Below are 70084 nucleotides of genomic sequence, written 5' to 3'. Positions count from 1 at the left end.
AAATTGTAAATAAATTATAAATAAATTGAAAACTATCATCACTCTTAAAAAGATAAGAAAAGTCAGGAGTCAAGATGATGGGATGACGTGGCGGAGGTTAAAGGAACAGTCAGACAAGGGGCGAAGAACAAGACTGTACGTACCATCACGAACAGCCCACCACCTTTGACTCGTTCCCCAAACAATTGACTCGTAATCTCTCCGTTTGGATCCGCCCATACTGAATGGAATCATGATTTAATTATCAATAGAGTTCCAGTAATAATTTAAAAAAAAAATCCCAAAAAATTAATTTTATAAATATATTTTGATTTTTCAAAGTCACCCAGTAAATTTTCTCGCCTTTGTGTTGATTTGGTGAGAGTTTGAGAGGAATTCATGATGTGCAAGCTTTATATAAATTTTGGGGTTGTAATGCTTAAGAATTTCCGTCCATTTCTCTTTCAGATTTTGCTAGATGTAAAGTAATATGAGGTTCAAATGTCAGATGGATCGGAATTGACATTTGACAACAAATTTTGATTATTGCACCAAAGCGTTAATGGAAATTTTGTCCTCAAGTCATATGCTGACTAATTAAGGACTAGTTTGATTCTAAATATTAAATTATTTTATTTTATCTAATTATTATAATTTTTTAAATTTTTATAAAATATATAATAAATAATTTAATTTTTAAAATAAAATTAATCTTAAAAAATTATATTATAATAATATTTTATTTAACTTCCAATAAAACATCTCATCTAAATTGTGTTAACAAACGAGACAAATATTGAATCACATTCCCAAGTGATAATATTAGATCTAGTAGAGAAGAAATGTGCCAAACTATAAATTCCAAATACCAACTTTACATGTAACTAAGAGTATTGGCAATCATATATGTGTGTGTATGAGAGACAGATATTTCAAGAAATTAATTTTAAGATCAGAAACTAAGAGAGTCCACAAGTTATGATTAATTGACAAAATTTGTGCCATTATCTATTTTTGTATGTTCTTCATGATTATGTTTAGTAGTAGGAATTAAACAGCCATATATTTCCTACATCTAGACGCCATGCTAACTTGGTTCATGCGTTAAACTAAAAAAGAATGGAAAATTGAAAATCTGTATAAGTTCATGCATTCAACTCTTATTTTCACAATATTCATCTTCATCAAATTTTGACTTGCGAGTTATTTTCACTATTCAGAGCCTCAACTTTCTCCCTTATCAATTGTCAAGTTCCGATCCTGAAATTTAGTCAATTATTAATTTTTAATTTTTTGAGAAGACAGTCTTCATATAATATATGTGTGTATACGCATGAGTATATAGTAATTAAATTAAATTCCGTAAAGATAAATATGGTATTAATTATGATTATATTTTTTGTCTTCATTTTACATGAATTGCCAGTGGGAGGATAACTGTACCCATCAATCTAGAAGTTACAGATTTTTTCTTAATTGGATCCAATAATTAAGATGCCGTAATGGTCATTTTTTTCCTAAGTCGAGTACGGAATAATAATCACCTTTTCTTAATTTTGGAATGCTTACGTGATGGCATCTGTCATCTTGCCCCCAGACCATGGGTTTCTTGCTCGCAATTATTCGTTCCATGAGCGGTCTGACAGCGACCCAAGTTTACTGTCCATATTTCACGGGAGCCTCCGGCCCTTCTTTTCACCGTCTTTGTCAGCGTTTGTCATGGCTCATCTCTCAGATGGGAAAAACTTATTTCTTTGCTCAAAGTCCAACGGGGTCCACAGTAGTACTGCTGTATATATATATATATGTATCATTTGTACATGATGGTAGGCGTACTGTATGTTTCCGTTTTTGATCAAGAAGCAGTTTCCATTTCCCGGCCATTTACCGGACTCCGGGAACCTGACATAACCCACCCGGGGGGGAAGCTTGTACGAGGAGAAATACATGTATAAAATTATAAAATATTTAACGTTTTTATGCTAATAATAATAAGAAAAAATTTAGTTATAAATATAACTGCGTATTAATATATACATTAATTTAATATAATTGGTTAAAAAATAAATCTTATTAAAAATAATATTAATTTAAATTTTAAAAATAAAAAAATTGATATTAATATATAATTTTAATCGGTAAATATCAAAACTCTAATAATAATAATAATAATAATAATAATTGATCTTTTTTCTGTTGACACACTGCATATGGGTTTCACCTCACATTCAAACTTCAAACCGATGTTTCTTCTTGGGCAGCAGTCAATAGTTATTGATGAAGTGACTGAGCTCACTGCTCACGTAAATGTAGACGAGAGCAGGGGCAGTGTACTGGTGCTTTGGCGAAACACGTAGGATATATATTTGCATCCACCAATTATACACAAACGCATGCCATGCATGCTACTTTGCTCTGAAATTTGTGCTACCCAACAGTACCAATACACGTGTTCCTCTTTAAATTCATATCTCATCCTCATACATCGATCGATTTAAGGTCAATATTCCAAATGAAATGAAAAACCTCGTGCCCCATCGATTAGGTTTAAAGAGGAACATGGGTTAAAGGCCTGGATATGGAAAGGGTCTGGTCTCGTAATTATAATTTAATTTTTATATAAAATATAATAAATAATTTAATTTTTTTAAAATTTTAAAATAAATAATTTTTTAATAATAATTTTTTTAATTTTTATTTTTAATATAAAACTATCATCCAAACCAACTCTAAGATATGGATTGGTTACACAAAACTAAAAAATTCATCTCATCTCATCTCAACTTATTATTACAATTTTTTCAAATCTCTTTACAAAATATAATAAATAATTTTATTTTTTTAAATCCTAATACAAAACTAATATTACAAAATTATATTATAATAATATTTTATTTATTATTATTTAAAATATCTCATCTCATCTGTAACCAAACTGTATAACCAAATGGGGCCTAAAGCTATTCAATCTACAATAAGTTTCTAGCCACTTTTGCAATGGTATTTTTTTCCCATTAAGTGAAAACTTTGTTGTTCATAATAATAATAATAATAATAATAATAATAATAATAATAACAATAACGCCATCATTTAAGGAATGATCTTTGGGGGAAACTCTACTCTGAAAAGCAAGACCAAAGTCATCCACTCTCTCACCAAACGCAACATTGGGCTGATTTTTTAAAATTAAGCCTTTTGACTTCAATAAACATTTTGAGCCTTTAATTTAATATAAGTTATATGCATATAGATTAAATTATTTTAAGTTAAATATCCCATGATCGATGCATATCACACCGTATCACCCCATAACTATATTTTATTTATTGAAAGATAATACGATTAATTTACCAGGTAACTTGCACCGATAAAATAACTAGTTCAATTTGCTAAATGATTTGTTAATCTCCACGTACAAGGATGTGCAAATCGGTTTATAATTAAGCCATTACGCCTACCATCTAGCAAACAGGTCAAGTCAAATAAAGTAACCTAAACCTGCTATCTGCATCATCTTTGCTTTCTCAAATACCCTCTGATCATCATGTGCTAGCTGTTGTAATTAGTCCATTAAAGGACCCAAGAAATGGCCAAAAAGAAGACTTTTTTTTTTCTCGGAAAATGATTCTGATTCAAATTCTTCCGGAATGCAGAAGCTTGAATTTGATTCTCTCTCAAAAATTTAAACGGGTAGTATGTGTTGATTTGCAGTGAAAATAAAAGAAGACAAAGCCCACATTAATTATTGGGTGGAAAAATAGCTAATGCACATGAATTTTGGAATAAACAAGATCATGAGTCATCCATGATATTCCCATATCACCGGTACACCACTGACAACAAGGAGAAACTATGCAACAGAAACCAGAGCTATCCAAAACATGGTCTCCCCTAACATTTATAAACAGATCCACCCCCCAATATGCTACACTAGCAGTACTCCTGGGTCCCAAAAGATCAAAAAGAGACATTAAAGGAACATATTCATATCTGATGAACCCAAAAAAAAACAAAGAAAAAAAATTTAATCCTGGAAGTTTCACATAACTTTCCACGACTCTAAAGTGGGAAAGCTCGGAAAAGTGTCGAAATCTAAGCCACCAATACCGCTACCATCAGCTAATCCCATGTTTGGCCCGAAAGAGAGTTGGCCAGCACTAGAAACCCCAGTTACGGCTCCAGCAGCCGAGTTGGGTCGCATCGCCTGCTGCTGGTGATGGTCCAGCAAAAAAGCTGACGTATCGAGGGTCGGTAGGCATCCCGGCCCCGGCAACCTGCTGCCGGGTCTCTGGGGTTCTGGTTTCAGGATCGGCACCACCGGCGTCTGCGAGTTTCCGAGTCTCGCGCCGGTCACCTGCTGTACCATCTGACGGAAGTTGGCCGGATCCGCCGTGATGAAGGTCGTCTGGGACCGCTTCGAAGCGCGAGACTTCCGTTTCGAAACCTTTCCCGCCTGTGCCGCCGGAATCGAGTTACGCTGGCGTTTCTGGGGGGCCACCGTTTCTGGTTCGGAGCCGCCAGAGAGACTTGAGACGGTAGGGGTGGTGGGCGCCGTGTCGGGCTTGATGAGGTTGAGGAAGGGAGAGATGGTATCGGTCTGCAGGAAGTCCAAGTTAGCACCGCAGAAAGATTTCTGGAGAGCCTTGGTGAGGGTGTCGTTGTCACGAGCAAAAGCTTCGGACATCCACGAATCCGCAAAGGCCGGACGGAAGGCCCAAGGTTCGATACTTGCCAAGTTCTCAGACGACGCCATAACTATAGTCCTTACGTTTACTAGGCCACAGGGTTAGTGTTTTTGTCTATGAGTAGAAACAGAGCCCTAAAAGAGGAGGCTTTAAGCACGCTCAAAGCATTTTCCAAATGGCGGCCTATCCGATTCGCATATACGGCATGTGGGTTGTGAGGAAGAAGGAAGGGATAGATAAGGCGGTGGCCGAAAGTTCTTAAGAGGGATTCGGGTGGTGTAGAGGGGAAGGAAATGAGAGGGAAGGAAAATTGAGTCTGGGGGAGGGGCATAAATAGGGCGGTGAGTGGGAGAAGAAACCGCGTTGTTTTGTGAGGGACACGCGTCAGCTTTCCGTACGGAACCAAACTATAGCTAGGAGTCAAGCTGCAACACTGGATGATTACTTCCCTTCCGATGGAATATTACCACACCAAACACTGTATATATTATTTTAACAAAATAAATGATTATTCATATAAATAATTTCCATTTTTTTTTTAAATGCTGTCTTTTGATGACATGAAATTCAAAATATATTATAATTAAATAATTATAAATTTTCAGAAAAATTATATGAACGCTCATGATGTAAGCTGGGTTAAATACAAATAAAAAAAAGTAGTACGTACTAATGTTAAAGTAACCATGGTTAGTATATGGGGATCAACTGTTGGGAGTCGTCGGTGTGAATGTGTGATCGTTTACTAGTAGTAGCAAAGAACGGTGTTAAGCTCGCTTTGAGTCTTGATGGACGGTCAAGCCGCGTACTTGGCCTTCTCATCTTACGCGTTAAGCTCGCTTCCCAATCTCCTCCCCTCTCTCTCAATTGTTTATCATCGTTTCCGTCCTTTTTCTTTATACCTTTCAAAATCTTCCCCTCTCGTCATTTCAAAATCTGCGCCGCCGCCGTTACCGTTTGCACGCTATAATTTTAATTTATCTACTGTTTTTTTTTTTTAAGTAAAAATTGGAGAACTGTGTATGCATATTTTGCTTTATAATTTTAAGAATGAGGTGTGAGTACTTCATTTGTAGAGACAATTACAAAGGATGTTTCGATTTTCATATTCCTAGAAAATTCATAAAAAAATCCATATATATGTGTATATATATATTCGCTACTTATCATCCATAACCATAATATTCCCTGTACTGCACATTTTAGAACAACGTCTCGTCTACAAATTTTGACCTTAAAACTGCTTGTCAGTCACGGGTAATGTGGGCTGTGGATATTTTAAAAAAAAAAAATCATCTAAAAAATATATAAATATATATATTAATATTATAAGATATCCATGCACTGCAGATCACATGATGCCGAGTTTTGAGATGCGACGTTGGAAGCGTGTGGGCTCCATCTCCTTTTAATTTCTTAATGAGGTTGCTCTTCAGCCCCTGTCTGTACTCTGTAGACTCTGTACTGTAATAATAATTATGGCAGTATGGCACGTACCCCGATCCATCCCCATTTTTCCCCTTCTCAATACATATACAGTGCTAGGTAAAAAACGACAGACACATGCAGGTGAATTTGGCATATGGTGAAATTCAGAAAAAAAAAAAAATGTAAACGTAGATCGCTTGATTACTAGTAGATGATATGATAAGAACAGATTGAATTGCAAGGGAAGGTACGTATGAACAGGATCGATTAAAGGGGTAGGGTGTTTAATGCAACGTGGTTCAAGGGGTAGCAACTCTCACCATAAAAAGGATACCCCATGCATTCATTTCTCTCATCGTCAAACGGACCAATGTGGGGTTAGGTAACATTGGAGTTGACATGTCCCCTATTATGTTCCTCGTAAATGCCACCAGCTCCTACATTCGCCAACGGTCGGTGGGTGCCCTTCTTTCTTTCTTTCTCTCTCTCTGTCTTTCTTTCTTTCCATGCTTCTAATTTCTCCAATTTATAGAAAAAGCCTTTAATTTATTTCTTATGTCTTTTCCTTCAAAATTATATATATGAAAACTCGAATATGCTGGGTTTTATAAATATTGTCTGCTCTGGTCGTTGTTTATAACTTTATAAGCTATCGAAACTCCACAAAAGGGCATATTTTTGAATAAATCACCTCAACTTTTGCTTATATATGTATTATATATGCATCGTTTCGAGCTATGTATTATGCAATATTTCTAAACAAGTAGCTAGCTAGGGATAGATATATATATATAATCTATATGGTGGTAGTAGGTCATGTGTACACATGTGTGCATGCTCATGAGAAAGTTTGAGAAAAAAGTAAATAATTTTTCAAGAATCCTTTTAAGTAGTTGATAACAACATGACATATTGTGAGTTGGAGCTAGCACATGATCAGTGTGGACTGGTGACTTGACTTGGTCACGAACACTATTATATATAATTGTATTGATTATGATCCGGTCAAGCACCTGTATTGACACTGTATATCCAAGTTTACTTGGCTTTTCGTTTCTTCTTCTTTTTGTCTCGCCCCTTTTTCATAGCGTTGGAAAATTAGTGGTTAATTGCACGACTTGATATTTGTGATCATAGTCATGTACTAATCTAATTTTTCCGTGGAAATGCATGGACATTAATATTGGTTTGATCTTCTAATTGGTAAAAGGCCAGTATTCAATCACATTGAAGATTGAATAACTAAACTTCCACGCATCTAGTATTATTAGGGTTTATTTGGATAGTGTGATAAGATGATCAGATAGTTTTATATGAAAATTGAAATTTGAATAAAATGTTAATAAAATTTTCTTTTTCATATTATTATTTTGATATTTGAAAAGGTTGAATTAGAATTTAAAAATATTAAATTGTTTACTATATTTGATGTGAAAATTTGAAAAAATTGTAATTATAAGATGGGATGAAATATTTTTTGAATGCAAACAAACTCTTAATTATTCATTTACTCTAGATATTGCAAATTGATGAGATCATTGCCAAATATCCCATGTAGTAGTAAAGTTCCCAAACATGTTCTTGACTTCTTTTTTTTTTAATGAAAATTATATTAAAAAAATCAATTAGAAATTTAGAAAAAGGCTAAAAAGAGTGAAGCTTGTTTGAGAATATAGCCAATCAAATAGGAAGAGCAAAGTGGGAAGCAATGGCAGATATAAGAGAAGAAGAGGATAATTGGAAATAGATTGGAGTGTTAGAGAGGCAAAGAAAAGGTCATCACATTCTAGAACAAAATTTTTTGAAATGAAAATTGAAAGGGAAAGGATAAAAATACGCCAGCGGTGACGCAAAGGACTAACGTGACATGACGAAGAGGTGACGCGGAATGATAAGGGCGTTAAATATATACATATATATAATTTTGTTTTATATTAAAAAAATAAATAATCAGGAGTACAGATAGGGTTTGACTGGACATCCGATGCTTACACCGAAAGCTCTGCATTTTAATTTTTAATTATTTTTTATTCCCCAGTTCTTGCTCCCCAAGTGAATATTATACACCCATTTGGCTTCGGTGACGTCGGCTCAGCTCTTTGGCTCATTCGCTGGCTCCGCTAGCTGCACTCTGCAGCATCTATTTTATTCCCCTGTTATAACGACGTTTGCATGCACACTGCTCTCCGATTTTACCTTGTGCTGGACCCCCCTTTACTTTTTGTAATTGAAAACCACACGTACGTACGATTGAATATCAAATTATTGAAACAATTTTATGATTCAAAACATTTTCAAAAAATAAAAAATAAATATATGGATTATATATTATAATAAATAGTATTTAATATATTAAAAATGTGCAACCGGTCCAGACCGAGAATATAACGCTAATATATATATATATATTTCATGTCTATCTCTTTCTAAATTAAAAAATATATTTATTTAAATTTGAAAATGATAAGAAATCACAATCCTTATAATCATCAATACACGTACGATATATATATATATATATTTTTTTTTGATAAACACGTACGATATATTGACCGATGGAGAAGGTTAGAAATTAAAGTGTGTAATTTTTTGAAGGGCAGGTAGATGATCTCTAGCAATATTCCATGGCTGATGGTATATACGTACGTGCACCCTTAGTCTTATTTAATATTTTCAAGTATTCAACAAATTAACTTTCTTAAACAATATACCACTATCATTAGAAATAGAATTAAAAACTAGAAGCCCATCTAGAATCCTCAGCTTGTTTTATATTCCCAATATATATATACACATATAGAATTCTCAGCTTGTTTTATATTCCCTATATATATATATATATATATATATATGTATGTATAACTTCTGGTCTTGATCTTTATATATTCAAGTTCAAATTAAGGATATTGTACACATATAAATATATAGCTAGTTTCTATTTTACCCAATAGGATAGCCATTTTCATCCATTAATATTGAATTATTATTTGATATTAAAAACTAATTATATCTTTCATGATAATTCCCTTAGCCTCGTTTTTTATAGTGAAAATATTTTATCTTATTTCATAACATCATTACAATTTTTTTAATTCTTATATAAATATAATCAATATTAATTTAATTTTTTTAAATCTCAAAATAATAATAATAATATTTTATTTAATTTTTAATTTTTATCTTTTATCTTAACTCACGATTGAAACCCATCGTATTGTTTTGATGTCACTATTGAGAAAAAAAAAATGAAAAAAAAAAATCTATTCTGATCATAATCATGCCATTGGTACTATAATATATTGTTTTAAGAACCTCATTAGCTAGGTTGCATGCTAGCTAGCCTATAACTTTTTGAGAAATTTACATGAATCACTCCATGTATGCCATCAATCAATGAAAAAAGCAAAATTCAAGTTTCAACCATCGAATAAAGAAATGAAGATGATCATCAGTCCCACATTTTTGTGGTTCACGCATTGACTTGCATCGTCCATTGGAAAATAATTATGTGAGGAGCTTTTAATATTTAATAGGTGACCTATGTCTATAGTTAGCTAGGGGCTCCCTGATCAAGTCCCGCCGCATGCTCATGATACACATGCATTAGGGCCACGTACCACATAAGTCTTCTGGGATGAACTGTACGTACGTCTTTTTCCTTTGATTGATCCAGAAATTAAGCTCATGTGATAACAAACTAATTAAGATGGAACGATCCCTCTCTTGTTCAATCTGCTTTAATTTACCCAACAAGAGTTGACATGGTACGCACAACATGTCCGCCCTCTTCAGTTCTCGATAAAAAAGCCTAACCTACCAATTACCGTCCATGCAGATCTTTGCATGTGTATTTGGCACAATTTTGATGAGATTCATTAAATGCCCAAACATGATTGTTTACCAAAAAAGTTTGAAAAGGTCGTTCTAAACTTCTAATCAATAAGTTACCATTATTATTATTATTAAGCTTTTTAACGGGAATACTGCACGTAGGTTGATCATTTTGACAACCTTTTTTTTTTTTTCTTTAAGCAATCATATTATAGATAATATAACGGTTACAGTGGGTTGGGAGGCCCCAACATTCATCTTAAAATAACAAATACAATACAAAAAAAAAAAAAAAGAGAAAGAAAAAAAGAAGAAGAAGAAGATGTAGAGTCAATGACTTGACCACCATCCATGTCTCATCAAGAGGATGTCGCTTGAAGCAATTTTGAAACAAATTGAAAATATCTAATTTAACTGCGATTGAATGTCACACCGAAAAGGCCTATGCTACATATTGCTGATCTGGACTAAATCATTTGCCACTTTAATGAATAAAGATATAATCTTTATTTCACTTGAAGTGGATTAGATCAGGGTAATATTTGTGATATATATTATATGAGTACTGCTATATCCACAAATGAGTTACATAAAAATAATCCAACAAATTGATGTAGTTTCATCTAATATGTTAGATCTACTTCATAATAAAAATAATTTTACAATCTGACGAATCACATTTAGCTACATCAGTTTGTGTGATTATTTTTGTGTAATCTCTTTGTGGCTAGAGTATTTTTCATATTATATGGAGATAACAAAACTCATGATGAATAGTTTTGAGTTAAGAAAATCATGATTGTCAATCTCAAATAAGATTGTGGTATTAGCTGCATGCAGCCAATATTCTTATGACACGTATAAATATAAGAGACCATTAATATTAATGCAAATTATTAATTAAGGATTATTGACCGAAGTCTCAAAGAATTATATACGACCAGTACGTCAAACCCACTGATCCCCAAACATGATGGCCTTGCGGCCTTGGGCATGACCAAAAAGCTTTGGCAATTTCTATATATGCCGACAGTACGTAAGAGTTCTACGCATAGATCATACGGCCTGTTGGACGCAAGTCGATCGTTTGGTGTGTTGTGTTGATCGTTGGAATGACTTTTTGATCGGGAGCAGTTTGGCCACATATTTTTGTTTTTATTTATTTTTTATTTTATTTGCATGGGGCAATTTCCTTGTCAGTTGTTTGTTTGTGTTGCTGGCTCTCTTTCTTTCATCCATTTTTAATAAAATATATACCAGACGTAGGTACCACTGGCAACATTCAATTCTGAGAATGACATGGGTAGTCAATTTGAATTTTGGTCAACCCCGGCCCCCATCCATCTTTAAATTTTTTTTTCTTGTTTTTGTGCAGAAATGGTTAAGCAATTAATTAGCTAATCTAAGCAAGTCTGAATTATTTTAGTAACAAGCTCGTACTAGACTCGTTATTACTTTCGTTAATAAGACTTAACTTAAGATATCATCATGTTGTTCGGCTGATCTCTCTCGATCCTTTCTCTCTTTCAGAAGTTGGAATCCATGCATCCATGCATGGTTTTCACTTTCTTGGAAAATGGCCATATATATGCGTGTTTGGTGGCGAGGCTAGCTAGCTAAAATGTTGATGTTGCGTGATTGATGAGTGGGTTAACTTGGATGAGACAGATATTGGAAGAGATTCCAAGATAAGCTTGCGGCCATCTAAAATAAACCCGTGTGATCACCACGATCGAGAAAGGGTACTAGCTAGCTAGCTGGAAGGTTCTTTGCATGGATGCAATTGGTTCCTGGTTTTTCACTTTAATATCCCAAAAGAAGACGATCATATATACGAAATTAAAAGAATAAAAGTAACTAGCCATGTTTAAAAAGCACAAAATATTCTGGATTAAAAGTTGATGCCAAAGATCAGAGATGATTGGATTTGCTTACGTTCAGTACAAGAAAAGTATATCTATCTCGTAATAAATATAAAATTAAATAAATTACACGTGGATAAAGTGGGGGAAAAAGACGAAAAAAAATGAGGGGATCCCAAAAAAACCAAAAAAAGGGAAAAAGAGGAAGTCACTTGCGCTCATCTAATTCGTTTCTTTTAGATTATTTCTGAAAATTGGGGTACTGCTGTCTTCACTTTTAGGTGCAAAAGTTCCTTAATATATAGTGCCTTCAGATTCCGATCAAGGATATAAGCTGCCTGAAAATATTGTATTCTTTTCCTGAAAGTGTGTTCTTGAAGAGTTATAAAAAGCATATTGTACTTGCGTGCTCAAATTATAGCATCTTCATTAGCTTAGCTAAAGTTTAAGGATGGCTAAAATTTAGTTAATATGTGTCAAAAAAAACTTCACATTGGTTTGGACATTATTAAAAGAATTTGGATATTACCTATAGTTATATACTAAATATGAAAAACTACAGTAACTTCACCAAACATTAAAATAAAGAAAAATCTAGTTGTAAAACAAATAAGCACACCCATCAAACATGATTGGTCAGAAATTTAGATTTTAATAAAAATTGTATCAATTTAAATTTTAAATATGAAAGCAGCAGTATTGATACGCAAATCAGTACGTCAATTCTCTTGTACGTAATAAAACTCAATAAATAATACTCTATCACGTCAACAAATATAATTATTATTAACATTTAATTGATAAAACTACAAAAGGTTATAAAAATAAATTAAATAAAGAATTATTAAATTAATAATATTTTATTATTATATAGAGAATAAATAGATAATCCACTGTGGGGATTGAATTTCAATAAAAAAGACAAATGAAAATCCATGTGATATTAGCTAAAATATGAAGATTCATTTAACCAATCAAATGAGAATTCTCTTAAACAGTCCATGGTGATAAGGATATATATATATATATATATATATATATATATGTTGTTGAGACTTGAGAGCATGCAGCAAAATAGAAACGCAAGTACATATATATATATATATATATATATATATATGTTATTTTGTTAGGAAATTTTTTGAGAAATGTCATCTCTAGTAGTTGGGGAGTTGAACCCCCTCTACCATGGACCCAATATTGGTACCTCAGAACTATGCATGGGTGGTGCCATTGACCATTTATAAAACCATTGGTTTCGAATGAAAGGAATGAGCATAGATTGGGCTTTCCAATTCATAATCAAGACTTTCAACACTAATTTGGTCCTCGAAGGCTTTGGGTTCAAGCTGTCCATTCATATATATATACTAGCAGGGGTGCTACTTGCACGTTTGTCCGGTTGAAAGAAAAAAGAAATTTACCAGAATATAAATCGATTAAGAAATGTGTTCATTACATACAATACAATGCTAAAATGCCTCATGTCAATATTAGTCTCTCTGTCGCGGCCACCAACTCTCGAACCCACGACTTGGATCTTGCATGATATTATACGCTAGCTTATAACTAACTTTTTATTGTAAAGTAAATCTGACGTATTATATTAAGTCAATTTGTAAATTTATTTTTATAAGATATTTTTATAAAACAAACTCTAAATGCTCTATGATTTCAGTGCAGTAAACATTATTGCAGTTACATCCTTTGTTAAATTGGGCTAAGGCCTAAGACCAATTAAGATTTTCATTTGATAAAACTTACCTCCATTGGTTTGCAGATTGGACCTCTCTAATGGACTTAAACCCAGGCCCGATTGAGATTTTTTTTAAGTCTAATACGAAGCTCATTTAAAGTCCAAGTGGGCCCAGTTTCGAACGAACGAAACATTATTGAGATCATAAAAAATATGAAACAACGATGAAAAATATAATTGCAAGGATAATTGTGTATTAATCTGTGTATTAATATAATGTGATTGATAAAAAATAAATTTTATTAAAAATAATATTGATTTAAATTTTAAATATGAATAAATCAGTATTGATATACAGATTAGTGCACGATTATGCTTGTATATAATAAAACTCAATAATGATACTCTTTTACGACTAGAAGACAATGATCTGACTGTTTATCCCAATTCCAGAAAATTATTTTTTATATATTAAAAAAAAAAAAAAACCCACTTAGTGTCGACGACTCGACCTAGGGACTTCCTCAACTTCCTCTCTCTCTCTCTCTCGCTCGCTCTTCGCAAGAGACTTTTGATCCACTCATTCCTCTTGAAAGGTACGACCCAACACAGTCTCTGAAATTCTTTAAATAAATTTTTCAAATGAGATAATTGTGTAGTTTCTGATTCATATTCTGCTTGGTATGTAGCTTAGAAAATGATACTGAGAAATTTAGAGTATCCGATATTTGGGTTTTCTGTTGGTTAGAAACCTATAAATGACCAAAATTGTAATCCATTTAAGTTTTATTCTGACCCTGGGTTTTGATTGAGGTCAACATTCTTTGATTTTGAAACCAGAAATGATACGGACAATGCTTTGGTTATTCTTATTTTATTTTCTTTGATTTTCCACTGTTTTCTCTGCAACAAACGAAGGTCTGGTCAATTATCTCTATGTTGAAGTGCTGGATTAGATCTGTCACATTAAGTAACTGTTTCTGTTCATATGTAGAATTTAATCATATTTTCTAGGATGGATCTGGAGTTTATTTTTTTTTTGTTGACCTAGAAAAACTTAACAAATAAAGCTTAAAATTCTGAAAATTCCTACTTCCCATTTCTTTCAATCCCGTTGCAGATTGCCTTCTGGTGCTTCTGTTCGGCATATTTATGTGATTTTATACTTTCTGTGGTATATTGGAATGCTTAAGTTGAACATTTCTACTGTGTGCGACATAGTGTTTTTCACGTGGAATCTCATTGAGTATTGGGGTGTGCCGTGAGTGGTGCCACAACTGATAGTAACTAGATTTGCATTTGATGAAGCTCTGTTGTTATTTGTTTACTGTCATCTTTGATTGGTGACAATGACAGCCATTCTCTTTGATGGCTATGAACAGTTCCAATATCCACTTTTGGTCCTATTAGTGGAGATGGGGCTTTGATATTATAATTCAGCAGTCCTGTTGATTTGTTTCTTTTATTTTTTTACTCCTACTTTTTTCAAATGCTTAGGTGATATCTAATTTATATTGCAAACTTAGACAGCATGTTCCTATAAGAGTTAAAAAGATTGAGGAGTTTCAGGGACGAGTCTTGGATTTGTTTTTCAAGAATTTGCCAGGGGAGAGGGAGAGAAAAGGATGTCAAATGGAAGAAACACCCATTGGTGCTACCGTTGCAATAGACCAGTTCGACTGCGAGGACGAGATGCAGTTTGCCCTGGCTGTAATGGAGGATTTATTCAAGAACTTGATGATATGGTGCACATCAGCCCGTTTGATTATTTTGGACTGGACGTTGATGAAGATCACGACAGGAGGTCAGGAGTTATGGAAGCTTTCTCAGCCTTTATGAGGCATCGATTGGCAGACAGAAGCCATAGCCATGACGTTAGAGCTAGATCAGATTCAGTTCCAGAACATGCTCCTGGTTTTGGTCCTCTGCTGATCTTTGGAGGCCAAATTCCTTTTAGGTTGTCTGGAAATGGTGGGATTGAAGCTATTTTGAATGGGACCCCTGGGATTGGTCTTACACGGGGTAATGCTGGTGATTATTTTATAGGTCCAGGACTGGAAGAGCTGTTTGAACAACTTTCAGCTAACAATCGGCGAGGCCCTCCCCCGGCATCTAGATCTTCAATTGATGCTATGCCAACCATTAAGATTGCTCAGAGGCATCTTCGTTCTGATTCACACTGTCCTGTCTGCAAAGATAAATTCGAGCTGGGGTCTGAAGCGAGGCAGATGCCATGTAATCATATGTATCACTCAGACTGCATTATCCCATGGCTAGTCCAGCACAACTCATGCCCTGTGTGCCGCCAAGAACTGCCACCACAAGGAATGAATATTGGCCGCAGCTCAAGTAGTCGAAGTAGAAGTAGCAGTTATGGTGGTAATGCCAATGGAAGGGAGAATAGTGGCAGGGATAATCCAGGAAGACGGAATCCATTCTCTTATCTGTGGCCATTCCGTTCGTCTCATTCTAGCTCTAACCATAATGGAACTGCTGGAAGCAGCTCTCCAACCATTCATGAGAACAACCAGCATACGGGTTATTCAGGATGGCCTTTTGACTAAAGTTCAGAACGTGGTTTTGCATTTATTGCCATTGTCATAAAGATAAGTGGACTGGAGTGTGTTGCTTGATAGTGAATGGTGGTCGTTTCTGTTTTGTTCTTTGCTGCTTTTTATGTAAATGACTACTTTTGGGTGAATTACCTATGCTGCTTCTATGTCTATGCCTTTTAATTGTTCAATATTGTTACTTTAATGTTGACCCGTGAGCATTACAACGGGAGCAATGTTACTCTTCATCTAAAATTTTGTCAATCCCCAGCCATCCTTGTTGATTATGGTTACATTTTAAGTGACTCTATGTCTACCACTTAATAGACCGTCACTTAATCTGTCATCAACAGGTGTTATTAGGGATTAACAAAATTTAAGGTGAACAACCTTTCTTTCACAATTGAGCCAGTTTTGATGGTGATTCTGACTTGAAATAGAATTTACGGACCCTCAAACAACCTTGTGACCATCCTAGCTGGAGCCAGATGAGAACTCGGACGTGTTTTCGATTGCCATAGCAACTGCCAACTACTTTCTGTGGAGTGTGGAGGGTCAGATGTCACTCTTGATCCCAACGTTTCCACATCGGTTTTCGGATTTTGAAACATTGACATGGTTTTCAAGGGTAAGTTCTTTGGTTTTGGGGAATGTTTATGTTTCTCAGGAAAGCGTACTGCTATCAACCTGAAAGCATCGAGACAATCATCTATCTGTGGACATGGTATCACCGATACGCATTCCTTTACAGAAGTATGGAAATAAGGGAATGCTGCTCACTGCTCTTGCTCAAGAATTACCAGTAATACGGTCGCGCTAATGACTTCAAAATTTACCATTTTTACCCCAACCGAAGCCGGACAGATTTTGTTTGGTCGTAACCTCGAGCCTTTTTAACCATTTCTATCATTCCAGAATATCGCTTCGATTTGACTAATATTTCCAGAAATTGCGTGAATAACTCAAATTATGTGAAACTGCATGTTTCACACATAATGCGAAATAGTGGGAGAGTTCATTGCCTAATAAAAATGCGTGCATTTTGCTTTCTTGTAAGAAGCACTGAAACATTATAATGCAATGACACCTGAAGAAGAATGAAGCTGGAGCCATTATCAAGAAGGTGAACGAGTAAAAACCCTTTTATCTTCTGAACAAGAAAGGAAATAGAAGAAAATAAAAGACGGTATAACGTTGCTGCAACATCAAAACTGCCATAGCGAATTCAAGAACTTGGAGCGGGAAAATGTATGGTCCTCTAGTTGCAACGAAACATCTTAATGACAGTGCCTCAGTTTGTCAGTTCCATAATAGCAGTAACTATGTCACCATCCGCAGCTTTGAGTGCTTTCACAGCCCTTGATCTCGAGACCCCAGCTTGTGTCATTACCAACTCAATGTCCTTAGGTTCCACACCAGTTTCATCAACATCTTCATCGTCTTGTGCCACCACTGATGGCTCAGGCTTTGAAATCACATTACTAATATTCGGAGCTTTGAACTGCTCTGCAGCCTGAGTCTGCAGTTGAGAGCTCAAATCCTCAATCTTTGCCTCCCCAAAAACAATATACGTGTCCGAAGCAGGGCTCTTGAAAACATCTGGTTTAGATATAACAAACATAATCTGGAGAGAGGAAAGAAAACTGATTTAATTCAATTTTTTACAGTACATGAGAAAGCCAAGGAAATAAAAATAGAGCAGCGACAGCAAGAGACACGAAACAAGTACATGGAAAACTAACATTCTTGCTCTTTTTTACAGTAACCCGGCTGACACCTGGAATTGGCTTCATTCCAAGTTTCAACATTGCCTTGCGACTCTTCTTCTCACTTCGGCTCTGCTTAGACCTAGCAGTTCCATCTCCTTGTCCTGCCCAATCTCAAAAAATTGTGAGATATAATGCTCATACCTCTCTGTGGTGTAAGCAGATTATACAGATCATACCTCGGTTAATTAGAATGTTTTTTTTTTTTTTTTTTTCTATAAGAAAAGTAAGCAGATTATACAGATCATACCTCAGTTAATTAGAGTGTTTTTGTCTATAAGAAAAGCAAGCAGATTATACAGATCATACCTCAGTTAATTAGAATGTTGTTTTCTATAAGAAAACAGAGTGGTATAATAAGCTAATTAGAACGTAATTTCCGTCGATAACTCATGCATTCATGGGAGTCGAACTCATGATCTCACCAATCACCCAATTCGTAAAGCCATAGAGGTGCAAATTGATTCGAGACCATTGGCTTCTGTTAATCAGAAATTACAAAGAGTGCATTTATTTTCAAGATGTTTTGCACATTATATTGGCTTTGCCATTCTCTAATGTGCCTACCTAGTTAGGGCATTAGAATAGTGTAACTGGCTTTGCCATTCTTTGATCAATATATTTATTTATTCATAAAAAAAAAACAAAAAAAACAAAAAAAAAAACAAAATGTTTTACACATTTCCCTCAAAATCATGAATTTACCTGACCGTAATTAACTTACCATAAAATCAGGCTTACTGCTAAAGTAGTTCATCTACATTCCAAACATTGTGAACATCATCCAAATGATTAGCAAGGTTTTGTAAAGACCGCAAAAACTATGTATTACATGAGCTTCTTTCTAGCTGAGTTTGTTATCTCCTAACTTGAATAAGTCACGAATAGTACTCTCTCACCTTCAGCATCATCTTCCTCCTTGTCATCACTCTCATCATCATCGTCTTCATCATCTTCATCCTCGACTACAGGCTCATCAGGCTGCAAGGATATCACTCAAAATTTAGTGAGGCTATCATATCTTAGGCCTAAAACTGCAAAAAACTAATTCTCATCATTAACAATTATCTGCATGAAAAGGAATCAGTAACAATCATCAACACTTTGGCTCACAAATCAACGAAAGTAGTGTAAGGGGACAAAGAATATAGACCACAAAAAACATTGTACTTTCAGATTATTGAACCAGACGAAGCCCATTAAGAAGAGAGAGAAGAGGGGGGCGAGAGAGAGAAAATCCTTACCCCATATTGAACACTTAAACCAAACCAAAAATAATGCGCCTAAGTATACATCCCGTGTACATGGCATTTTGCGCTTTTCAATTAAATTTATTACTTAAATAAAAAAATAGTCAAACAAGTTCATATATTTAATGCATGACATCTGAAATGCAAAAATTAATCTAGGAACAAGATTTATTGATCTGCTACAGTCATGTCGGACCTCATGGGCTACAAAATCCTCTTACACAGTCTTAGGGCCACAAAACCTATGAATTGCAACTGCCCAAAGAAACAATCTTGAAGGAGAAGGTTTCAAGCTCCCCAAAAATATCTATAACTCCTTTCCTCCAAATACACCATAGTAGGCATATAAGAGCATCTTCCATATATGATGCATCCACAACATTTTGATCCATTCTACAGCAAACGCTAGAACTGAATACTCAACCCACTAGGGCTGGGCGACAACGCAATCCAACCAACTGAACCATACCCAAGTTGGTTGGGTTGGGTTCCACCCTAGTCATGATATGGGTTATGTAGGAAATATACATTCCAAAGAAGGGCTCGGGTTGGGTGAGATCTTTCAATCAAAGTTTTGAAAAACATACCATACCGGCCGGAATGGCCGAAATTTACTGTGCCAGAATAGTAACGGGCACGGGAGAGGGCTGAGTTTCGTACCGGGTCAAATACCAGCCATTTCGGTGTGTTTCAGTCAATAACAGCCAGTTTTCGGCATTTCAGCCAGTATGTTGATTTTGATCTGGTAAAATAATTAGGGGATAGAGCCTCGACAATTTTGTAATTACAGTGAAAGGGTAAGGGCTTTCTTGTAAAAATAACTCAAAATCTAGGGTTTTCTTTTTCCCTTGATTTTTCGTGGTTGGCAGCACACAGCAGTCAAATAGAGGAGAAATTTCTCCCTCAATGAATCAGTCCTCCATCCTCTCCCTATCGCCACTGGCACCCAGAGTCCGAATGTTGATCCTTATTGTCTTATTGATTAAGATGAGTGATTTTTTTTAATAGTTGGATTGAGAACTTAGAAGTATTGTTAAGTTTTACAAATATGTGTGTTGTTAAGATTTGTATTGAGAAGTATTATTGAGTTTATGACTTATATTGTTGTTATTTTGGAATATAGTTTTATATATATAATTAATTAATTTATCTATATATAGACTATCCTGAAATGGTACCAGTACTGAAATATTTTATTCCAGTATCTCGACCAAAACGGTCACCGGAACGGTATTCAAAACTTTGCCTTAAATATAAAAATACATTTTATTCTCAAACCCTAGGTGCTCGAATGCCAATGAAAATCAACTGAGAATACTCAGCTCCCTTTGCCTAATCTATCTTCCAACCCCCATTCACCATTGTGCTCATGACTTAACTCTCTCTCTCTCCCTCCCTCCCTCTCTCATATACTAGCTATCTTTCTATGCGAATCTCAATGAGCGCACTCTGCATTTTGGGCATGGCAATTGTAGAGACAACAGTCTTCATGTACTGAGCATACATTTATTGATATCATGCCCTATTGTCTTCTTCTTTTTTTATTTATTTATTTATTTTTATATCCGTGGGTGTCCAGGCCAGCTTATGTACGCCTCGACTAATCCCACAGGACCCTGAAGTTAATAGCCAGGTAAAACTCCAGTGACGTTGAGGGGATGCCCTATTGTCAATCTCAAGTATTCCTTTTCTCTGATTTGATTCCTTCAACAAACTCTTTGATCTAGGGATTCTTGGTCAATTTCTTGGTGTTAGATTTCGGGTGTGCAAGCTGGTCAGCGTTTTGGCTTCTTGAGTTTTATTGATTGATTGGGCTGTATACTGTACAGGTTGTGAAATAGTCATTTCAGATTTTGTTTGGTTGCTGGCAATGACAACCATTAGTGGAAGCAAGGTCAGTACCTACCCCCTGACTGGTCAAAGGACGGGGTGATATCTCCTTCTGACACAAAGTTGAGTTGGCCGTCAGACATGCAGACACCCAACTCGAGGGTTTGTGCCCTCCCAACAACCTTCGCAATTGGGGTCAAATAGGGAACTCGAAGTTTTTTACAAAGTTGCAAGACAATACCAAGACCGTTTTTTTTTTTCGCAGAGTAGATAAACTTTTCACAACCTCCCATAATTCACGCAAAAACAACAATTCAAACAATATTCTAAATTCTTGAGTCAGAAACTTGAAAACCCATGTCAAAATTTCTTGTGACACTGAAGCTCATAACTTCATCAAAGCAATGTAAAGAAGAACATAACACGACCAGAAATGCCCAAGTCAATCCAAAGTGTCAATACTATCACAAAGTCATCTAATCACAGTTTTATTAGACCCATTTCTGGCATTCGACGAATGTCTTTAACTCCAAAGAATTTATATATCATATGAATTTCAGAAACTCCTTATACGAGATACCAACCATGGTCGTATAAAGCTTCACACTCTCAAAGTCCAAATACCCATTCAAAAAATTAAATGAGAAGCAAATAATTGAGAGATTTACGTTAATCTTTTGCTGTTCAAGGTGGGCAGAGAGAAGCTCCTCCTGGGTCTCAGCAGTCATCGTGCTCGTGTTGATCGTTTGAGATGTCTTCGCAGAAGTCGACACAAAGACGGCACACTTGGCCTAAAACCCTAAACAGATTTATAAGGAGGTATACTCGGGTTCGGGTTTGAATCAAACTGCACAATAATAATGGGTTATTTCTTGTTTCTTTTAGTAAGAAAATATGAAGTCTATTTTAACACTTGATAGTTTTTTTTATTATAAAATAAATCTAATTTATCGCTACCATTCCTGCTTAGCTACCCGTTACAAAAATTTAGTTTTGAATAAATTGTGAAAACTAAACATAAAATTTGTTTGATCAACATTTGTTTCAAGAAATGTAATGTTTTTTTTTTTTTAATATATTAGAGAACCTCTTCAAGTTAAGACCCTTCGGACCCATCCATGCAAACTAAATTCCAATTCTGTGCACTGCTCTCAAAAATTTTCCTACACAAAATTAATTAAATCAATGACTTTTCACCAAAGGGTGTGATCCCAATGATTATTTGCACTCAGGCATGGAACCTTGAAGAGAGTTATACCCAAGAATAAGACCTTCACCACTTAGGCCAACCCATTGAGATTAGTAATGTAATGTAATCTATGTAAACTTTATGAGTTATGCTACACTTAAGCCTGCACAGTAATGTACACCACATTCTGTCGATGTGGAAAATTTTTATTTTTTTTAATGCTACAGTAAAACGTTGTCGTTTTACCCAGGTTGATAAAATGAACGTAATCATCCCCCCAAATCTCTCTTCGAATTTGCGTGCTCCCTCCAACGCGTCGTCCCTCCCGCTCGCCGAACCCAAATCGTTCGACGTCAGTCATTGATCGTACCGGCTGCCGTCTGGTCTGCTGGCTGTCTGGTCTGCCGTCCGGTCTGCCGTGTGCCATCTACGGGCTGAGCTCGAGGTCCCTCCACTGCGTCGCCCCTCCCGATCGGCCAACCCAAAAAAATCCCTGGTCTGAAGTTGAGCATACCGGCTGCCGTCTAGTCTGCCGACTCTGTCTGCTCTACCGTCCGGTCTTCCGTCTGCCATCTACGGGCTGAGCTCGAGGTCCTTCCAAGGCGTCGCCCCTGCCGATCAGCCAACCCAAAATCATCTGCGGTCTCAAGTTGAGCATACCGGCTGCTGTCTGGTCTGCCAGCTGCTATCCGATCTGCCGTCTACTGGCTGCGCTCGAGGTCACCGATTCAGTGAGGTAACTATGCTAGCTGGCTGTGTCGTGTTTAACCATCCTCAACTGGGTTTAGTTTCTAATGGATTCTGATGATAGTTGATAGGAAGAGTGTAGTGATGGTTGATAGTGGTGGTGGATTTTTTATTAGAGAGTATTTTTTATTGTTGTGTAATTTTTTTTCTCCTGGATTCCGAGAGTGATTTACTTCCGTTTGGGTGTTCCTTAAATTTGCTATATATTATCAACTCATCTTTCGGCCAGGGGTTGAGGCCTTGGGCGGGTGGCGCAACCTCCAGAGACAGGATTGGATCTTCATCTCTTCCAGTAATAGGAGAAAAGGCAGAAAAAGGATCCATTATCGGAGATCCATTTTTGAGAAATTCCTGGAATTGGGCGTCTGCATTATCCAGGAGGGAGGGCTCTATAGCAGCCATAAGATCAGATCCCATATTTTTTTTTTTGGAAGGGGAAGATATGGATTGAGATAGATTGGAACACCCATCTTCTTCCCCCGCTGAAAAGGCGATTTCCATTTCAAAAATAAATAAAAAAACATATGAGTCAAAATACCATATGACTTCGAATCACAGATTTCAGAACGGGTTTAGAGAGAGAGACGGCTACGAAACTGAGAGAGTGAGAGAGGGAGATCGGGCTATGGAAGTGAGAGAGGGAGAGAGGGCTCGAGGTTCTCTCGTACGAGAGAGGGGTGGCTTCCTTGCTTGCAGGAGAACAGAGGGATCGACGAAGGCCAATGAAAGTGAGATCGGAAGTCAGATCGGGATCGAGGGATCGACGTAGGCCAACGGAAGTGAGATCGGGATCGGGGTAGATGGAGGGCTCAAGCGGGAAGGATCAAAATTTTTGATTTTGTGTGTAGACGAAGTGGAGTGGGTCACGGATTGGGTCAGGGATCTGAAACCGTGACGTGGCGAACAGACCGGGTTCACCAAGTCACGGAGTGTGGTGTGAAATGTTTGGACCGTCCGACGATTAGAATTTCTCAAACCGTATATAGCCAGAATCAGGTTTCTTTCCTTTATGCTTAATATAGTGTATCAGAGATTCAGAGGCAATTAGAATTTGTGGGAAGCAAGAGCACCTCACAACAATAAATAAAATTAATAATATATGTATGTGTGTGAAAGTAAAAGGAATATACTCTGGAGCCAATCAATAGATGAGAAAGGGCAAAAGGAAAGCCATTACCCTGCACCAATCAATAGATAAGACACTTTTACCACGGTACTATAATTTGTAAATGAACATACAAAAGCGTCGAGTATTGGTCATTACAATCAATTTCATAACTACTCGAGAGGCCCTGGAAGGTCCAAAATGGGTCCCAACTTCTACCAACTGGACATCCGACGCTAGTTGGAAAGGAGAGACCTGGAAAAGGGGATGGGGATATCCTAAAGCTTACGTGGCTTCACCAGCCACCACCACCACCACCACTTCCAGACCATCCATTCCCCCCAGGCTGCGACTGTGAAGAACTTCTCTTTGGAGTAGTTCCCCATCCTGAACTCCTGTTATCAGGAGCGGCATCATTTGCACCAGCACCACTCCAATTTCCTCCGGCACTACCACTTCCATTCCCCCACCCACCATTGTCACTGCCACTAGCCCCATCCCCACCCCAACTACTACTACCACCTCTGTCGCTTCCACCATTACCCCAACCACCTGGGAAGGCCTCCCTGCCAGGTGAGTTTTGAATCTTGGCACCTGGAAAATTTCCCCATCCATCTTCCCCATCCTTGGTAGCCGAATCCCATTTAGGACCATCATAACCAGAATCCTGCCTCTCATTGCTGGAATTATTTCCTCTAGTGCTGTTGAATGAGCCACGACCACGTCCACGCCCACCATATGGCCTTGGCACCCCACTCGGATGTCCATCTCGGCCACTGCCATTTCTGTGATCATTACGTCCTGTCAAACCAAACAGAGAAGTCAAGTTCTGGATAAAACAACAAAGCAAATAAGCAATAAACGAAATCGATGCCAAATCAGCAGCAAAAACATATATAGAACAGAAGTAATAGCCGAAGAGGTATTTATCAAAAGAACATCTGCATGAGAAAAAAGAGGGAATCTGAAGCAATCAACCAAAGAAAGAAGGCAAAAGGAACACTCAGCTAGAAGGCAACATATAAATCGTATATTTACATTACAAAATGACCAAAACAGAGAACAGCACTGTAACACAAAACAGACCTGATGTATTCATGTTTCTGCAGAGTTTACCTGTTCTTGAACCAGGAGTAGAAGAACGATCCCTGTCGTAAGACTGGCCTCTCCAATTATCCTCATTGGTTGAACCACCCCATCCACTACCCATGGATGCCCCCGAAGAGCCCCCAGTTGCAGGGCTTCGCATTGGCACCCTAGCAGCGACAGATCTGAGAGATTGCGCTGACTGAGGATCATCAACATGTCTCTGAAAGTATGCCACAAGCCGATCAATGTCCTCAAACATCCTTTTCCTAAACTTGAATCCCTTCGGATATAAACCAATATACTCATGGTGCGGATTTGTACTTCTTATATAAGTCAGAATGAATGTGCCTGGATGCTCATGAGAGATGCCAAAACAATAAACTATTCTCATAGGATACTCCAATTTCTCAATTCTGAGGAGTTCATCAACTTCCGCTTTTGTTCCCTTTCTGAACTTGCGGTAACTTAGCATTCCCTTCAAGTGAGACACTAAAGGATCAACATATCGATCCATTACCTGGGGTTTTGGTCAGTAAAAACAGAAAAAAGATTCAGTTTATTTGTCACAAATACAACGGGAAGAATATAATATTTTTCTACATCAAGATAATCTTTTTATTTAAATGCCTATTTGTAGATGTACTAGTATGCTGAAATAGTTTGAGCCACTGTGACGTGAAATTAAGAAACACTCGACATGGGGGACGCATTTCTTACAGGAATAAATATAACATCCACACAGTTGGAGTACATAACATCTACTCATTTAGAAGTGAAACTTATAGCCTGTAGACACTTGAGCATGCATTCAGTCTTTCCCTCCATGAGAAGATACTCTGATTTCATTCTCTCACCAGATCTACTCACTAGACAGAAGGCATTCCAAAACAATACATAAGCTCATTTGCTAGGTTAATGCCAAGCAAATTCAGCTTGCTTTGGGTGTGAAAGCTCTTAAGCGATCCAGAACTTATTAAAAATGCACTCCTGTCATTATTCTTTTAATTAAACACAACCAATCAGAGAACAAACCTCAAAAAACAGTACTGACCTCATCCAAATCCTCAAAAGTGTCCTCCCCAATTTTCAATGTCTTCCCAATACGAAGTAAGCTCGTGATGTCCTTGTGCTCCTTTCCACCTTCGACTATGTCCTTGTGAGCATAAACTCCATCATAAACTTTGAGAGTTAGAGTCAGATGTGAAGGCCCATGGCGACTGGGACTGATAATACTTTCGCCAGGATCCTTGTCAGACAAGAACTGCAGATATAACAGATGAGAGCTTTAACTTTAGATTTAGTTTAAAAGAATACTTATAAAGAAGATAATTGGAACTTAGCGCAGCAGCAACAATCAACATAATACCAAAAAAAATAAGAAAGACTTTGCAAGAGTTAACAAATTCCACTGTCCTTTCCAGACATGGTAATTCAAGTAAAACCCAAGCAGAAAATATCATTAGCAAACAAAACTGAAACAATTTAAGTCTGAAAGGTAGAATGAAATTTCATAATCTTCCAATAAGTAAAAGAAAATAAGATCTCAACTTAAAAAAGTGAATTATATAAATGCTCTTTTATCCTTACAATGGCATGCAGAAAGAGCAACTACACCAAGAACCACAAAATCCCTCTGGAGCCAAAATATAAGGTTGTTTTACACAAAATCTATGCCCTAGGGATTTAAATTTTTTCAAGTACATCCTGAAAACAAAAATTATATGGGCATCATTTCTTTGTATAAATGATGTTTTATAGTCTTTGAAGAGATACAGGTCAAACCACTTTTTTCAAGTAATCACATATGTTAATACATAAAGGGACACCATTTTCCTCACAAAATCAAGATTATTTCAGAGTGCAAGAAAGTCCAACCAAACCTCCTATAGGGTCCAAGAGAATACATAAAGTGGGATACAGTCCCATGCCATTGGATATTAACAATGTTATTTTTCTTATTAGAACTTAAACACTGTTGACAACTTACCTCCTTGGCTTCATCCAAGGTTATATTCTGGAAACGAGGATGAACAATCATCCTTGGCTTAAATAGCTTCTTCGCTAGCTCCTTTTCTTTGCGAGCTTTTTCTTGTTCACTTTGTAGCTGGCTCCGGTCTTCATGGTAATAGGGATCAAGGTTCCTATCATACTGATGTCGATTATTTTGCATCTCACTCTCTCTAGAAACTAGGAAGACCTGATACCTGTTCTTCTGAATCGACTTAATCTTGCAAGTGAGAATGTCACCTTCATGTAGCCTGTCTGACAAATCAGGACTGTCCCTCCAATCATCTGTATAGTCTTCCTTCATGAGCATCCCAGTCAATCCAGATTCCAGCACACAAATTGCTTTCTGAGCTTGCACCCTGCGGACTGTAGCTTGCACAATTCTTCCCTCAGCAAGGGTCTCCTCGGTTTCACCTGAAATCATATAAAACTCCTCATCTTGACTTGGCTCTTCGTATTGCTTACGCCAATCTTGAAAACCCTGCATTAGTTCCCTTTTAATATCATAGAATGTTTCCTTTTTATTTTCACGGTTCTTGCTCTTAGCATAGGCATCAACATCAAGGACTCTCAAAATACTAGGCCTTTCTCTAACATGCTCTATCGCCATCTCCAAGGCATCATCGTCATCATTTGCTTCACCTCTTATGTCCTCATCATAAACATCTTTGGCCAACTCTTGTGCGAGCCCATAAGATTCTGGATGTATTCTTGTATCATCCAACAAATCAATGAATTGGGAGCTAGCAGCAGCCAATCCACTCCGCCGGACACGCAGAAAACCAACCGCATTGACAAACACCTTTTTACCAAGTCCATGCACAGTGACAAAGTCCTTTCGGGTAAAAGTTGCCCCAGCTCTTACCATGGACCTCTGCATAGATGCAGCCTTTCTGGGCCCAATTCCAGAAATGAACTGTAAAGGACCAAATAACCATTCATGGCCAATGGCTAAATTAACATCAAGGCCCACCTGGTTTGTTAAGTCAACCATAACCTGTTCAATAATTCCATACTTCTCATCTGGGGCAAGAAAGTTCTCTAGGGAACTGAGTTTCCATGATAAAATCTCCCTTCCAGGTCCACACAGTGTAGCAACCATTGCCAAAGGATTTTGCAAATATCGCCCGAGGGCAGCAGCTCGCTTAACAATGCCTGAAAAAATAAACCAACAATTAGAGAAATCCACCAGAACGAATTTAAAAAAAATAAATAAAAAAACAGAAGAGAACCATGTACCTGGTTGCCCAGGTAGCTGATCAGAAGAAATCCGAGAGTTTTCATATAGACGAGGTAGAGATTCATCACCATAAACAATGCTTAACCCATCCATCTCACGGCCAAGATCTCTGGGATTTTCCTCCACCATCTTGAAAATAATCTGATAGATGCAAAGTACGCTAAATAAAACCACATGCATCAAATGAGAAATTAAAAATGTGAACTGATTTAGTCATTCCACAGAACGAGATTTATAAAACATCATATATTCATGGAACTCAAGTCTACAGAAAGCTAAACCAGATTTATGTGATAACCCAACGGGACAAGGAATAAAAAGGGGAAAAAACTGAAAGGCTGATGCTCACATCACCAACTTAAAATATATCAAAGGCAAATGCATTACAACAATATTCGCATGATATTAACATTACAGCGAGTCAAGTTTAATCTTTTATTTGCCATTGAGAGTCTGAGACATTGTAAGAGCAAACGAACTATTGTGATACTAGCCTATTGATATGCCAGACTTTTAAAACAAAAGCATGACATGTGCGATCTCACTTCTCTCCCCCAGTGCCTAATAATCAATGTAACACAATCTATTCACATCTGAAGATCTTGGAACCATTAGAGAATCAAGAATACATCCAAACAAGGAAATGCAACAGACACCAGAGTAGAACACTTTTTGTTGTTCTCTCAAGTAATAAATTCATAAAAAAAAAAAAAAAAGTAGACATAGGGTACAATAGAATTTCCAAAATTTGGAGCGCTGCCATAGACTGCCTAAGTAAATCATCTGAGGGCACTACTACATACTGCCTAAATAAACCACCTATGGGCACTACTCCATCCTGCCCAAATATCTCTAATCTAGATCTTAACAACATAGACTTCAGTACATTTAGCAGAATCTCTACACCATTGAAGGCATCCGTATGATTGTTCCATTCTAAATCTTTCGTCAAAGCATGATGAAACTGAAAGCTTATTTGCCTAGAAAGGTTTGACAACCAATTCACAGCACTACTCACTGCTATTGAGATGGGTCACTCGCTTGAAACAAAATTAAGATTTAAGAAGAGCAGGGAGTTAAAGGGCCTTACTTGGGCAATCAACTACAATGCAAAGGGAGGTAGTACAAGTCGAGAGAGGACTAGAGGAAGGGCATGAGCATGAAGCCTTCCTCCATCCTCGTAGGATCATTCAGGTGGAGTATTAGTCTTGTGGGAAACAAGGGGATGGGGTAGTTACAGTGATTTGCTTTGCTTTGCTTTGGGGAGGCGTGTTGTGTCCCAATCTGGCTTGGTGTATATTGGATAGGTTTCTAATTTCTTCATCTTGGCGATGTTCATTAGGGGCTCTCTCTATTATGGGCTAGTTGTTTTCTCTTGTATACACCCGGTGTACTTGGTTACGCCTATTGATATTAATACATTTTTACTTATAAAAAAATTGCCTAGAAAGGACTCCAAAGTTTCCAATCCAGAAGGCAAGTAATTCAATAACCATGGTGGGGATCACACAATCCCCAAAAAAAAAAATAATAATAATACCAAAGCAAATAACTCCCAAGTGGTTCCACTGCAAATTAAAAGAAGGTCCACTGAGTTTCCAATAGATTTACACAAACAAAACCAACCAACAATCTTCCCCACTAGTTCCCTGATGTCCCTTGTCCAAATCTTCCCTAAAGCAAAACAAAAACAAAATACATCTTTCATATGCTCTTTAACACCCATTAACATTTTTAAGGAAACATAACAATCAACAACAGGATGAAATATTTTTTGATAGGCAGGAATGAAACATCAGTGAAGCATTATGTGTATAAAATCATAAGCTCCAAAACAGATTAGGTTCTTTTAAAATGATATTTAATAGAAAAATGGCCATCATAAATAAGAGTATTTCAGTTATGTTGTTGTAAACTCTAGTTAGGTATTTTTCATGTATACTTCCTCTGTTCTTGGGCTTTGCCTACTTTTATGAATAAAATACTTTGATTACCAATCAAAAAAGATTTTCGGTCATGTTTGGTTTCCAGAAATTTTCAGAATTTTTTAGAATTTTTTTTAATTCAATTCAAACATCTTTTGAATACCAATTTTTTCATTAAAAAAAAAAGAAAAAGAAAAAGAAAAAGGCATTTAATCCTTTGCCTAAGTTTCCGTGTATAAAAGCCCACAAAAACTAAAACTTTTACAAAAAACCAAAAACGCCACTCACAAAACTTGTCCAAACAAAATTTCCATTCTACCTATTCACTTTCACAAACCCCAATACAAAATACACCTCAGAAAATTTTAAAAAAACTTCTCATTCTACCATAGTGGAATGATTCGGGCCATGTAAAAAAAAAATACTAACTCATTCTACCTACGCACTTTCACAAAATGCAGTATTGATTACCGATCAAAAAAGATTTTTGGTCATGATTGGTTTCCAGAAATTCACCAATTTTTTTCATTAAAAAAAGAAAAAAGAAAAAAGAAAAAAGCATTTGATCCTTTGCCTAAGTTTCCGTGTATAAAAGCCCACAAAAACCCAAAACTTTTACAAAAAACCAAAAACGCCACTCACAAAACTTGTCCAAACAAAATTTCCATTCTACCTATTCACTTTCACAAACCCCAAAACAAAATACACCTCAAAAAATTTTTAAAAAACTTCTCATTCTAACATAGTGGAATGGTTCAAGCTAGGGGTGTCAAATCATGTTAACAGGTCGTATTCGTGTCGTGTCAAAACATGTATATTATACTCTATAGCTCAACCTAACCCGACCCGTTGAGCTTATCGTGTCAAAATCTCAAACCCTAACACGACCCGTTAACATAACGGGTCGTGTCGTGTCAACCCGTTTTGACCCATTAGTGAATATTATAAAATAGGTTAATACGACACAATACGACCCGTTTCAAACAGTTTATTTAAATAGGTTAAAAAGATCTGAAATTAATCAATTTGACCTAATTAAATTTAGCATAATTTTATATAAATTTAAAAATCACAATATTTATAAAAATTATAAAGCTAATACAAATCCAAAATTACAATTCAAACAATAAAAATATCGATATTGAAATTCTAACAATTTTACTTTTAGGTAAAAGGGTATAATTGTAACTTTAACTTTCTTAACATGTCATAACAGATTGACCCGTTAAGCAATCGTGTCTTAATGGGTCAACTCGTTTTGACCCGAACCCATTAAGATTAAACCCTAACCCGCTATTATCGTGTCGTGTTCGTGTTGGGTTAACAGGTCGTGTAGCATATTGCCACCCCTAGTTCAGGCTATGTAAAAAAAAAAACTTCTCATTCTACCTACACACTTTCACAAAATGCAGTAGAAAACACATCTTAATTCTCTTTTCAAGAATTCTCCAAAAGATTACAGAATTTTTCACTTACCAAACATGTCTTTAGGTATTAACTCTTGGAAAAAAAGCAAATTCACAATCAATATTGCAAGGACCCATCATAACCTAGCTTCAAAAAGCATATAAATTAAACCCTAAAACTCAAATTACTTGTATTCCTTAAACAGAAGTTTTCATTAAGTAGATGTGCAATTGTGAAAACAGTGCTACAGTTATCTTATAAAGAGAGAGGGTATGAAAATCCCAGCCGAAAAAGAAAAAAAGAGAAAAGGAAAAGTGCACATTGCATCGCACTCCCTCGTGCAGCATAAATGATAAGACAACACAAGAAAGAGTAACAAAAACTATAAGATCCATGAATCGTTGGAGCTTTGCATGGTGCCATAATTCCAACAATTTGATCAATGATTAGAATATTAGGAAGACCAAATGGAAAGATATAGTAGTGCTAACCTCATATATATCGTCCTTCAGACGAGTACATGACAAATTCACAGCTCCTAAAACAACAACATGGGGTTGATGATCCATCATGAACTTTAATACACGTTCCTGGTCGTTTTTCTTCCGTTGCTGGTCATTAACATTTTGAGACCGCAAAGTAAGGGATCCAGTATAAAGCACATCAAGCACCTCCCCTGATGAATCTAACATCACAAAAGTGGTTGCCGGCTTTCCAGGACCCCAACAACAAGCCATGACTCTTGGGGAAGCTTCGTCATAAGAACTGCTATCAGTTTCCTTCCTTTGATATGGCCCCACTGAGACTTTATTCCACAAAACCTTACCATACTCCACAAGTAACCAATTTTTTGCTCTATTGGTCAACAAAGATCTTGCTTCTTTCTCCATCGAAGGTAGAAGAAACCCAAAAAGTGCATCCTGCAATATCAACTTTCTCTGCTCATTCCACAGTTGAGCAGATTTACTAACACCATCGCTAAGATAGTACTCATTAAAGTCACTTGTCAACTTATTCAAGTCTTCTTCTGACATCTTAATAGTAACTTGAAGAAGCTTTTCCTCTTCAGCCTTCTGGATAAGGAGCCATTGTGCATCGTCAAATGCACTCAAGGGCTTCTCGCGCAACCACTTTACCCCAGCAAACTGATGAAAAGGATCTATTGCTGCAAGGCCATCATGTGTTGGACATGTTGATACCAGAGCATGATCCATAAAATTGCTACGCACATGTTTCCTAACGCATGGCTCACAACTGATTTCCACAGCTGCCTGGACCAGTAAAAGAAATTTGGCAGTCAAAATATTTTGCCTATGATCAAGTATCATAAAGGGAAATTGCTACATTGATGACAAGAAACTAACATACCATGTGCCTAGCCCCTTTAAGCACAGCCTGAGGTGTCTCAAACATGGCACATGTAAAGTTTGATGCCATCTCCTCTGGTGTTTCCTTAGGATCCTCCAACTCGTCATTTCTCTACAATCCAGTGAAACAGGAACCCTGAGTTTCATTCAACAGAATAACAATTTCAGGTCAAGAGTGACTCACCATCTTTTCTAAAGATAGCTGCAATCCAAATTGCTCAGAACTGTAGCCAAACTTGCTCGCAACCTCCCATAGGCCAGCTTTCCCACAAATGCTATACAGGGATTTCCTCTTAGGCCTCTTGTATTGTCCTTCATCAACACCAACTTCACCGGACGGGAAATGCAAGTTAAACTTGGAATCAACATCATCAACCTCCCTTTCTGACTCTGCCGCCTTGAGTGACTTCATGATTGATTCAAAAAGTTGCTGATTTAAATTGAGTCTTGTTTCATCATAAACACGCCGAGATTCTTCCTCAAACCGCTTATTATAGTATGACTGAAGGGCACTCTTTCGCTTCTGAAGTAGGAGCCACTTTCTGTCCAAGTCTTGAATTGCCCAAAGTACCTTTTATATATACAAATGTTAGTCACTTATTAGTCTCACCATTAACAACAAATAAATATCATCTCTGCAAGTTTAATACACTTTCAACAGCATGCCATGACTAGTACATTTACCTTGTGCCACTTAAGCGTGGGTGTCCTATCACTCCTATCCTGATTATCATCATCATCAGCTTCAGGTTGCTCAGGATCTTTCAATAGGCTTAGGCACTCTTCCTTCCGATACATTGCAATAAAGGGGATCTGAAGGCATGAAAGAAATTGGATCATATTCAACAAAGAGCAACCACAAGTGCAAATAAGGGACGACAAGTGCAAAATGCAAACAAGGGAATACTGACATCTAATTTCTGCACATGCAGCAGGTCCAAAAATCTCATGATATCATCCTTGTTGATAGAAAGATCCCACCCATCCTTAGGCGTCCCCCTGCCTCTCTTGCCATATAAAGGTACCGTACCACTTGCGAGTTGACTATATATCCAGGTGCTCTCTTCATCTATGCTAACTTCATCTAACGGAGGTGAACCCGTACTTTCCTCAGATATCTGCCAAAAATACAAGAGCAAATAAATATATACAGTTTATTCAACACGTCACATGTAAAACATGAAAACTCCGACTTTGAAAGTGGGAGAGAACATTGCCAAAATTTCAAACTTCTTTGCTGAAAATTTTGTACGGGTGGACTATGGTCCCTCACAATACCCACTTTGCATCTAATGTAAGTTTTATCAATCATTGCTCCCTCCCCTTAAATTAGGCATTCCCCAATGTATACCCCTAGTACATTTGGGTTGCGCCCAAGCACTTTTTAATAAAATGTGGTATTTGTACTTGCAAAAAAGATTTTTTCATGTGAAATAAAAGAAAATCATCCCAGGGTTTAACTGGGTAAAAGATATGTTGCGTTTGCACAATCTCAAGGATTCCTCATAAAAAATAAAGGTCTATCCCCTTAGGCCTGTCAAACCTGCATTCTCTCTGGGGCATCACGCTCTCGTATCTGGTCATCCCTCTCTGTCATATACTTCTCAGAAAGAACAATTGGTTCAAATTCATCTTCAAGTCTCCTTTCCCTCCATTCGCTAGAATCTAAGCCTTGCTTACGGAGCTGCAGGAGTTCATCAACATCACCAAATATTTCATGAGCTTCCTGCAAAGCAGATGAGGAAATTCCCGGTGCCCTCCTATTCGCTCCTTTCTTTAGCCGCCTCCCTCCTCTACAAAAGTCAATTAGTTTATAGTTAATTAAGTTGCTTGGTTAAAAAAGGATATGTCAGTATAAATTAAAGCACACAGACACAACAATATGTACTTGGGAGGAGCTCTATGTTCATCTTCTTCATCCACAATAAAGTCTGCCATCTCATCCTCTTCACCAATGTCCCCATCCTCTTCTTCTGCTTGTTCCTCCTCTTCAGCGACATCCTCAAGTGGAGCTGCTATAACCACCGAAATAGTCAATCAACAGCCAACAGGTACATAAACCAATTATTTTTAGAAAAAAAATACCTTCATCGTCGCCAAATAAACTGCGCTTGAGCTTCTCCTCAGCAGTCCGCCCACTTTTACCACTTCCAAAAATTTCCTCCTCATCAGAGAACCCAGAGGGCTCTTCCTCGGTAACCCCCTGAGCTTTTTTCAGCCTCTTAAACTTTTTGCTCTGCTGAAAAAGTTTCCAGAAAAAACCTTGAGACACAAACTATCATACTTTACATATACGCAGACCTACAGAGTGGAAAACAATATTAGAGGATGAAATAAAAAGATATCAGCAAAATTTCACAACCTTCCAACGGGGAATGGTAATATTATTGTCCTCAAGGAGTTCATAATCATCTTCATCGAGTGTATAATTCTCTCTAAAAAACAGAAACCAAGGTAGTTAGAAACAAGAACTTAGCCTGGATAATGTCAGAAAATAAAATAAAAAATAAAGACAAGTAAAAGATTAGTAATTTAGCACATTTTCGAATTAATGAGAGGAGAGGGTAAAAGGAATCACATATAAACTAGCAACGAATTTAAAAGGTTTGGTCAAAAAACTGACTTCATTTTTTTTTTATAGATGATAGGTAACAAAACACTCATTAAAAAGGGTGAAAGGAACACCCAGGTACACAGGATTCAAACACGATGATGGGTTAAAAGCGCACTAGATAAAATAAAATCATGAAAAACTATAGCCTGTTAAACACAGTAATTGATCTCTGTTCTTACAATCTCCTAAACATAAAACAAGTCCATTTAAAAAAAAAAAAAACATTTTTAAATATTATTAAATACATCTCAAGGAAAAAAAAAATCACTTTTTCTTCCTTTTCTTCTTCCTCTGCCTCTCCTCGTCACTGTCTTCCTTCTCTTCTTCATCTTGTTCCTCTTCTTCATCAACGTCATCCACTATAAATCCATCCTTCTCATATTCATCTTGCCCTTCTTCTGCAGGAATAATTAAGAACAAACAAAAACAAAAATGAATTAGTCTCGCCTACCAGAGCAGTCACACAGATAATGTCCAAGGGTGGATAACTCCCAAAACGTCCCCCCGCCCCCAAAAGAGAACACAAGGGATACTTTTTTTTATTTTTTATTATGTGAACATACAGGAAACTCCAGAAAGTTCTCATCGAGTTATCAACCCTCCTCAGAGCTCAGTGTTTACTTGGGAGAAAACACATTTCAGAATATCAATTCTTATAAATTCATGTTGAGGAGGAAACATATTCTTTTGATCAATAAAATCTTATTTACCGATCAAAAAAAAAAATCATGTTGCTTGCGTTCCCAAAATTATGAAAACGTCACTCTTAACTGAACCCAAAGAAAATCAAAGCTTTCTCAAAATTACAAAATGGAGAGAGCAAACATTGTCATATTGTTGAGATGGGCCTGTCTTTCTTAGATCAAGCTCGGCTTCCCGAGCTCTCCTGTCCAAACTAACGAAAACCTTAAAGCCTCTCCCGCAGTTTGTCGCCAAAGAAACGCAATTAATGTTTTCACGTGGCTTTTGCATCTGAAATATATTGGGGAAAAAAATGCAAACCCGGAACGAGTTCCCTTTCCCGCATTTTCTCATCAACCAAACATCTCTATCAAGGAAGAAAAAAAAACCTTCGCCCCAAAATCGCCCCCAGAAACCGTTCTTACTCTCCATGCATATACGGACCCTAATTTGAGCCCTTGAACAACTCACATACTAATAAATCCACTAAACCCCAAAGAATTCAACCAAACAAAAAAACGCAACAAAACCCAGTAACCTCAGATTCCAAAAAATGTAATCCCTGAAACCGAACCCTAAAGCCTTACCGTCTTCTTCATCCTCTTCGTCTTCGTCGACATCGCGGGCTGCGTCTCTATGTACGGGATTCCTCTCGTCCTCCTCTTCGACCTCGACCTCATCTGCATTCAAATCCAACAACGACGACGACCAATGTGAGAATAAGTCCTAGCGCTTTTCGTTTGTCGAATAAACGAAAGTAAATTTAGGGTTTTGTAAAGGCTCACCTTCTTCGTCGGAAACTACGGCTTTTCCCATTCTCGAATAAGGAAATTAGGGCAACGAACAGAAGAGCAGACCCAGAAAGATTAAGAGAGAGAGAGAGAGAGAGAGAGAGAGAGAGCAGGGAGTGTTTGCGAACGTGTGAGAGAAACCGAGCTGAGCCCGAGAAAGAAAAAAATGCCATGGGCACTAGCATTTCAACAACCTTACGTGGACAGCGTTATTAATTTTATTTTATTTTTTAAATTGTTTCGGAATAAAATTCTTTAACTTTTTTACTCAGTATTTCTCCACATTATATATCATATTTTTTTAATTTATTTTAATTTTATTCTTAACTAATTAAATTCTTTTACTCATCATTCATATATCACATGTTTGATAAGATAAAAAATTTAAAAATATATATAATATATAATATATAAAAATAATAAATATAAATTTTTAAAATTCTTAATATAATAAATTTTTTCCTAAAAATAAATAAACAAAATTAAAATAGATATTAATTTTTTTATTTTCTTAAAAGATTGTTAATTGATAATCTAAATACATTTTACAAACATGGTCATCCGCGGCTAAAATGCTAAGCAACATTATGTGTAAAAAAATGTAGTAAATATCAATATAAAATTGTATCAATAGATATAGAGAGAGCTTGATTTGCATGAAATGAAAGAGTAGCTAGAGATAAATCAATTTCAATTTTTGCATGATAATTCATTTATTTGGATCGATTAAACCTTATTATTTGCTATGAAAATGCATTATTTTTAGATAAGAATAGTGCTACATACACTTATAATCTTACTTTTATATATATATATATATATATATATATAAATTTACAATTTTACTTACACTTTTATTTATAAAATTTATTTTATCAAAAAAAAATTTAAATTCAAATTCATAATTTTTATTATATGAATAATTGACATATAGATAGTTAATATTTTTATAAGTTTTTATCGAGTGCATTTAGCGTTTCTCTCAGACAAATGCATAGCATCTATTTTATTAATAAATGATTTTTTCAAATTTTTTTTTAAACTCATGACCGCATATACCATTACCTTTTCACGCATAATTATGGTCGGTCCTCCTAGCGTTGGGAATAAAGGCTGATTTTTTTGTTTTTTTGTTTTTTTTTAATTTTTGGGATCAATAATATCAATAATGAACAATGCGATTTATTTATTTATTAGGTGAACGAACATGATATCATTGATACGTGAGATGTTTTTGTCTCTGTGCCAGAAACAAATCCAATAGCTTTTAATTGGTCTTCCCCACGGCTTGAACAGTAACGAGATGCCTCTATTTTTATCATATTATGTTATCGAATAATAATTTTTATCATATTTAGATTATTCTCAAGTATTTCCATAGATTTTATTTTTAAACATCACTTAAATATAAAATATTTTTTTATTTCAAATCTTCAATTTTGTATCTAATAATTATTCAAACATAAAACCCAATACAATTTTTTAAAATTTTAAAATAAAAATTATATTCAAACAATTTTTAACTTCATGATATCTTTATTCAATTTTTTTATAAGACCCAATAAAACATTTTAACACAAATTATTTCACTATTTTACTACTATTTACTGATATAATTAAATATTCATATCCAAACGAGCCCTTAAAAAATTCTCATTGACCTAGCTAAACATAAATGCAAATAAGAATTTATCTAACAATTCCTTAAAATGGTTTACAAGGCAAAAGGCAAATATTTTACTTGCTAGCTTCAAGTTTTTATGTTTGTATAGTTACTATTTACTCTCCATTAAATAATTTATATTAATTTCTTTATTGTTATATCGATTCACAATAGCTATACCACTTATTATTTATATATATATAGATAGATATTTGAGTTCATACAAATGAAAATAAATTTGAATTGGAAAGTATAAAAAATAAATAAATTAGATACAAATTTATAACACAATATTAAATTAATAATATTATATTATTATTTTGATTAATAGATAACTATTTTAATATAAAATTTTATCTTAAATAAAATTGACAAAAGATAAAACAAATAATCTTAAATCAAATTTTAACGCAGGGCGTACGTGAGCATTAAGGGTAGGTTTGAGAAGTGATATGAGATAAAGATTTTATAACTAGTAATAAGATAATTTATAAATAATAGTGAAATAGTTTAAATTATAAATTTTTTAAGTTTTAAGAAATAAAAAAGAAAATTTTGAATAAAATATATTATAAAATTAAATATTATAAGAATATAGTTTTATAATATTATTTTTATTTAAAAAATTTAGAATTTTTTTTAATTTTTTATATGAAATTTTAAAAAAATATAATAATTAATTTAAAATTTTAAAATTTAAATTATATATAAGAATAAGATATATGAAATTAGATCAAGTAGAAATTTTATATCTCATTTGATAAAACAGGCCCCACGCGCAATGTAGGGGCCCTGCTCTACCCGAGTCTGATGGGCCTACCTCCATGGCCTTATGCACGCAATGGCGACAACATACATACCTACACGTGCCATGCACGTTACTTTACAGATAGACCCCTCGAGTTGGTAAAAAGGAGGAAAATCGACCTTTGATGTCAATACATCGCAGCCAAATAGTAAACAAAGTTTTAGAAAATTCAACGCAACTCACTAATTTTATATGGTAGTAAGCTTCTGTTTGGTTATAGATGAGATGTGATAACATATTTTGAATAATAATAAATAAAATATTATTATAATATAATTTTTTAATATTAATTTTATATTAAATTTTTAAAAAAATTAAATTATTTATTATATTTTATATAAAAATTTAAAAAATTATAATGATTATATAAAATGAGATGAAATTGTTTAGTTTTTTAGCAACCAATCCAAGCGGTTCTTCAAGAAATTATTAGTTGTGATCATAATGAATATAAAATTACGATCTCATTTAAATTAAAAATATTTCATCTCAATTTATTATTATAATTTTTCTAAATATTCATATAAAATATAATAAAAAATTTAATTATTCAACTTTTCAAATTTTAAAATAGTAATAATATTAAAAAAAAATATTATAATAATATTTTATTTTTATTTAAAATTATCTCATTTTATTTAACTATCAAAACTACCCCTAATATTCTTTTCCAATTTGTTCTCTTTGTAACAGCCTCAAACGCTGCGTATTATTTGGAATAATTCCAAAAAAAAAAAAGTTGAGCTAATAGTAGCACATGTGAAAATGGACAATTTTTTTCATCGTTGGATATTTTCTTAAAGAAAAAAATAAAAAGTTACTAGAAAATATTACAATGAAGATATAATAAAATTGTAATATGTAAATTTTGACAGCTATATTATTAGAGAAATTATTTAATTACAAAGATATATTATAAAAGTAAACTTTAAAATTAATATGACTTGATATGTTACGTTATATTTAAAAATTAATTTTATTATAAAATAGATTTAAAATATTATATAAAATTATATTAATTTATAAATTTATTTTTATAAAATTTCTTTACGTGCGCAACAACACCTCACCGTTATTTATAAAATGGGGTATGGCTGCTTAATAAAAACTAAAAAGTCAGCACATTCATTGTATAATATATCACTCCGAGAGTGTCGGCACAGAGTTGAATTGTGATGGAATATGGTGTGCTTAAATTGGGGTCACGGGGTAGGCCTTCCCGATCCACATTCAACGGCACTACTGCTTTGATTTGATCCCCGTGACCGGCGCGTAGGGCTCTTTACTCCACCGGACGTCCTCTCGCTTTCCAACGACAGGCAAAAGTTGTAGCCCCAAGTCCAATGCCAATGGCTCACTCACGTCACGCGCACCCACCCCTTTAAGATCTCGCAACGGCTGATATTAGCCAAACACTCTTAAAAAGTGATTCCCTGGCTTTAAAATCGACTCGTGGGGGCTGCTAAAATCTGCACTGTCCGATCTCAGTGCTCATATTTTCTGGAACAAAAAAGTACTCAACGGATAAAATATGATTTCCCTGAAAGAAAAAGCTAAAGAAATGGAATTCATTAAAAACAAAAAAGGAAACTGTTCAGATTAAAGATAAAAGAGATATATATATATATAAACTTTAAATGTATAAATATTGTATTATTAATTATTTTTATAAAAAATAGATTTACTACGGAAAAATATGAAAAATTCACTTTTTCTCCATAAGATCCATATTTTGTATAAAAAAACTCTACAAAATTTATACATTTACGACTTGCATTGAATGGAGGATATGGTGGCACAAAGATGGCCGACTAGTTAGACTGCTGACCATACGAATATTACACATTGGGATGGATAAACATTACCTTCATTGCGCGAGACACGTGTGTTTTCTTAGTAGGAAGAATGACATCAATTTCATCATTTAAATTATCTATCTTCAATAATTTTCAAAAGATTATAGCACAAAACGCAAGTCGGTCAAGGAGTTTTGGCCAGGAAGATAAGTGGCTCCAAGGAGAGGGGGGAAGGGAAGAAAATTATAGAGGAGGGCCAGACATCCTTGTCTTCGGCAAGAAAAAGGGTACCTAAAAGGTGATAGATTGGGTAAATAGCAGTCGTGCTATATTGTTCCACTCTTGTTAACAGTCTATTATTCCTATTTCAAATAACAAAAAATTCATTCATTACCAATTTTTTTATTATCTTCTTATCATTTTATAATATGGTATTAGAATAAAATAATAGATTTATAAGTAAAATATATTAAATATTTTCTAATTATTTAATACGATATTATAAATTAATGATAAGATAATAATAATTAAGACGATGAATAATATTATTATTTAAATAATATTCCATAGATACGCAAAATAACTTAAATGAGAAAGAAAAATGAAAAGAGGGAACTTTGTGTTGGAGGTGGTAAAACTGTTTGGAAAAATGCCACCAACTATAGGAATATTAAAAAATACATAGTTTCAAAAGGTATCAAAATTCAAAAGGTTAAGGCAATAAAGTTAGCTTGGTTCGGAAGAAGCAGAGATGCCATTTGTCTTCCTCCTGACCAAATCGTGAGAACAAGAACTTATCACAAAAAATCACTGTCAATCTTCAGAATTCTGCATCGGATTAAACTGAAGAAGTCAAAACCAATCTAACCCCTTTTTCCAGTGTTTCCCACTTCGCCATAAATAAAACTATCACGGTGACTTGCATTTTCTCCCCCACCTGTTGGTGGGCTACGACCACGAGTGCGCTTCCTTTCTTCTTTTAAAATTCAAACAAATAAATAAATAAAAAAGACAAAACAAAACAGATACAGAAACTTGAACTAAAGGAAGAAAAAGAAAAAAAAAAAAAGAAAAGAAAAGAAAAAGAAAAAGAAAGATAAACAACCACCATCTCTAGCTAGAAGACATTGTTATTTGCAGCACAAGTTACTTCACACACTCTCTCTCTCTCTCTGCTCTTCAAACCCTAAATTATTAAGTTCGAAATTTTGAAAAGCAGAAGAAGAAAAACACGAGACATTAGACACCAACGCCAAACTCTGTGTCTTGAAGCATTTGGTTCTCTTTGTGTTTCAGTTTCTCACGAGAGTATCCAGAATGGAAGCATGCAAGCCTGACCCAGTTGAGAGAATCGAGCATGGAGCGAAACACATCTGAGAGAGCTGCATTACGGTGGTCACTATGGGGAAGACAGAGGAGGACCGGGCGGTGCCAGCCGGAGTGGGTCCCCAGTCGCAGGACCAGAATGCGCAGACCCAGTCGTGTGGGAACTGTGGCTTTGGGTGGTGTTGTGGAGGGGTTCGGAGGCTCATTGGGTTCAGATGTCTTTTCGTCCTTCTGCTCTCGGCGGCCGTCTTCCTCTCCGCTGTATTTTGGCTGCCCCCGTTTCTTAAGTTCGCAGATCAGCGGGATCTGGATCTAGATTCAAAGTTCAAAGGTGGGATTTTGTTTCTCTACTTCCTTATTTTTTACTTATCATTTTTGTATCATTGTTTTTTCCTTTGGATTTGTGCTTGGCAACATTGTCTGAAGGGCGTGGATCTAGAAATTCTTGGGCGTTTGTTTTATTTATTTTTTGGGGTTTGGGTGGTGGGGTGGCTGCGACTTTTGTTTGGCTGCTGAAATATGTGGGGCGAAGGAAAGGCCTGTTATTAATATTTATCAATTTATGTTATGTTCTATATGTGCTTTAAAAACTGTGAAGGTATTTTTGGTCAAAAAAACAAAAATTGGGAATATTTTGAAATGTATTTCTTGGTGATTGTTGTTGGTGCGTGTTTGCTGTTCTTACACTGGGAAAATGTAGAAAGCAAAGAAAGTAAATGGAGTATTTTGTTTATGTCGCCTAATTTGGAAAATATTGAGAAATTTGACAAGGCTTGGTGTTCAATTAACGGAAAATCAACGATTTGGAATTTATTATTGGTCTTTTCCTACATTTCGGGCAATTGCATCAGTGGAGAAAAATTAGGGTAGTATGAATCTTAATAATACACCCCCCCCCCCCCCCCCCCCCTCTTCCCTCTCTCTAGATGCGAACTTTAAGGTGGTTATCTTTTGCATTTACCTTTTTAGTTTTCCGATTTTTGTTGATATGGACCTACATTCAGGAATTGGACGTAGATGCTAAATCTTTTGTTTTGCGTTTCTATTTTGATAATGGTTATGTTTGATATTTATTTCCATTAATATTGTGTTTTGACCTGAGGGATTCTTCTTGTCAATATCAATCCTTCCTATTTGGAGACAATTACATTAATAGTTTCCCGTTTTCTTTGAGGGTTTCCAATTAGGTACCAGTTCCACGGTCTCCTAGATTTCTTCTACTGATAAATGAGATATTGGAATTTTTCTTTCATTGTCATAGTTATAGTTTTATTGATAAGTAAATCATAATTATTTAATTTTGGTTCTACATGCTTCAATCTGTGGTTATTGTAAAAATAGAAAATTCTATTAACCATCCTCTTAATCATTATCCATTCACCATCCCCTTGTGTGGTATCAAATGATTGGATGATAAGTAAATGAGGATAAATAATTTTTCATTAAGTTGATGCCACATTAGAGGGTGATGGCAAAGAGAATGATGAATAGAATTTATGACGAAAATATTTGGTTGTTCCTCTGGTTGAAAAACAAAGATAAAGGTACAGCAACCAAAGATGCTGTGAAAAGTGGCTCTTTCGCATTGTGGTGATCGTTGATGGTTATGTTTTCTGGGAGTGGCATGCATGTTCACTACTACACTTGAGATCAATCTGATTTGGTGCTAAGATATTGGTATTGAGGCTTGACAGACATGCTGTGAACCATCTGAGGCATTTGTGTAATATACTGTTTGCTGCTTGTCAAGCAGAACGGTGCATCAGGTGTAATAGAAATTGCAAAATGTGCCTGTAACAATAACCTTGATCACGTGATTCTGTGCTTCATTTCAAGTATTCTGATTTGTACTTGCATTACAAAAACAATGCGGTGCATCAGGTGTAATAGAAATTGCAAAATGTGCCTGTAACAATAACCTTGATCACGTGATTCCGTGCTTCATTTCAAGTATTCTGATTTGTACTTGCATTACAAAAACAATGTAATCTGTTTTTCTTCTTGTTATCCTCGTAAATTCTCTGCAGTTTGGATCATGGTATTTATATTTTGAATTCTTTGCAGTGAAATTTGCTAGATCTTTTTTGGTGACTAATATAACTTTTTTTATGTGTCTAGATCATGATATAGTGGCAAGTTTTTATCTTAAGAAGCCGATTTCTTTGCTGGAAGACAATATCTCACAGCTAGAGGAAGACATACTTAATGAGATAGGCTTTCCCACCACCAAAGTACTAGCCTTCTCAGTTGTTTTCTTTTATCATATACTTCATGTTTCTGTATTTTGATTCATTCGGTATTGTGGAACAGGTGGTCATCTTATCTCTGGAACCCATAGCTAGATCAAACACAACCAAGGTTGTATTTGGGGTTGACCCTGATGCGAAATATTCAGTAATATCCCAAACTACTCAAAGTTTTATCAGGGCAAATTTTGTTTCTCTGGTTATACAGCAACTCTCTCTTCGCTTGACTACATCCTTGTTTGGGGAACCATTCTTTTTCGAGGTTCTAAAATTCCCAGGAGGAATTACCATCATCCCCCCTCAGAGTGCATTTCTTTTGCAGAAAGTACAAATCCTTTTCAACTTTACTTTAAACTCCCCTATCTATCAAATACAATTGAATTTTAATAAACTGACGAGCCAGCTGAAGTCAGGATTACGCTTGGCACCCTATGAGGTTTGGCAACCTTTCTTCACCTGAATACTTACATAATGCATATCTTTACCTGAGGCACAAATGTGATGTGATTGTTGCATATTTCAACGTATCAATCTCTACAGACTTCTTGATTTCAGCAAACAAAACGAGCAGCCCAGTTCTGCTCACTATTTTTCAGTTTATCTATGAATATCTCCTTTGGTTGGTTTATTATTTTTTTGTGTGTTTGAAGGAAGCGGATAGGTTTGTGTGTTGGAAGGTGTAGAATTGTTACCTTGTAAATATAAAATACGATTAAGTCCCTAAATTGTATCATATTTTTAATTTGGTTCTTGACAAAAATATTTTTCAATTGTCCCTAAACCATATATCATTTCAATTTAGTTCTTGAAGTTTTAAATTTACTTCAATGATATCGTTATCCCGTCCCACTATTATTATATAAGTGACAATTACCCATGGTGACCTAGTTCTCTTAATTTTTTTTGGGCACAGATGTGCGCCTAACACCAACATTGCTTGTTATCTGACATGTGGACCTCATAAAATGATTACACATGGAGACGCATAACTGGAACATCTTTTCTATTTCTTTTATTTTATTTTTCAAAATTAATTTCATGTATCTCTATATATTTTGGATTTGTAACACCCATATCTGCTAACGTGCTGCATCAGTATTAGTAGCATATGTTTGAAGAAATGTTTATCATATCAGTAACTGCTATTTGCAAAGTGATGGTAAAGTAAAATTGATGCATATTTAAAATTTAAAGGCCTAAGTATAAATAATTGATAGGCAAGGGCAAAATTGGTAGCTAATACATAGTCCCAAACTAAAATTTATATTTGTACCTATAATAAACCATAATTGGAACCTTTTTCCAATACAAAGAGAGAAACCCCACATTCAGGAGTTTTATAGATCATGGAGCTCTATGTTTAGATGCTTGAAGATTTCTCGTCATTTATCTTAAAGTGTCTGATGAATCAGTCTCAATATACACCATACAGACACCGATTTTTGTTTTTCACCATTTGGATGCAGAACTTGTACGTTAGCTTATCAAACTCAAAAGGTTCAACAGTAGCTGCGCCCACTGTTGTTCAGTCATCTGTTCTCCTGGCTGTTGGGAATACTCCCTCAACACAAAGATTAAAGCAACTGGCTCAGACCATCACACATTCTCATTCAAGAAACCTTGGCCTGAATAACACTGTATTTGGTAGGGTTAAGCAAGTTCGGCTTTCATCCATATTGCAACACTCCCTCCATGGTGGTGATGGCAGTGGTCCCTCACCTTCTCCTGCACCTCTGCCTCATCCCCACCACCGCCACCACCACCACCACCACCAACACCACCACCACCACCATCACCACCACCATCATCACCATCACCATGATACTCATCTAGATCCTGCAATTTCTCCTGCTCCTTCAATTGAGAGGGGGGTGCCTGTAGCTCAAAGAGGTGCGCCTGCGCCTAAGGATGGTTCACCTGCACCAAAGAGAAGTTTGCCAGCACCGGAGAAAAGTTATGAAGCAAAGCCTCCTGGTTGCCAACTTGGATATAGGAGGAGTTCTAAAGGGCATGCCAGAAAGCACTCTCACTTTGCCCCTACTGTTGCACCATATATTTCTCCTTATTATCCTGTGGCCTCACCACAAGCGCAAGTTGTCCCACCATCTCCCATTTATCATACAATTCCTGCTTCTAGTCCTTTGCCAAATGTTGTTTTTGCTCACGTTCAGCCCCCAGCAAAGAGTGACTCAGATTCGGGACATGCTGACATTGTGCCTCCTGTTGCACCATCACCATCTTCATGTGAGTATATATACTGATCTTAATTTACTGCTCCAAATATAGCTGATAACTTGGACATATCATATAAAATTTGTTGATAAAATTATTATTTCTTTATCTTGTTTTGCGACGTACAATTATGTTGTTCTGGTTCTCTAAATGTGAGTGTGGGCCACATTTATGGTTCAAGTTAAATGTCTTGAAATAAAGAAAGTACTTCAAATCTCTACTTATCAAAAAGAAAGTACTTCAAATCTCATATGATCAATTTATGTTTTATTTTCTGTCAGTTTTGTGACTACTCTTTTCTTGTGCACGTCTTGGTCTGGCGACTTCAAACCATGGACACAGTTTTAAACTTCACCAAGAACTATCTATGGATCTTAGATATGTACTGTCAGCCTACTAATACACTGTTTTTTCCAGCTTGTGCAGGTTTTCTTACTGCTCAATTGCCATTTTCTCTGTTCCTAGCTCTCGTATTACATCTATAATAATAGAGGAGAATCATTCAATATTCTAGTGGAAATAACTTCTCTGGTACTAGAGGACAAGAATTGTATCTTTTAACTGGACGAACCGGAGGAGTTCTATAAGTGTGAGGTACGCAAAGGGCGTGTTTCACATCCGAGTGGATAAATGCTGTATTTTATGCGTGTAAATATTTTATCAAAGGAATCCAGTCGGGAGATGCATTTTCAGGTCAAAGTCCCATAGGTGGCAGGCCTTTGATACATGCATCGCTTTACCGCTGTTTTGTGTATCCTAATATGCAGAAATGTAAGGGGGATTAGAGAACCGACATATGAATAACATTACCTTTTTGTTTCTCATCCTTTTCTTCTCTATCCGGTATGCCCAAATTTTCGGACACTGAAATGATTGTTGGGTGGAAAAGAAAAAAAGGCAAGATTTCATTGTCACGTCAATTTGTAATATGATATGAAAAAAATAGTGCTTATAAATAATACAAATAAATAAACTCCATGAATACCGTTGATATCTTCATATTAAGAGACTCGAATGGCGAGTAAGCAATAGAAGTCTTTCTCGGAAGACGCTTTATTATATTAGAGTGGAAATTCTTTCTTTGGTATATACGAATCTGTCCGAGTGTCGGCTTCTTGAGGAAGAGTGGGCCGAAAATGACAAAAGCTCTGTTTTTGTTTTGTTTCTGGGGCTCCTTTATATTTTTTTCTTTCTTTTTTTTAAAATTTTTAAAATACATGTAATATTTATTTTCTATTGATTAACCCCCCCCCCCCCCCCCCCCCCCCCCCCCCCCCCCAAAAAAAAAAAAAAAAAGAACTTAGTGATATTTTTTTCCTTTCGAAAATATTGGAAGGTTTTAATAGGGATAGCATTCCAATTTCTCACTTATATTTTGATTAATCGAATATAGAAAAGAAAGTAAAAGACCACAAAACAGTGTGAAAACCATGATTCTACTACCTACCCAAAATGTCACCCTTCTCTGGTGCTTCTGCTAAAGGTAAGAGAAATAAATACCAGTCTGAAAAAATCAGCCTAATAATACCTCACTCACCTGTTAAGAAAAATAAAAATGGAATATCACGGATTTTAAACACCTTTGTTTGCAACTTAATAAAAAAGATGTGGACACGGAGTCGGAGGAGCGCCAATTTCTGGGTCTCAACCAACTGTCACAGTGTGATTCTCCCGTGAAAGCTGCATCATCGATTTCTATTCCTACGAAATGACGCTCGCTTCCAGTCTTTTCCTGAAAAAAATATCTTAAATAATAATCCACCGTAAACACCATCTCTCTCTCTCTCTGTCGCTCACTCAATCTTCACGCTTAAAATCTATCAACTTTTTACAACCAAAAAATCTGGAGTGGGGAAAGTGATAACATTTTGTGTGCTATTTTGTTTCTTCGATCCGAACAAGCTCCACTCACAGACCCCCTTGTATCTTCTCTACTCGTTCTCGTTGATAAACCCACCACTCCTCCGAGTTAACGTCGAAATATATATCTTCAAATTCAAGTAAGGGTGATTACTAGTAGTTCATGTTTCATTTGAATTCGATTGGTTTCAATCTAAACTTCGAGGATTTTATCTGGGCCCTAATCATTTTCTCTTAAAGCAAGTAGAAGTTCGCCTCAATTCTCTGAGTTTTTTATCTCCGCCTTTCTGGGTTTTGTAAATTACTAGTATTTTTCCGGTTGAATCTGCAATTCAATCTGGGTATCATAATACTAACAAGTTTCGCTTGGGCTTTGCTAGATATTGAGGATTTTCGTCTGGGGCTGATCCAATTTTCAAATAAATGATGAATTTGGGACTGCTTTCTGGGACCAAGGCAACGAAATCAGTGAATGTGAGCTTCAGATTGCCATACTATACGCACTGGGGTCAGCGCCTGCTTGTATGCGGCTCTGAGGCAGTTCTTGGTTCATGGAATGTCAAGAAGGGCCTGTTGCTGAACCCTGTTCATCAAGGTGACGAGCTTGTATGGACTGGAAGTGTTGCGGTTCCGAGTGGTTTCGGGTGCGAGTATAATTATTATGTGGTGGACGATGATAAGAATGTTCTGAGATGGGAGATGGGGAGGAGGCGAAAACTGCTCCTGCCAGAGGGGATTCAGGGTGGCGAGGTCGTGGAATTCCACGACCTTTGGCAGGTGCTGCTTTGCTTCTCTCTCTAAATTGCTTTACGCATTTAACTACTTTTGAAGGTTTCTTTATATTCCTTCTGAAAGTACAACGTAGCTACTTTTAGTGGCATCATAGTCATTGCGATGTTTCGGATTCCACGAGATTTCTGCTCTGGGTATTTCTAATTTTCAGAGTGTCCTTCGATTATAATAAGTTCAATTTATCGAAAATGTGGCGTTATAATAATCTCTTCTTTGTACTTTTTTACTTTGGTTCGTTTTGGAAGGTGGAACTTTTGGTTTCTTTTTGAATCAAATCTGGAATCTATTCACAGTTCAAAACCAAAGGCTTAAAATTCGAAACTTCCTCCTTTTTCCTGACTTTCTCTTTTTCTCTGCAACCAGTTGTATTACTATATTCCTATGGATGTCATATTCGTTGAAAGTGCCACGTTGTAATTTGCCATTTTTTTGGAACCCGACTTTTACTTCTTTGTTACAAGTTCTAAGTAGATGCTCACATTCATTAATCTCTATTATGTAGTTTGGTTGCTTACAATGGTAAGAAAGGAAAGCCTCTCAGGATAACCACTCAAGCATAGCATAGTTGTAAAATCCGAATTTTTCCCCTTAATAGTTTTATTTCTCATTCTTTTCTTTCATCAAATGTGTCTTCCATCATGCTCAGAAGATAAGTTATGATGCTAGAGAATTTAAGACAAATCTTGAGAGGAAATTTAACAAAAGGACAGAAGATCAAGTTCCACTATGGTAGTAACTACAGTAGCAATAAGAAACACACATTCATGATCAATAACTTTTAGGTACCCTTCCTTTTTAACCAATATTCATAGATATCATGTTATTTTATTTAATATGTGATACCATATGAAAGGTGGCTGCTCAACACTGTGGAAAAGAAGCAATAGCCTTTCCTCATTTGAACACAATTATTCTCGTGTCTTAAGATTGCATTAGACAAAGTGACATATTATGTTGCTAAAGCTTCGAGTTTCCTTGATACCTCAACCTGCTGATTCCTAGATTGATTGGGGTTGTCTCCCCCATTTTGCATCAGAGAATTTCAAGCTATTGTAGCTTTGGTTGACTCAGATTCAGATAGATTAGCTTCTGTCTGAATAGCATCCCTTCTGACATTGGGTTGAGGTTTAACTATGGTTCTCTTTTTTAGGATAAAAATTATTCAACTGTAATTTAATTTTTAAGGGCTTCTATAATTTACTTACAGTAGTGTTTGTTTCTTGACATTGAAAATTTTACTGAACAACTTGTCTTGATCAAATCCAGACTGGTTCCGATGACCTCCCTTTCAGAAGCGCATTCAAAAACGTCATCTTTAACAGAAGTTGGAATCTGAATGTAGAGAGACCTCTAGGTTCCATTCAGAATAACCTGGAAGGGGAAGGTAATTTGAATGCAGTTGGAGCTCTTTAGCAACTTCGGATGTGATATTCAGATGTGAACAGTGGTTTTTTCTTAGTAATAGATTGTTTACTTCTGTTTGTCAGCAGATACACTTCTCATCCAATTCAAAATTTGCTGCCCAAATGTAGAAGAAGACACATCAGTATATTTCTTTCCTTCTGATGAGATTTTTACTGCTTTTTTCATATAACTTGATAGTATAAATTCTGTTGTTAATCTTTTCCATGTCGCTTCTTGTTAGACAATTGAAGCCGGACTTGTGCAGGTTTATGTGATAGGTAGCCATGTAAAGTTGGGACAATGGAAGATTCAGGATGGGTTTAAACTTAGCTATGCTGGTAATTCAATCTGGCAAGGTGATTGTGTGCTACAAAAGGGTGATCTACCAATACAATATCCTTTTTGCCTTCATCTTCAATAATTTGATAGCATAGTGAATTTTTTACTTTGTACACCTGCCAATTTACCAACACATTCTCTTTTTTCCTTGACGGTTGTTCCACATTTAAGTATAGTAAGTATGGAAAGGCTGGAAAATTCTCTTTAGAAACAGGTCCCAATCGGGAACTAGCAGTTGGCTCCTCGGATAATCAACCAAGATACATTTTCCTTTCAGATGGCATGTTTCGAGTATGTTGTTGGATCTATATTCTATACAAGTGATTGTCGTGCTGCTGAGGAGCTTTGGTTCTTATCTATTGATTTATTTTGTCAGGAATTACCTTGGCGTGGTGCTGGTATTGCAATTCCCATGTTTTCTGTTAGGTCGGAATCTGATCTTGGAGTTGGAGAGTTCCTTGACCTGAAGTTGCTTGTTGACTGGGCTGTGGATTCTGGGTTCCATTTAGTTCAGCTTTTACCAATCAACGATACATCCGTGCATGGGATGTGGTGGGATTCATATCCTTACAGGTATTACTTTTGGCTGGTATGCTCAAGCCCAAGTTTCATATAAAAATTATTATTTGGGCTGTAGAGCTTTAATTTTTTTCCATCTCTTCGCGAGAAATGGAAGTAACCTACTGTTTTCTCTACTTCTACAAATTCCCTTCTTCCAGTCTTTAGACAGTAATGATACTTTAAATGTTTCACATTGTCTTTTTGGTGAGTTCAATACACTTAGGTTTGTTGAAATTGAACTTACCACCTTGATTGGTTTCACGAATCCTCTTACTTCTTTTGTATTGTCTCTGTATGAGATGTATGAGATTAATGACATCTTACACTTTTCTGTCACATTCTTTTTTTCAGTTCAAATATACTTGAATAATTGTCATAGATGCGCACTTGTGATCTGACAAACATTTTTCCTCTATTGTCTTGATCGTGCAGCTCACTTTCTGTATTTGCATTGCATCCATTATACCTGAAAGTTCAGGCACTTTCAGATAGTATTCCAGATGATATCAAGGTGACGTGCCTGGCCTTTTAATTTTTCATTCAAACAAAAGGACACTTTTTCCCATAATTTATGCGGATACCTGAAATGCTCGTCTTGCCTTGTTTCCTTTCTTTCTTAACAGCTAGAGATTCAGGAGGCAAAACATCGGCTGGATGGAAAGGTAATCATTCCAACATTTTTTCCCTGTGATGATTGGCATTATACAGTCTAGTTAACTGTTGTGCTAAACGATATGTAACATTTTTAGCAAGCTCCCCAGACCATGAATGAAGATGCCTTTACTAGTTGATAACTGCTTATAGCTGTTGACAAAGCATCATTATCTAATCGTTACAACTTTTCCAAACTTTAAAAAAATAAAAATAAAAAATTCTGACTTTTACAAATTTTAAAACAAACATAATATTAAAAAATTATATTCTAGCAATATTTTAACTTTATAATATTTTTATTCAACTTTTTCTCTCCTTTCCCAAGACCCAATAAAACATCTTAACTCAAACCATTTCACTACTATTAATGGATTTCTCGTCTCATCTCATCTCATTCTCCTAATGAGGCTTTATGGTACATACTTCTCCATTGCTTACATCCCTGAATTAATTTGGTACGTAAATTTGTGTAGCCTCTCTTGAAAGTGAACCCTCACCTCTTGTTATGCATGATACTATGCTAACTGGTAGTGTTGGTATGCCAAAAAGTCCAAAACCCCCCGAATAAATCATTAGCTGGGACGCAACTTACCTTACTTGGCTAGATGCATTTTAGCTTGCTTTCATTTTCAGAGAAAAGGAGACGAGTTTTACTTGAAATTCTGTGATGAAGAATCTGCTACATCCATTTTCAAATCTATATATGATGACGAATTTTACCTGAAATTCTGTTTGGAATTTGCTAAAAAGTTAAATAAATGCCCTAATCTGCTATATATGGAAGACAAACAAAATCAAATAAAATAAAATAAAATAAAATTATCGTCTTTACTTTTACCCACATTCTTGACCTCATCAATGATTTGAATATTAAGCAAACAGAATTCAAACACAACAGTTTATTTATAAAGAAAAGGAAATCGGGTTGGTTTGAAAAGAATAAAATATTAAGAAGCTGAATCTCGTATTACTCTATTTGCATTTTCATCTTTTAAAAGAACAAATTGTGTCATCTTCATCTGTGGTGATTATCTTTCTGGTGCATGACAGACAATTATGAAATTTTTACTGGCCAATTTATGGTAATGATAGTTCATTCTTCCACATACTATCCATTTATACTAATACATTTAGGTTTGTATCTATGCAGGATGTTGATTATGAGGCTACTCTGGCTACTAAACTTTCAATTGCCAAGAAAATTTTTGCCCGGGAGAAAGATTTAATACTTCACTCCAAATCCTTTCAAAAATACTTCTCTGAGAATGAGGTATTTCCGTCTTTGGAATTATACTGTTGCCATTTGCTTGCAGCATTTGGACTTAATTTATTTTCAGTTGCTCTCTTTTGAAACTTAATTTCCATACTGAATGATGCGTTTTAATGGAAAAGGATTGGTTAAAACCCTATGCGGCCTTCTGTTTTTTGAGGGACTTTTTTGAAACATCAGATCACAGCCAATGGGGTCGGTTTTCCCAGTATTCAAAAAATAAGGTAATAATACTTGTGACTAATTTTGGTTTAGCGGGGAGTTGGTTTTTTCATTACAGGTACCTTCACATCTGTTACAATAATTTCCCTTTGCTTACAGCTTGAGAAACTCGTCACAAAAGACAGCTTGCACTATGACGTAATTTGCTTCCATTACTATATCCAATTCCATTTACATTTACAAGTAAGTAGAATTTTTCTGTCTCATATATCTACATCAATTCACGCTAATGAACAAAAAGGCATTGATATCTAACATCACATAATGACAGTTGTCCGCTGCTGCGGGATATGCTAGAAAGAAAGGAGTGGTATTGAAGGGAGACCTCCCTATTGGCGTTGACAGAAACAGTGTGGATACCTGGGTCTATCCAAATCTATTTCGCATGAACACATCTACTGGAGCACCTCCTGATTATTTTGATAAAAATGGGCAGAACTGGGGATTCCCTACTTATAACTGGGAGGAAATGTCAAAAGACAACTATTCTTGGTGGAGGGCTCGATTAACTCAGGTTTTGTTATCTAAAAGTAGATGACATTTTACCCAAAGAATACCTCCTTTTTTTCACATATGCTTATAAATTTTAACAGAGTATAATTTGGGTTTGGCCCATCTGTTAAAAAAAAAAATAGATGGTGTTAATTTGAACGGATATGTGGAAAGACAAAATTTATCCTTGATGTTAAAACTAGCTTTTAAGGGTATTTATGTCTTTTCACATCTGGTTTCGTCCTAGTTAACAACTATTTTTTATGGAAGGGGTAAAATGATTCTGAAACTTTAAAATATAGTCCAAGTTGCAAGTTGAAGTATATGGGTGCAAGTGACGAAGCGGTTGTAACCCATGGTGGATGGGTTTCATTTACCCGTAAAATGTCCTTTCCTTGCTGTGCCCTGGTTTTAGTATTGTGTTCCTTCGCTAACTTTCATGTATAAGCCAAAGGTCCTTTGTCTTTGTTCCTATGCAGATGGCAAAATACTTTACAGCTTACAGGATTGATCACATATTGGGTATCTTTCGAATCTGGGAGCTTCCAGAACATGCCATGACAGGTCTAGTTGGAAAGTTTCGACCTTCTATCCCTTTGAGTCAGGTAAAGTTATAGTTTTCCAATCAAGGAGCTAGTTTAGTTTTCAATCAAGGAGCTAATTTATTCTTTAGGATAAATGGAGGTAGAAGGTAGACCATGGTAGCTGCAAAGAGAAGCAGTTGGTTTTTCTTGTTTATTCAGTGTTTCTATTCATAATTAGTTTTCTTCTTCTGTAGGAAGAACTTGAAAGAGAAGGAATATGGGACTTTGATCGCTTGAGTCGTCCATATATTCGGCAGGAATTGTTACAGGTTATGAAATTTCTTTTTAGCTGTACTCGGATTTCTCCAAACCTAACTTATTCAATTCTTTGTTGTAAGGTTTTACTCAGCACTTTTATACTGATGTTTATCTCTTTTTCTTTTGTCGATTCAGCAAAAATTTGGAGCATACTGGACTTTTATTGCCTCAAATTTTCTTAATGAATATCAGAAGCACTGTTATGAGGTGATACTATTAGTTTATTGGATAAGTGATTTATTGTATGTTTCCTAGATTAATTGTTATCTCTGGAGGGTTAGTTTAGAATTTTCTGTCGAACATCAGACCGAGGGGCCTCACAAAATAGTTTTTAATTTCTCTTTAGTTTAAAGAGGACTGCAGCACGGAGAAAAAAATTGCTGCCAAGCTGAAGTCATGTGCAGAAAGTTCATTGCTGTTGGAGAGTGAAAACAAGACTCGGCATGATCTTTTTGATCTTTTTCAGGTAATTTCAAAGAGAACTATTTTTTTTTTTTTTTAAATCTCAACTCATGAACTGTTTGTTAATCATTTTAGGTGGATTATATACAGGGAACTTGTATTTAGTGTTCTGTGGGTTGTTTAGAATTGCCATCAGTTACCTCGTCTTAGATTTGAACTTTTCAATTGCTCCTGCAGAATATAGTTCTTATCAGAGATTTAGAGGATCCAAGGAAGTTCTATCCTCGTTTCAATCTTGAGGATACTTCAAATTTTAAGGATTTGGATGATCACAGGTACTTGAGATCTCTTTTTAGTATGGGAAATGTTGTTTATCCATAGTTGAATAATGTTGGTTATCTTTTCTCGGTGGCCAAAAGAATTATTTCTACTTCCCCTTTTCTCAACTCTCGTGAGAAACTACCAACATAACAGCTTACTTACTATTCAATGAAACAGCAAAAATGTTTTGAAAAGATTATACAATGATTACTATTTCCATCGGCAAGAGAGTCTGTGGCGGCAAAATGCTTTGAAGACCCTGCCTGCCCTCCTTGACGCATCAGATATGTTAGCCTGCGGGGAAGATCTGGGTCTTATTCCTTCTTGTGTCCACCCTGTATGTTCATAGAGCAATTCCTGATTCTTCCCTTTTCATACGGAGAGTCATCTTTCTGGTTTTGGACTGTGTTCGACTAAAAATGTCTTCTAACAGTTTAATTTTGATGCAGGTCATGCAAGAGTTGGCACTAATAGGTTTGCGCATTCAACGTATGCCTAGTGAACCTGATTTGGAGTTTGGTGTTCCTTCTCAATACGGCTACTTGACGGTAAGATCCTGTGATATTGCTAGTTTACTATGTGCCCATGTATGACATTATTTTATGGAGTCTCCTAAAAGGGATCATTTCAGTACAATACTATATGATGGTAAGATCTTTTCATACTGTTCGTTAATCTTGAGCCATTATATTTGGGTGCAGATGGGTACTACTTGAATGGAATACTAGTAGTTTATTTTTCTTAGCTAGCCTTATGGCGTAATATCTAGAACAATAATCGTAAATTGGAAAAAAAAAAAAACAAGAAATATTTTCATTACGAACTCTTAGGATGTGCAGTGGCAGAGGCAGGATTTGATTTCATATTTTGCATTTGTGTTATTCATGTAATTTTTCGTTTGGCATAGGTGATTTCAGAATTTGTTGTGTGAACCACGTACAACAAATCTTCGAACTTAATATCCCCTTTTCTTTTTCCTGATAAATCTCAGGATTTTGGATATTGCAATCTGGTTATGTTGCTGAAATACCTCCTATTAAAGTTGTAGGATCTTCATCTTATTTGTCAGGTATGTGCCCCATCCTGCCATGACTGCTCAACTCTCCGTGCTTGGTGGGAAGAAGATGAAGAAAGAAGACGTCGATTCTTTAAGAGTGTAGTTGGGTCTGACATGTTGCCACCCAGTCAATGCGTTCCAGATATAGCACATTTCATCTTAAGGCAACATGTGGAAGCCCCATCAATGTGGGCGATTTTCCCTCTTCAGGTATTGTGATGGTGATGTTAATAACGAGTTCTCTGATGCTGTTCTAGAACACTGTGTCATATCTTCCAACTGTGCGTTCAAAACTTCCATGTCGATGCGGGAAGTCCAGTATGGAACACGATACTAAAAATCCTTGTGGCTTCCCTGTGATTGTATTCATGCATTAAACGTCGTACTGATTGATAAACGTGTATTCAGTTGCATATATATATATATATAAATTGTGTCATTTGGTGATCAGGATCTGTTGGCACTGAAAGAAGAATACACAACACGGCCTGCAGCAGAGGAAACAATAAATGACCCCACAAATCCAAAGCACTACTGGAGATACCGTATGTATCGAGATTCTCCATTAAAGACTAAACTAAGCTGATCACCCTTGACCTATTCTCTTGTTTATGCAAGCTGTGCTTCGGTTTCCACCTGAGATATTAGAATTGCATCTCGTTATATTTTCTTCATTATTTCTCTATGGGATTCTGTTGTTCTCAGGTGTACATGTGACGCTGGAATCCTTGATGAAAGACAATCAACTCAAAACCACTATTAAAGACCTCGTACGAGGTAGTGGAAGGTCATATCCTGTGGGAGAAAATGAAGTTCAAGTGAATGAAGAAACTGCAGCCACGAGTACTGAGAAACAACTGGTTCCCAATGGGGACGAAAAGTTGCCCGTGGCATCAGAGTTGACTGGCATTCCACAAAAGGAGACTCTGGCAGTCCACTAAATTAATGCTGCCTGCATATTTTAATCATCCAAATTCTCACAATAATTCGTATTGTTAGCAAATATGATGGGATAATGGAGATGCTAATAAGTAACAATAATGTTTCTGGAGGAAGTATTCTTTCTCATCAATGAAAGTCTGTTTATTTGCAAAAAGCAGCGTAGCTGCTTTATTTTTTGTTCAAAGTTTGGCGATTCTCATTCTATATTTCGGAGATTTTAGTTATAAGTAACCTACTAATTGAATCGATTTCTTTATATTAATTTAAGATTTTAAGTTAAGTGGTGCAATAAAATAGAAATAGAAATAGAAATGAGTCAAATGTAGAATCCCTATGCTTCCGGATTGCCGAATAATTTTGGAACTCCTATTGTTAACAGGGACCAATTTAGGATTAAGGTCTAAGGGTGAGGTTATTAAAGGGTTTATTTTTGGTTCTTCCCAGACTAAAGACTGGTATGATTTTGGTCAAATTGCCAGGTTGCAGTGATTGGGCCCGGAATACCCGTCCAAACAAGGAAATTAGAAAAAGCAAAAAAAGATGTCATGGAATAAAACCAACCAGACTAAGCCACTTGGGTTAGTACTCTCCTGGTTCCCATATCTTTGCGTTAGGTGGCAGATAAAGATTGGATCACCGACCAAAAATACAGTTTTAATTAGACTCAAAAAAGAATGGCTCGACGTTAATGTCGGAAATAGGAAACCGTTTGGCAAGAGAGAAAATAGGAGCACGGGGAAAACAGTGTAGACGTTATTTTGGAAGAAACTACTGTATGGACGGTTGAGATGAGACACGCATGCAGGACCCAGTTTAAACCCCAAGAAACAGAAAGAGATGGACAACGTACGATGACCACACCTTTTTCCTTGGGATCACAGTCACAGAGAGAGAGAGAGATCAATTGTTAATTAGCATTTCAAAATAAATCTACGACGACGAAGGAACATGTATAAAAATAGAAAATAGAGATTAAGAGGGGAGAGCAGCAGGGGAGGGGCGCGGGCAGACACAATTTTAGATAGTGGTAGTGCTGGGGGTGGTGGCCTGGGGTTCATTGATCATTTGGTCTGGTTCTGTCACGCTCCCGTTGCTGTTCGTTCGTATGCCTGAATGCCTTAACCAGTGTTCAGGGTATGCTTCTCTCTCTCCCTCTCTATCCCCCTCTCTCATTTCTTTGATCGTCGGTTTTGTGTATATATTTGTATTGTTTGCTTTAAAAAAATGTGATCATCACATGCATGCATTCATGTACGATGTACAGTACGTGCATGTAGTCTTCTTTGATTCCTTTTCTTTGATTTTTCCAATTAACTCGATATAATTCATAACCTATAATTTCTTTTGAAAACTGCAGGTTGTTTCAACGTCAGCTTTTCTAGAATTTTTTTTTCCTTTTTTAAAAAAAATAAAATTAATATTGTTGTTTTTTTCTTTATCCTTTTCTGATGAAAGCAGTAGTAGTACTCGTACATGCATGACGTTCTATTAATTCTTATGTTTCAGAAAATCGTGGCGATTTATGTGCGAACGACTGAGGGATAATTGGCTCTCATGTAAGTCTGTTTTTATCCATCTTCTTTCAATATATATATATATATATGAATGATTCCATTCAATTCAACGTAACATCATTACATACATACATAAATATGTATATCATATGGTTTTCGTCTTTAATCAGCATTTTTTTTCCCTTCTTCGTACGTGGACTACATTCAGGTGATGTTGGATTCAAGAACAAATATTTTGTGAAAATTGGCCGGTAGTCCGATTGATCCCAGCATAAAGGAATGATCCCAGCGTAAGACCTTTTTGGGAGTCGACCCTGTGTATGCCAAAATTTGGTAAAGTGATAAAATCAATTTCCTTGTGGTGCTGCATTTGATTGGATACACACACACACATATATATATTTAGTTATATTAATATTCTGAATGCAGTTTGGAACAGTTTTTCTTTTTAGCTTTATTTTCTTGTCCCTAATTAATTATTGGGAATTAGAATATGTATGGATTTAAAGTTAAAGCATTTGTAAAGGTGCGGCATCAATGTTTATTGTTAAAAGAAAAAAATTTCTTATCATCTTCTCATTATCATATAATGTGACATTAGATAATAAGTTCACAAGTAAAATATAATAAATAGTATCTAATTATTTAATGTCACATTATGAAATGATGATGAGAATTGAGATGATGAGTAATATTATCCTTTATCGCTTGTTTTGTAGTGAATGAAAAGTGTAGGAAATTAAATAGATTCAATCATGCACAAAAGCATGAGATTCTTTATTGATCTGATTTATATCATCATGTGTAGTTTGCGTGCTAATAATCCTAGATGATTGTGATTAATTAATTACTTGACTAATATATGCGCCTGCATGCATGGGTACTCAGGGTGGGGGGTCTTCTGAGAAGAGCTGCCCTTGGCATCCGCTGCTGCCATTTTCACCTGCATGAGATTCTTCAAAATGGCCGTAGCGGTCGATCAACATCATGGATTTAGGCCTTTCAGCCGATCCCAGAGATGCAGACTCCAATCCTACACTCACCTCGATCAGAAATTTCTTGAACATAGCCAAAGAAATCTAGCCCATTCCTTAAAGCAAGCATTTGATCAGGCCGATAACATCCACCGAAGCTTATCCACCCCATGCCTTTCCATAACTCCCACAGTGGAGGAAGAGTTCGACGCAAATCCAAGGATTGAGATTGTTGGTGGCCGTCAGGATCCTAGACTGCGTGCTCTCGTGGTTGAGGTTGCCATAGCTCTGGCCTCTGGAGTCGATCCCATGCAGGTGTCAAGTGGGTTAGGCGGTGCCTACTTCTTGCGTAGCAGAAATGGCGATAATATTGCCGTGGCAAAGCCAATAGACGAAGAACCTCTAGCTTTTAACAATCCAAAAAGCTTTGGCGGTCTGATGCTCGGCCAACCTGGGTTGAAACGCTCAGTCAGGATAGGTGAAGCCGGCGTTCGTGAATCGGCTGCTTATCTTCTTGACCATAGCGGCTTTGCCGGGGTTCCTCCAACAGCGTTAGTAGAAATCTCTCGCGTTGCATTCTGTGGCGCCGTTGATATTGAAGCCAAAGTTCCGTTTGCACAACGTAAGATTGCCTCACTCCAGCGATTTGTAGACCACAAATACGATGCAGGAGAGTTAGGCTCTTCTGGCTTCTCAGTGTCATCAGTTCACCGGATTGGGGTTTTCGATATCAGACTCCTAAATCTTGATAGACATGCTGGAAACATACTTGTTAAGAAGCACGAGCATGAGAACAATGCGGCTGGGGTTGCTGAGCTTGTCCCCATTGACCATGGGCTTTGCCTCCCTGAATGGCTTGATGATCCATATTTTGAGTGGCTGCATTGGCCTCAAGCCTCGGTTCCTTTCTCCGAGTACGAAATTGAATACATTTCTAACCTTGATCCGTTTAAAGATGCCGAGCTTTTAAGGACTGAGCTTCCTTCTATAAGAGAGTCCTCTATACGGGTACTCGTGGTTTGCACTATTTTCTTGAAGCGAGCAGCAGCAACTGGGCTTTGTCTTGCCGAAATTGGTGAAATGATGACTCGGGATTTTGGCTGCGGGGAAGAAAATTTGAGTATCCTCGAGAATCTCTGCGCCCAAGCCAAGGCTAGCTTGCCGAATATTCTTTATGATGATCATAGCGTAGAAGAAACAAGAAAAGAAGAGGAAATATTTCAATTTGACAAAGAAAACGGAGATAGTTTTAGTGATTTCTTAGATCTTCCACAACTCTTGAAGGGCCATGCTGTGGTAGCTAAGCCACTTAATATATCAAGGTTTTCATCCACAGGGTCAATGAATACTGAGGCAGTATGGCCTCCATTAATACAAGAGGAAAATGACCATTTTCACGAAACCTTTGATGTCAAGGAGAATCAGGGCAGCGACGACAACGATGGCTGTGACAATCATAAGGTAGGGGGCTTCATGAAGAGCATAAGTTTCTCGGTACCTAACCACGAGAGTGATCAAATGGGGGGAATTTCTTTCGAAGACATGAGCGAAAATGAATGGGAATTGTTCTTGGAGATTTTCAAGGAGCTTTTGCCCGAGGTATTTGAAGGCAAAAAGTGCACGAGCTTGAAGCAAAGGTTAGGAACTTCTTGCAAGTTTTGAGGGAATTAAGGAAACAGATGCCAGATATATGAATGGTACTAATCGTTATTGCTCGTATAACTCATGTCATGTATATATAATATTATCGCAAGAGGCCGGCCGCCTAGTGTAGAATTGTAGATAAAATGCTATATATCTAGGGGAGGAGTGGAAAAGAGATTTGGTGAAATGCCATCCTTCCATTTTTACGTACCTTTCCCTATCTATATGTTGTGTCTTATTTTCAAATGTAAACTAATTACAAAGAGTACTACCCGTACGTCCTTCTTGAATACATCATTTTGGAAGGATTTATATATATTTATTGGGTTTATTTGAGTTGTACTTCATGAACTGTTTGATATTAATTATTAATTGAATGTTTTCTGGCCTACAATAAAAGTACGTATGATATATATTATTGTTGCTAATTGGTCTTTATCCATTTAAACTCTATATACAATACATATAGAATGATATCTATGCCGGTATATATATATATATATATATATATAATTTTATGTATTTTTTGTATACTCCATTAGTGTAATTGATTGTATTATTTTTTTAATATAAAATAATTATTTTTTTCTATCATATTAATAGAGTGTGCAAAGAGTATACAAAAGTGGATATATGTAGAATATATAACTCTCTACATATAAAGTGCAAACGTCGCACACTTCTTTTAAAAACAGTGAGTAAATATATTGAGATCTAAATAAAAAAAAATGAGTATTGCTATAATCATAAAGAGATTAATATACAAAAATAATTTTACAAATTGACATGATTTCATGTAATCGATTAGATCTATTTTACAATAAAATTCGTTTTATAATCTGATGAACTACATCATTTCACATTTTGTGGGATTACTTTTGTGTAATCTATTTATGGCTATAGTATTTTCCTATATGCATACCTAGGTAGCTACACATATACTCCATTTGTCATGCAGTTATGATGCCTTCAGAAGGGGGTATCATGATGTCGTTATCTGGGTCTATCTTAAATATAAACCGGGGATTGATCTAGACATGAAAAAAAAAAGAGAGAAATGCATACATGGAATTATTAATTTATTAGCAAGATCAGTGTATGAAAAGAAGGGATGGGGGACTGGGGAACAAAAAACAAAGTTTATTGGCTTTGAGGTTGCCTTCTCTGCAAACGAAAAAAGGATCTGTTGATAAGCAATAGAAGTTACAGTTTTGGAGATTGCTGATGGTAATGATAAAATCTTTCTCGTTAAACTTAAGCAATGGAAAACTAATGCATTTATAATTACATTAAAGGGAGAGAAAAAAAAAAGGTGTTTGATGTTACTGATCATGAAGCCTTCGATCGGCCAGAATGTGATGCTGATTCTGATTGCTGCAGGTAGATATTTCTCTCTTTCGTTTGTAATCTGAGAAGCTTAAATTGACCCGCAGCCTCGGTTAATTCAAATGGAGGGCAGCCTTGGTCAAAGAGAAGTCGAAAAAGACACATGCAATACGTGGCCATTGGACCAAGGAATCAGTTGCCTCACCCGATTCCTCGTATTAACTTTGACACTCAACTGCACCCATCACAAAGTACCTTATCAATAGAAAAAGTAAATAGAGAGAAGTATTTATTTTCGCGTTGAAATTTTGTTATTCTTTCACTCTGTTATTCCACGTTGATAAAGATGTGGAAATGGGAAGCTTGATGGAGGGTTGGTAATAAATTTATATATATCGTTTGTATCTGTGAGGATAAGCGTGGACAATGGGCCCATAAAAATGGTAGGCAATTCGGCGACTCTCAGTAACATTCTCCATAAATAAAAGCAGATGCACGTGCATGTGAGTGACTTTGTCCCCACACACTTGTACTTCAAAATTAAAAATTAAAAGTAAAAACTTTACTCGGAAATCCCTCTCTTTAAGCAAGCCAGCTTGAATACAGAAAAGCCACTTCGATCCCGGAATGAAAAAGAAAGTAAAAATAAAAAATAAAAATTTAAAAGGAAGAAGGATTCCATTATAATTGAGCTTTTGGTTTGATTCCAACACGTTCACGACCATGAATTTCAGAGCCAAATCTTACATAGAAAATCACACGGGTAGAAATTAACTAAGTACTCTACGCCCAGAATTCCATCTCTTTCATTCAACCCCTTTAACCTCATCGACAGTTCTCAATGAACTGACAACCTCTCTCCCTTCAATTAAGGCGACCTCGCCTTCTTCTTCTTCTTCTTTCTGTTCTTGCTGTTCGGTTCCTTCTTTGATTTTCTTCTCAGATAATTCCAGCAAATTAAAGGACCCAAATTTGGGTGTGAACTGGAGAGTGCAGCCGTTGAATTTGGTGTCAAAAGTGAAGTTGAAATTTGCGGATTCACGGATGTTGTCCAGAGCTTTGGGGGAGTTCTTGCGCCTTTTGGGTTGTCGGGAAGTGTCGGGGTCCTCCTTCTGAGGGTCGTGGCTGTCGGAGGCTATGGAGATCGGTGGTGGGTCGTGCCCGGAGTCTGGTGCCTCCAAAGGTTCTGGGTGTCGCAGTGTGGAGACTTGTTGGTCTGTGTTGGTGTTCTCAGCCATTGTGGGGGGCACGCACGCAGCGGAATGTACCAAAGAAATATTACTCTGCTTCGGGGCACTGGGGCAGCCACTTAACGTGGCGACATCGAAATTACGAAAATATCCTTGCCAGTCCCTACATCCCTGTTTTGGTATTTTCATTATTATATCTTCTACATCCTCATAATTGCCAAATTAAAATTCATAATTAATTTATATACATATGACGTTACTGAATTTAAATAAGAAATATGAGTCAATATATAAAGATAAACTTGAACATCAATACGGTGTGTAAAATACATCATACACATTATTTAAATAATAAAATTTGATTTATAAAATTTGAATTTTAAGATTTAAATTATACCATATAAATCTTTTATTATGTGAGCTCTACATATCAACTTAAGAATTTTTTTTTTTTTTAAATTCATTGACACTTATCTTATTATGTTTATATGTCATTCATGAAAACCATCGATATCTTTGCATGATTGGAGAAAGAGGTCAAGAACCTTTAAGTAGTTGGATTTTATAATAGGGAAAATGTATGAAGCTCGGGGTGAAGAGTTAAAAGTTCTAATCTTCGTAGTAAAGCATAATCGGAATTAAAATTGTTTGATGAACCAATTCAAGCGGATCCATGGACTTTATAATAATAGAAGTAGTTTCGGTTTTAACAAAATTGTGTGTCACTGGGCTGGGGTGACAAAACATTATCGTGTAAGAAAAATGTTAGTGTAGTAGTTCCTCAATATCACTGTTCATATATTTAATTTTTTTAATTAATTTTTTTTATTTAATAATTAATAAAGTGATTATTATTAAAATTATATAATTTTTATTTTTTTAATGATTAAAAATGTTAAAAAAAATTAACAAAAAAATAATAAAAAAATAACCCACTATAATTGTGCTAGCTGTACGCCCAATTGTAAGTGTTGGACGGCTGCTAGCACCTTCCTGTCGTGTAAATAGACTTTAGTAATTTTTGAAGTGAGGGCACGGGATACTCTTTTTTGTTTTCATAATTATTTTATTTTATTTTATCTTATCTTATAATTATAATTTTTTTAAAAATTTTACATGAAATAAAATAAAAATTTCAATTTTTTCAAATTTAAAAATAAAAATAATATTAAAAAATATTTTATTTAATTTTTAATTTTCAATCTCACCTTATTTTAACACACACTTAAAAAGAAAAATTTGTTTAGATTTGAGAGAGATTAGGTTCGGTTGGTTGGGGCACATAAAATTCTCATTTTATCATTATAATTTTCACAAATTTTCATATAAAATATAATAAATAATTTAATTTTTTATTATATTTTAAATTTTAAAATAATAAATTTATTAAAATATAATATTTTAAATTTTATTTTAAAACTCAAAAATCTCATTTTAAAATTTTCAAATATCAAACGAAGCTAAACAGAGCCTTTAGACAGGGAGGGAAGGGTCGAGGAAGTTGTCTGTCTGTGACTGCTCGACAGTAACGAGGCCCATCATTATCCTTGCGCGGGAAGAAACCAAAGAAGCTTATTGACGAAGACTTTCCTTTATGAAATTGAAGACTGATATATCGTACGATTTTTATATCCCAAACGCCTACCTTTCGCTTTCCTTTATTTCTTTCTTTTATTTCCTTTCTTGAGTGTTCCTTTCCCCCTCTCTCTCTCGATCCATTGCTATCTGCAAATTTGTTTGCCATGGCAATCAGTATTTTCGATCACGAACTACCCTTCGACACTCACAACCTTTACGACGTGTCCTTCGACTCTGACCGAATCCAAACCCTCGTCACTAGCTCCCCTTCCGTGGTCGACTCCTGGATTTTCGATATCTACCGTATCCATCGCCGACGCCTTAACCGGCTCATCGTCGGACTTGACCTTGAGTGGCGCCCCAGCTTCAATCGCCACGTCCAGAACCCTGTCGCCACTCTGCAACTTTGCGTGGGCCGTCGCTGCCTCATCTTCCAACTCATCCACGCCACCTACATTCCTGAATCTCTGGTTGATTTTCTGGGCCAAACGAATTTCACGTTTGTGGGCGTTGGGATTAAGAGCGACGTCGAAAAGCTACTTGACGATTATGAGCTGGAAGTAGCCTGTGTGGTTGATCTTCGGCTCCTGGCCGTGGAGGAGTTGGGGAAGATGCAACTCAGGAATGCTGGGTTGAAGCAATTGGCTTGGGAGGTGCTTGGAAAGCAGATTGAGAAGCCGAGGAACATTAAGATGAGTCGCTGGGACAATGAGTGGCTCACTCGTGCTCAGATTCAGTATGCTTGTCTTGATGCCTTTCTATCTTTTGAGATTGGGCGGCTTTTGAATGCAGCGAGTTAGGGTTCATGCAAAATTTTTAGATGTGGCTGTCGGTGGGTTTTTTTGTTGGACAGGCTTTTGAAGAAGATTTGGGATGCTTTTGTGTGAGTGTCCGTGTGCGTATGTTTGGTTAGGTTTGGACTGGTTCGATGATAATTGCCATTTTCTGTCGCACGTGAAATTATATATTGGGTCCTTTATCATTTACATATGTTTTTAGCATGCATGATGGTGTTGTTGAGTTCTGTTTATCATGTGATGATGATGATGACTGTCTCTTGACATTTTCTTTCTCGCATTTGGAAACTTCTAGGCAATATTTGTGGTTTTCTATTGCCCTTTTCAAAGCAGGATTTAGATTAAGAATTTGGTACAGCTTTTGAAGTGTTTTAACTTGGTAAAAGACATGTTGTATGCAATTGAACAGCCTCCGGAATTCTGTACAAAAAACAAAACTTTGATATGGGGAGATCTAGTTAGTTTAATTAGTGAGTTGCTATACTTTGTAGCTGTCTATGGGCATACATGGGTTGCTACACACTCTCATTTGCCATGCTATTAGTGTAGGTGCCTCATCATTTTCTCGTTTGGAGTTGCGGTTTAGCAGCTACAGTGATCATTGTTTTGGATGTCCATGAATTTAGGGGTGGTGACGGTACCATGGCATCTAGAATTGTGGTAGTGGAAGTGGCTAGTCTAAAAGTTGTGATGTTGCAATTATGATAGCATTGGTTTCACTCCGGTTACTACAAAGCTAAAATCTGCTTATTATGTGGGATTATAATGGCTGTTTCATGAATCAACCCTCTAGCTAGTACTACATATAAGTTCGGTCATGAAATCCTATTAATCCAAGGATCTGAGGGTCCTCTAACTAGTCTGATGTTCATCAGAATCACACGTCCAATGGGCTTGAGGTAAGCAAACAGTCTATCGTATTGTTGCATACGAAGAGCGATGGTCTGAAGACCCTGAACTACATTTTGAATTGAAAATGGAAGTATGGTTACTTATATAAACCTGTGGGAAAATGTTTGGAAAACCTACCTGGGAATTGGACATTTGAGTGTCATGTGCGCTATCAGGCCAATGTTAGATAACAAAGACTCAAAGATGGTTTAAGTGCGCACAAGCTGATCTGGACACTCACGAATATTTAAAAAAAAAAAAAAAGGTTTAGAGCAGATATTGGTCAAGAAAATTGTTTTGGTTTTGTGAATTCATTGACAGCCTTACATTTGAAAATTCAGGTTTTTAGTTGTTAAGGAATACAGTTTCGTATGATTCTGCAGCCTTTCATCCTTAATATCAACAATGCATTACATCTTAAGAATTTGTTAATTATGTTAGATTACTGTTGTGTACGCTGCTTTTCCTGGTTTTCTCTGGTTTGTTGTTCTCCACTCTGTTTTCCCTCGCAATGGTGACAGGGATGGCTTCCTTTTTGTAACAGCATATAGCGCTTTTAATTTTTAATATTGAAAATTGATTTGAAGTATTCATAGAAATCAATGCTTCTGAATTCGATTATCAAATTGTTTGATAAGTGTGCGTGTGTACTGAACAAGAAATTAGTTCATTCATTTTTCCATCCCAAAAGAATTCAAGTATACATGAGGAAGGCTTGGGACAAGATCTAAATATATAAATTTTGCATAAGTCTTTGATAAAAAAATAGACCTTACTATAAAAAAGTAAAATTTTCACATCTTTTTATGGTGATGTCTACTTTTTATAAAGAGAGATGTTTTAGCCGTAAAGGAATATCATAAAAATAAACTTACAAACTGACGTGACTTAATGTGGTATGTCAAATTGTAAAGTTATTTTTATTGTAAAATAAATCTAACGTATCATATAAAGTCATGTCAATTTATGAGTTTATTTTTTGAGATCTCTCTGCGATTGTAATATTTATCAAGATGAAAGGCATGCTCGAGATTTGTACATTTTGAACTTCTATATATTATTATTTTTATATAAATTGGAAAACCTTTTAAGTTTTGACAGACTAATATCACACATTATTATATTTAAATATAAGTGTAAAAAAAATCATTTGAAATCTATAATTTTTTTTTAGATAAAAAAGTACTAACCAGTTTTGTTTGTATTAGAATTTTTCTGAAATACATCTTAATTAGAGATAACATGACTAATGAAATATTTTTCAGGTTATAATAATATCATTATCTCGAGACCAAGATGGTTTTTGAAAATGGATTTGATGAGGAAGAGCTAGGCCCATTCAGAATAATAAGATACTTTGTGCCTCTTTAACTCATGCGAGACCCATTACTACGGTCTTTTTTACCACTTGCATGAGCAGGCCCGAACGAGCTGCTTGATGAAAGCGGAAGGATATTTTTCCCAAGTACTTCAAATGTTCTTTAAAAAATACACTACAAAAAGCTTTTTTCTTTGTTAAAGCTGTCATTCATTCGACAGAACTTGAGCAATTGAGTTGCCTAGAGACGAATTAATTTGCGTCAACACCACGATTCGTGTGGTTTCTAAAGACATGCTTGTGTTAAGGCCGGTGACACAAAATGAGTTAAGTCCCGTTCCATGAGATTTTTCCAGTAACTAACATAAACAGTCGATGGTTCTAAAGTTTGATGATGTTTGAGAATTAGTTCTCTATGTACAAAAATATTTTAGTCACGAAGTGATTTTACCAAAATAAACTTATAAATTAATGTAGCTTGATGTTGTATGTCAAATTGTAAAATTACTTTTATTATCAAGTAAATATAATGTATTACATGAAATTACGTGTGGTGACTTTAGAGCATTAGTAATGAACTA

At 35.9% G+C, this 70084-nt stretch overlaps 8 protein-coding genes across 17 annotated transcripts; 5 read left to right on the top strand and 3 right to left on the bottom strand.

Annotated features, from left to right (window-relative positions):
* Positions 1–3755: 3755 nt before the first annotated feature.
* LOC122277617 (calmodulin-binding protein 25-like) lies at positions 3756–4978 on the bottom strand. Its single transcript, XM_043087693.1, has one exon. The coding sequence runs from the start codon at positions 4731–4733 to the stop codon at positions 4020–4022; it is 714 nt and encodes a 237-aa protein (XP_042943627.1). The 5' UTR covers positions 4734–4978; the 3' UTR covers positions 3756–4019.
* Positions 4979–13921: 8943 nt separating this feature from the next.
* Positions 13922–16225, top strand: LOC122275484 (probable E3 ubiquitin-protein ligase RHC1A). 4 transcript variants are annotated; one of them, XM_043084570.1, is made up of 2 exons: positions 13922–14078; positions 15009–16225. In XM_043084570.1, the coding sequence occupies exon 2, from the start codon at positions 15108–15110 to the stop codon at positions 16044–16046; it is 939 nt and encodes a 312-aa protein (XP_042940504.1). In that variant the 5' UTR covers positions 13922–14078; positions 15009–15107; the 3' UTR covers positions 16047–16225. The 4 variants fall into 4 exon arrangements, with proteins under 4 accessions (XP_042940504.1, XP_042940507.1, XP_042940506.1 ...); XM_043084573.1 differs by having other exon boundaries at positions 13946–14078; positions 15052–16225; XM_043084572.1 differs by having other exon boundaries at positions 13950–14078; positions 15013–16225.
* Positions 16226–17052: 827 nt separating this feature from the next.
* On the bottom strand, positions 17053–21729 carry LOC122275485 (nascent polypeptide-associated complex subunit alpha-like protein 1). The gene is made up of 4 exons (XM_043084575.1): positions 21549–21729; positions 18700–18781; positions 17777–17904; positions 17053–17658 (listed from the first exon to the last, which is right to left on the bottom strand). The coding sequence occupies exons 1-4, from the start codon at positions 21606–21608 to the stop codon at positions 17326–17328; spliced, it is 603 nt and encodes a 200-aa protein (XP_042940509.1). The 5' UTR covers positions 21609–21729; the 3' UTR covers positions 17053–17325.
* Positions 21730–23961: 2232 nt separating this feature from the next.
* On the bottom strand, positions 23962–37204 carry LOC122275482 (transcription elongation factor SPT6 homolog). Of its 3 annotated transcripts, none has more exons than XM_043084566.1 (17): positions 37037–37204; positions 36839–36931; positions 35839–35968; positions 35319–35391; positions 35042–35195; positions 34845–34971; positions 34500–34749; positions 33868–34074; positions 33641–33769; positions 33141–33527; positions 32958–33068; positions 32081–32860; positions 28257–28398; positions 26998–28172; positions 26062–26271; positions 25038–25527; positions 23962–24722 (listed from the first exon to the last, which is right to left on the bottom strand). In XM_043084566.1, exons 1-17 carry the CDS (start codon positions 37065–37067, stop codon positions 24217–24219), a joined length of 4995 nt encoding a protein of 1664 aa, XP_042940500.1. In that variant the 5' UTR covers positions 37068–37204; the 3' UTR covers positions 23962–24216. The 3 variants fall into 3 exon arrangements, with proteins under 3 accessions (XP_042940500.1, XP_042940501.1, XP_042940502.1); XM_043084567.1 differs by having other exon boundaries at positions 34845–34968; XM_043084568.1 differs by having other exon boundaries at positions 35042–35192.
* Positions 37205–42405: 5201 nt separating this feature from the next.
* Positions 42406–47937, top strand: LOC122275483. The gene is made up of 5 exons (XM_043084569.1): positions 42406–42966; positions 44754–44866; positions 44946–45317; positions 46348–47125; positions 47531–47937. The coding sequence occupies exons 1-5, from the start codon at positions 42711–42713 to the stop codon at positions 47596–47598; spliced, it is 1587 nt and encodes a 528-aa protein (XP_042940503.1). The 5' UTR covers positions 42406–42710; the 3' UTR covers positions 47599–47937.
* A 784-nt stretch (positions 47938–48721) lies between these two features.
* Positions 48722–58455, top strand: LOC122276457 (4-alpha-glucanotransferase DPE2). 5 transcript variants are annotated; one of them, XM_043086184.1, is made up of 23 exons: positions 48722–49113; positions 49354–49750; positions 51032–51149; positions 51253–51311; positions 51411–51562; positions 51673–51799; positions 51885–52081; positions 52502–52580; positions 52693–52731; positions 53874–53993; positions 54116–54217; positions 54315–54398; positions 54487–54729; positions 55187–55312; positions 55486–55560; positions 55685–55756; positions 55896–56015; positions 56189–56286; positions 56450–56609; positions 56722–56820; positions 57342–57539; positions 57781–57874; positions 58035–58455. In XM_043086184.1, the coding sequence occupies exons 2-23, from the start codon at positions 49397–49399 to the stop codon at positions 58268–58270; spliced, it is 2952 nt and encodes a 983-aa protein (XP_042942118.1). In that variant the 5' UTR covers positions 48722–49113; positions 49354–49396; the 3' UTR covers positions 58271–58455. The 5 variants fall into 5 exon arrangements, with proteins under 5 accessions (XP_042942118.1, XP_042942121.1, XP_042942122.1 ...); XM_043086187.1 differs by having other exon boundaries at positions 48723–49113; positions 51256–51311; XM_043086188.1 differs by having other exon boundaries at positions 48723–49113; positions 51435–51562.
* An 800-nt stretch (positions 58456–59255) lies between these two features.
* LOC122275672 (phosphatidylinositol 4-kinase gamma 8-like) lies at positions 59256–62745 on the top strand. Its single transcript, XM_043084826.1, has 4 exons — positions 59256–59405; positions 59778–59827; positions 59994–60118; positions 60674–62745. Exon 4 carries the CDS (start codon positions 60733–60735, stop codon positions 62419–62421), a length of 1689 nt encoding a protein of 562 aa, XP_042940760.1. The 5' UTR covers positions 59256–59405; positions 59778–59827; positions 59994–60118; positions 60674–60732; the 3' UTR covers positions 62422–62745.
* Positions 62746–66457: 3712 nt separating this feature from the next.
* LOC122275101 (Werner Syndrome-like exonuclease) lies at positions 66458–67483 on the top strand. The gene has a single exon (XM_043084056.1). It carries the CDS (start codon positions 66662–66664, stop codon positions 67295–67297), a length of 636 nt encoding a protein of 211 aa, XP_042939990.1. The 5' UTR covers positions 66458–66661; the 3' UTR covers positions 67298–67483.
* Positions 67484–70084: the final 2601 nt, after the last annotated feature.

This window comes from Carya illinoinensis, chromosome 9 (assembly GCF_018687715.1).
Source record: "Carya illinoinensis cultivar Pawnee chromosome 9, C.illinoinensisPawnee_v1, whole genome shotgun sequence".
Classification (NCBI taxonomy): domain Eukaryota; kingdom Viridiplantae; phylum Streptophyta; class Magnoliopsida; order Fagales; family Juglandaceae; genus Carya; species Carya illinoinensis.
The sequence above is the reverse complement of the archived record's forward strand: the minus strand, read 5'-3'. Positions and strand labels throughout refer to the sequence as shown.

Bases quoted from the DNA above. Each gene is read 5' to 3' on its own strand.
- LOC122277617 (XM_043087693.1), bottom strand. From the start codon at position 4,733: ATGGCGTCGTCTGAGAACTTGGCAAGTATCGAACCTTGGGCCTTCCGT.
- LOC122275484 (XM_043084570.1), top strand. From the start codon at position 15,108: ATGTCAAATGGAAGAAACACCCATTGGTGCTACCGTTGCAATAGACCA.
- LOC122275485 (XM_043084575.1), bottom strand. From the start codon at position 21,608: ATGACTGCTGAGACCCAGGAGGAGCTTCTCTCTGCCCACCTTGAACAG. The intron at 18,782-21,548 runs GTAAATCTCTCA...ATATCCTTGCAG, and splicing joins TTGAACAGCAAAAGATTAAC to CCTGATGAGCCTGTAGTCGA. The intron at 17,659-17,776 runs GTTAGTTTTCCA...TCCTCTCTCCAG, and splicing joins CTGTAAAAAAGAGCAAGAAT to ATTATGTTTGTTATATCTAA.
- LOC122275482 (XM_043084566.1), bottom strand. From the start codon at position 37,067: ATGGGAAAAGCCGTAGTTTCCGACGAAGAAG. The intron at 34,075-34,499 runs GTTTGACAGGCC...TATTTTTGGCAG, and splicing joins ATGCCCCAGAGAGAATGCAG to ATATCTGAGGAAAGTACGGG. The intron at 33,069-33,140 runs GTGAGTCACTCT...ACTGGATTGTAG, and splicing joins AGCTATCTTTAGAAAAGATG to AGAAATGACGAGTTGGAGGA.
- LOC122275483 (XM_043084569.1), top strand. From the start codon at position 42,711: ATGGGGAAGACAGAGGAGGACCGGGCGGTGCCAGCCGGAGTGGGTCCC. The intron at 42,967-44,753 runs GTGGGATTTTGT...TTATGTGTCTAG, and splicing joins TCTAGATTCAAAGTTCAAAG to ATCATGATATAGTGGCAAGT. The intron at 44,867-44,945 runs GTACTAGCCTTC...ATTGTGGAACAG, and splicing joins TAGGCTTTCCCACCACCAAA to GTGGTCATCTTATCTCTGGA.
- LOC122276457 (XM_043086184.1), top strand. From the start codon at position 49,397: ATGATGAATTTGGGACTGCTTTCTGGGACCAAGGCAACGAAATCAGTG. The intron at 52,082-52,501 runs GTATTACTTTTG...TTGATCGTGCAG, and splicing joins TGGGATTCATATCCTTACAG to CTCACTTTCTGTATTTGCAT. The intron at 56,287-56,449 runs GTACTTGAGATC...TCAATGAAACAG, and splicing joins AAGGATTTGGATGATCACAG to CAAAAATGTTTTGAAAAGAT.
- LOC122275672 (XM_043084826.1), top strand. From the start codon at position 60,733: ATGAGATTCTTCAAAATGGCCGTAGCGGTCGATCAACATCATGGATTT.
- LOC122275101 (XM_043084056.1), top strand. From the start codon at position 66,662: ATGGCAATCAGTATTTTCGATCACGAACTACCCTTCGACACTCACAAC.